The sequence below is a fragment of the Lactuca saligna genome, chromosome 3 (assembly GCF_052625555.1).
Source record: "Lactuca saligna cultivar CGN05327 chromosome 3, ASM5262555v1, whole genome shotgun sequence".
In the NCBI taxonomy this organism is placed as follows: Eukaryota; Viridiplantae; Streptophyta; class Magnoliopsida; order Asterales; family Asteraceae; genus Lactuca; species Lactuca saligna.
The window spans coordinates 174238835-174310923 of record NC_136419.1 but is presented as its reverse complement, the minus strand read 5'-3'; the positions used below and the strand labels follow the sequence as shown (position 1 = coordinate 174310923).

General features: G+C 37.9%; 2 protein-coding genes across 2 annotated transcripts; both read left to right on the top strand.

Moving 5' to 3' along the window:
* Positions 1–37660: 37660 nt before the first annotated feature.
* Positions 37661–39771, top strand: LOC145037493 (uncharacterized). The gene is made up of 2 exons (XM_078986169.1): positions 37661–37849; positions 37943–39771. Exons 1-2 carry the CDS (start codon positions 37774–37776, stop codon positions 39655–39657), a joined length of 1791 nt encoding a protein of 596 aa, XP_078842295.1. The 5' UTR covers positions 37661–37773; the 3' UTR covers positions 39658–39771.
* Positions 39772–46975: 7204 nt separating this feature from the next.
* On the top strand, positions 46976–49043 carry LOC145037494 (uncharacterized). The gene is made up of 2 exons (XM_078986170.1): positions 46976–47096; positions 47189–49043. The coding sequence occupies exons 1-2, from the start codon at positions 47021–47023 to the stop codon at positions 48922–48924; spliced, it is 1812 nt and encodes a 603-aa protein (XP_078842296.1). The 5' UTR covers positions 46976–47020; the 3' UTR covers positions 48925–49043.
* Positions 49044–72089: the final 23046 nt, after the last annotated feature.

Genomic DNA, 72089 nt, shown 5'->3' with positions numbered 1-72089 from the left:
AGCATGCAATAATCATATAACATCACAGGTAGTCCTACAGATCTACCTAACTAGCATAACCACTAGCATGCAACACTAACTCATACTCAACATTTAACACTACTAGGTTAACATATCCAATGGGCCGACCTTGGTGCCTTAGACCCCTTAGTATAGTGAGGATAACTCACCTCGCAACTGACATTAGAAACTAGAAAGCTTCAACTCCCAGATCACCAACACGAACTTCACTACCTATAAATACCATAAAACCCTTTTTCATAAGTTTCCAAATTATTAGAATACCTTCAGAAGTTAACTGGTCAACTATTGGTTAAAGTCAACGCCCACAGTCAAAGTCAACAGTCCATGTTGACTCGACTCGTCGAGTACAGTTCACCGACTCGTCGAGTCCTTCCTGAACTCGAGAAGTCGTGAAATCCTTGATTGGCTCGTCGAGTTCTCCTTTAACTCGCAGACCTCATACATGCCCAAGAATCGGGAGAACCCTAGTCGACTCGCCGAGTTCAAGGCAAACTGCAACGGATTCGTCGGGTTGTTCATCCAACTCGTCGAGTTCACGGCCAAATTCAACGAACTTGCCGAGTTGTTCATCCAACTCGCCGATTCCTCGCAGACCTCCATCCATGCAGATGCTTTTTAAGCCATGACAAGGCTCCATATTACAGATCCAAGCTTCTAAGGCATGTTTATCACGTAAAGTTGCAAACTTTACGCACATGCAAGGTTCTAAAGGCCCTAAATGACCAATCTATGCTTCCAATGGGGCTTTACACCTTGGGAGAGTCTCATTCTTGCACAAGCTGGAAACTTTATGTACTAAGAAGCCCAAAGGAGCTCAGTTTTGAAGTTACAACTTTAGATCTGAGATTGCAAAGAAGAGTAGCTTCCAATCATACTATGAAAACCCTAGAATTTGCTCAAGGAGGGGATCTAGAATTAATGAGGTTAGGGTAACGATTTATACCTTCCAGAAGATGCTAACTACAATAGATCTCAGGTCCTTCAAGCTCCTTGCTTCTGAATGCTTGATCTCCAAGCTCTTTTCTCCAAGAAAATCCTCTTCCAAGCTTAAGAATGCATAAAATGAGCTCACACATGATTAGGGCTTTAGAGGGACAAGAGGCAGTGAAGGGGAGGCTGGGGATAGCCAATGATCCTTTAGATAGGGTGAAATACCCCGAAATTTAGGGTTTCATCTGCCAGTTCCTACTCGTCTAGTCCCTTTATGGACTCGGAGAGTAGGTCACTGAATATGCGATCCCACCTCGTTGCTACTCGACGAGTAGGGTAACATTAACTCATCGAGTAGGACTTAAAACCAAATAAATTCTTATTTAAATCAATACCTGAGAATCGGGGCATTACAAAGGTACTTTTAGCACTTTTTTTATTTAAAAAGGTAAACATAAAAGCCCCCACAACCCAAAATAATTAATGTCGGAATTAGGAAACCACCGTTAACCCACACTTTTCATTTGCCTCGTCGGAAAATCAGATGCTCTAGGTTTTTTTTTATCAATTCCAAAATATATATAAGAGATTCCACATACTCACATAAAATAATATATGTACATAGCAGACATTGCACACGAAGGAGGGATTTGTCCTTTGGTGGTACGACGGGGGTGGGGTAGGAGGAAGTTCTCAAGCTACTTAGAGAGGAGAAAATGACTCAACGATAATCTGTTTTGAAGTCGACCATGATGGTTCAAAACGACTTTCATCGTTGTGTCCAGGAAAGGCAATGACCCACTGCAACAGATGATCTCCTGAGTGGGGCTCTTCGGCTTCAACTAATAGATACAGGTTAAGATCCAGGATGGAGAAAATGGATGGAGTAAATTTTGAAATTAGTGCAAAATTGACATTTCGATATGAAAAGAAACCATCCCTCTATTGTAACAACATCAACATTCGTTGAGTATATCTTCAAAATTACAATGCATAGTCAATTTATTTATAGATATATGATATTCGATCAATATTAAACAACATACAAATCCAGAAACTTCAACAAAAGAGAATACATGAAAATGGAATATTGCAAGCACCGGAGAGAAAACGGCCGACCGACATGGGAGGTACAATAACGGTATGTGGTGCAATCTACAAGAACCATTAAGTGTAGCAACTGGTTCCTGGTACGTATTCTTTGTAATTAACTAATTAAATATTTGCATTTTTGGCCTTGGACTCGGCGAGTTGAAGGACCAACTCGCAAAGTAGAAGCGGGATAAGACGTGGGGTCTAAGCTATGGACTCGGCGAGTCGGTCTCCGGACTTGGCGAGTAGACCCTGTCTGGACAAAAAACCCTAATCTGAGGGTTTGCACCCTATTTAAACACTTTAACCCGTCCTTTTTCGTCCCATTTACTCCCAGAGGACCCCCATAGCAAATCCTAGCCGTTGTTGAAGCAAACTAGAGCATTTGAATTGAGTTGGTGTTCTTATGATCCAAGGAAGGAAGAGAAGCTTGAAGGAGCAAGAAAGGACTGAAGGGGATCCGAATTTGTGCATCATTTGCAGCTCATTCAAGGTAAAAAGTCTGTACCTTGATCTTCCAAATGCTAGATCCCATTTTGTGTAATTTTAGGGCTTTATGAGCCATTTTAGCTAACCAACCATGAATGCAAGCATGTTTGGGGATGAGGGTGCGGATCTAGGACCCTTGAGGGGTCACAAAGCAGAAAGGAGGTGCTTTTCCACCCAAGAAAGGCTCCATGCAACTCAAGGGCTTGTTTTAGGACCTTTTGAGCTTAAAGTCCCATGCAAGTACATAAAGGTTGTAACTTTACGTGCTAGAGCGATCCTATGAGCATAGATCTATCCTTTGATCAAGAGTTGTACATCAGAAATCGAAGATCTAGTGAGAATATGCGATAGACTCGGCGAGTCCATCCTTGGACTCGGCGAGTCCAAGCTTGAGTCCCAAATCAGTTGATGGTCAAAAGGACCCAGTTGAGTGTGGAAAGGTTTTAGGGAGTCCCAGGGAGTGACCAATGTTCTGGACTAAGCCATTGTTCGGGATATTCATGGGACTTGGCGAGTGCATGAGCAAAATTGTCGAGTCCAAGGCAATCTTCTTATGGATGAAGATGAACTCGACGAGTTGTTCATACAACTCGGCGAGTCAAGGATAGGACCTGTTTATCAGTTGAAGATGAACTCGACGATTTGTTCATACAACTCGGCGAGTCAGATGAAGATTCAGTCGATGTTCATTTAAAAGGAAAAATCGTCGAGTCATCGCCTAACTCGACGAGTAAAGACGGGTATAAGGACAAATGGAAGGATAGGAACTCGGCGAGTTGGCAAGCCAACTCAGCGAGTCAGGTCAACTGGTAGTTGACTTTGACTTTGACTTGATCGAGTGTAAGATGGTCATTTTACCCTAAGGACAGTTAGTAGTGTTTGATTGAGTGTTTTGTGGGAATTACAGGCCGGAGGATTTCCAGAGCAGCAGCAACAGATAGACAGTTCCCGCACAGATCAACAGCTACTTCGAGGTGAGTTGCCTTCCAGTAGCGTTGGGTCTATGGCCACAATGTCGGCCCATCAGTAGGAGTTGTATGATTAGATGATTGTCTATGTGATATTCATCTAGGGTTGCTACTACCTGATATGTTTATGTGCTAGTAGGGTATGATGTTATGTGCTAGTGACAATAGGGGAGATAGTCCCCAGATTACCGGTCGATAGGGCCGAAGGGGTAGTCATGCCCAACCATGCTAGATAGATTATGTGATATGTGTTATGTGGTAGTAGTAGTAGGGGTGAAATAATCCCCAGTATCCATTCGAGAGGACCGAAGGGGAGACCAGCACCCATATATGCTAGTTAGTATCCGGTCGAGAGGACCGAAGGGGAGGCCAGCAACCAGATATGTTAGCCAGTATCCGGTTGAGAGGACCGAATTGAAGGGATAGGTCGGGCACCCAGATATGCCTGAAAATATCTGTATGTTATGTGATCGTATGGTATGTGGTACGATGGGGGAACTCACTAAGCTTCGTGCTTACAGTTTTTCAGTTTTGGTTTCAGGTACCTCTTCATTGAAGGGGAAGGAGCTGGCGCGGTAGCGACACATCATACACACACATACACTGTTTTCCGCCTTACGAACTTGTTCTGGGATTTGTACTCTGATATTTGGTTGTTTTCATATTTTGGTTTTCAGACACGATGTATGTTATGAAATGGTTTGATCATACAATGTTTTATTTACAAATGTTTTCCAAAGTATTGATTTAAAAACGAAATTTTTGGACGTGAAATTTGGGTCGTTACAGAAAGGTTTTCAAAATGATTTTAAATGGTTTTCAAAATAACTAAAGGATGGATGCGGAGTGTACGATCAGCCGGAGCCAGTAAGTAGATCCCAAAATACCATACAGTATGTGTGATATGTTAGAACAACATGCTAGTACTAGGCTAGGGATCTTCAGGAATTGCATGGTAGAATTGCCTGATTACATGATGCCTGGTAGCCTAGGGTTTCCCTTATATAAAATTGACATTATTACTGTATTTACCTAGGGTATTCATCATGGTTATACATAATTTAGATCTTATATCCTGAGAATGTTTGATTTAGCCTTATGTTCTGTTCTTGCTTGATTGGGAGCTTAGGGTAGGATTGAATATTCGAAAGTCTATAGGGTCCAACATTATGTATGGCTCGTATACACTAGTGTTGCAGGGTTGGTGGAAGTTTTGTGGGTGAATAGGTTGTTCAGAATGAGTCCGTCGACTCGAGGCATCGAGCTTTCCTTTAGGAGTGGGGCATGAGTGCTCGATATGATTATGTGTATTGTTAGGGCATTGTGATGATACTTGGGACAAATATGGGTAGGTGTGGAAGGTAGTATGGGCTCGTACTACTAAAAGCACAAGTCCCATACGCGTCACAAGGAAGTCACAACCCCTAGTGTGTTGTCGCGGGTTGGTCCCCGGTATTTGTATGAGTTATCTGACGCCTTGTGTTATGTTTCAGAATGGTGATGACCAAGCGCTTTGTTACTGGATCCAGTTCAGGATCAGGATCAGGATTAAGAGAGGGCGGATATGGGGAGCTAACAGTGCCCGAGACTATCAGCCAAATGAGGCCAGACGAGATGGATGATAGGATCCGAGAGATCCTGCACGATGAGGTTGCTGCATTGTTCTTGACCGAGTTTCCGGAAATGTTCGAGTCGATTAAGACCGCCATAGTGGAGTATTTTGATGAGCGCTACGTAGCCCTTGCAGAGACAGCCGCTGCAGCAGCTGCATTAGCTATATCTGCGGCATGGGGAGGAGTTGGTAGGGGTTTTTAGTACAGGGACTTCGATAACACGAAGCCCCCTACTTTTGATGGGACGTAGAATAACATCAAGGCTATGAGATGGATTTCAGATGTGGAGGGGTGTTTCTTTACCTGCTCATGTCCTACTGACCAGAAGGTCAGGTGTGCTCTGAACCTGCTTAGGTCCGGGGCCAAGGACTGGTAGAGACTGGCGACTGGGGCTTACACTGATGATCAGAGAGTTGCTGTTACTTGGGAGAAGTTCAGGGATATGTTCCGCGCCCGTTACATTCCTAGGGTTGAGCGGGAACATTTGGCGCATGAGTTTTTGAGTTTGAGATAGGATGGGGAGTCTGCGATGGAGATCACCTGTATGTTCACCGAGCGGGCGATGTTCTGCCCAGAGTTTGCTTCTGAGCAGTCTCAGATGACTCGTTATATGAGTATGCTCAAGACTGATATCCGACAGTTTGTATCTACCCAATGATGTGATACTCTTCTGGAGTTGCAGGAGGCCGCCAGCCGGCGGGAGTTAGAGATTGAGCTGCAGCTGAGGGAGCAGCGGCCGGCCCCGATACAGTCATAGCCGGCACCGAAGCGGTCTAAGACCGCTGATACTAGGACCGGGGGTCAGCAGGTCCGCACTTGTGGGAAGTGTGGCAAGGGTCATTATGGTGTATGCCGGGCTGGTAGTGGGTGCAACAAGTATGGCAAGGAGGGGCACTACACGAAGGATTATCGCCAGGCCACCCCAGTTCAGGGTATGAGGTTATGTTATCACTGCGATCAGGTTGGCCACATGAGGGCCAACAGTCCACTACTTGCCACCAAACCGGTGCAGGATGCAGCGCCAACTACTTTGAGGATCACAGATGGGAGACCAGTCAGGGCAGAGCCTCCGAAGGCTCAGGGCCGTGCTTTCCAGCTTACGACGAAGGAGGCCGAAGCAGCACCAGATGTGGTTGTTGGTATGTTTCTATCCTCATCTTGTTTTCTTTATCTGTTGTATGCTTATCTGTTGTGCCTGTAATTAGGTACGTTTTTGGTGAACTCTTTTCCTGCTTTGGTCTTATTTGACTCGGGGGCGAGTCGGTCCTTTGTATCTCAGTCTTTTAGTAGGGAGTTCAGTGCGCCAGTGGGCGAGTTAGAGTGTCCGTTGCGAGTGTCTATCGCCAACAAACATGGGGTTTCTGCTTCTTCAGTTTATTGAGGGTGTGACTTGGAGATTTTCGGGGTGTCCTTTCCGATAGATTTGATTCCGATCCCCATGGGGGAGGTGTGCGTGATTGTGGGAATGGATTAGCTCAGTCGGTTCGGTGCTATGATTGATTGCGAAGGCCAGCAAGTGGTGGTTCGAACCCCAAGTGAGGGATAAATGGTTATATATGGTGAGGGCACCAGAGTAGGATCAGGGTTTTGTTCAGCTGCCAGGGCTCGGTAGTACATTCAACATGGGTGTATGGGTTATCTAGTGTACGTGATAGACACGATGGTCAGGGACCAGATCTCATTTTCCAATGTACCAGTGGTCAGGGAGTTTGCAGATGTGTTTCCGGAGGAGTTTCTAGGGATACCTCCGGAGAGGTAGGTTGAGTTCAGGATCGACCTGGTGCCATGTGCGGCTCCTATCGTTAAGGCGTCGTACCAATTGGCGCCACCAGAGATGCAGGAGCTGTCGTCGCAGCTACAGGAACTGTTGGGCATGCAGTTCATTCGACCTAGCAGAGTTCCATGTGGAGCGTCGATTCTTTTTGTCTGGAAGAAGGACAGTTCGCACCAAATGTGCATTGATTACCGGGAATTGAACAAGCTAACAGTGAAGAACCGTTACCCACTCCTGAGGATAGATGATCTCTTCGATCAGTTGCAGGGCGCATCTTGGTTTTCCAAGATAGATTTGAGGTTTGGGTATCATCAGGTCAGGGTTAGAGAGGAGGACGTGGAGAAGACCACGTTCCGAACTCGTTATAGACATTAAGAGTTCATGGTGATGCCGTTTGGGCTCACCAACGCGCCAACAGTATTTATGGACCTGATGAATCGGGTCTACAGACCGATGCTTGACCGCTCGGTCATAGTATTTATAAATGATATCTTGGTGTATTCCAAGACCCGAGAGCAGCATGAGGATCATCTGCGAGAGCTGTTGGGAGTCCTGAGGCGAGAACGGTTATACACAAAGTTCTTGAAGTGTGAGTTTTGGTTGCGAGAGGTCCAGTTCCTCGGACATCTCGTCAATCAGGAGGGGATTTTGGTCGATCCGGCCAAAATCGAGGCGGTCATGTAGTGGGAGGTCCCGAAATCTCCCTCAGATATTAGGAGCTTTTTGGGATTGGTAGGATACTACCAGAGATTCATACAAGATTTTTCCAAGATTGCAGTACCCCTCACTCGTTTGACGAGGAAAGGGGTGGTTTTCCAGTGGGGCCCCAAGCAGCAGAGGGCGTTTAAGACCCTCCGTCAGCGTTTGTGTGAGGCACCAGTCTTGACACTCCCGGAGGGAGTTGAGGATTTTGTGGTGTTCTGTGATACATCCATCACAGGGCTAGGAGCGGTCCTCATGCAGAGAGGACGAGTGATAGCCTACGAGTCACGGCAGCTGAAGCCGTATGAGGCGCGATACCCTACGCATGACTTGGAGCTAGGGGCGATGGTGTTCACCCTCAAGATATGGAGACATTACCTTTATGGGGTCCGATGTACCATCTACACAGATCACAAGAGCTTGAGAGATATCATGGATCAACCGAACCTGAACATTAGGCAGCGCAGGTGGCTGGATGTAGTCAAGGACTATGATTGTGAGATCCTTTACCACCCTGGTAAAGTGAATCTGGTTGCGGATGCTTTGAGCCGCAAGTCAGCTGGGCCTTCTACCCCCACGATATGTATGAGGATAGTGGTGGATTCTCCGCTTGTGAGTTTGATCAGAGATGCCTAGATAGAGGGAATACGACCGGAGAATTAGAAGCCGGAGAGGATCAAGGGTTAGAATACAAGGTTCATACAGGATAGTCGGGGATTACTGACCCGATGCGGTCGGGTTTGGGTTCCGATGTCTGGTGGGGTTAGGCAGATGGTTATGGAGGAGGCTCATAAGTCTCACTTATCTATTCACCCGGGGGCCACTGGTGGCCGTGTATGAAGCACGAGATTGCTTGGTACGTCGAGAGGTGCTTGACCTGTAGGATGGTCAAGGCCGAGCATCACAGGCCGCATGGAAAGCTGCAGACCCTGGAGATTCCCATGTGGAAATGGGAACAGATCACGATGGACTTTATCACAAAGCTACCAAGGACGGCGAAGGGGTTTGATGCCATTTGGGTCATCGTGGATCGATTGACCAAGGGTGCCCATTTTTTGGCCATACGGGAGAGTTCGTCGACCGAGAAGTTGGCCGAAGTGTACGTTTGCGAGATTGTGTCTCGCCATGGGATTCCCGTTTCCATTGCCTCTGATTAGGATGTTAGGTTTACCTCCCGCTTCTGACAAAAGTTTTACGAGGAGATGGGCACGCAATTGCACTTCAACACATCATTCCACCCACAGACAGACAACCAGAGCGAGTGGACTATTCAGACCCTCGAGGACATGTTGAGGGCGTGTGTCGTTGACTTCAGTGGGAGTTGGGATTCTCACCTACCGCTTGCGGAGTTCGCCTACAACAACAACTATCATTCTAGTCTTGGCGCCCCGCCGTTCGATCTGTTGTACGGGCGAAGGTGTCGCACCCCGGTTTGTTGGGGTGAGGTGGGTCACAGGGTGATGGGTCGGATGGAGGTGGTCTTGCAGACTACCGAGAAGATTCAGCAGATCAGGAAGAGACTGCAGATAACTCAGAGTCAGCAGAAAAGTTACGCCGATAGACGCTGATCTGAGTTAGAATTCCAGGTAGGTGACATGGTACTTTTGAAGGTCTCGCCCTAGAAGGGTGTGATCCGCTTCAGGAAGAGGGGAAAATTGGGCCCTCGATATATTGGGCCATTCAGGGTCATTGCCAGGGTTGGCAAAGTGGCTTATAGGCTTGAGCTTCCGGAGGAGCTTAGCCGGATTCACAGCACGTTCCATGTCTCGCAGTTACGGAAGTGCATCTTGGACCAGGAGGCGATTGTATCGTTGGATGATATTCAGGTCGATGAGTGCCTGAACTACGTGGAGAAGCCTATGGCCATCTTGGAGAGGAAGAAGAAGATTTTGCGGAACAAGGAAATACCTTTGGTGAAGGTAAAGTGGGACCATCGAAGGGGATCTGAGTGGACATAGGAGCCGGAGGCAGAGATGCGCGAGCACTACCCAACGTTGTTTGTTCCAGAGGACTTCGAGGGCGAAGTCTTGTTCAAATGGGGGAGAACTGTAACGCCCCGATTCTCAGGTATTGATTTAAATAAGAATTTCTTTGGTTTTAAGTCATACTCGACGAGTTAAGGCTGCCCTACTCGTCGAGTAGTAACGAGGTGGGATCGCGTATTTAGTGACCTACTCGCCGAGTCCATAAAGGGACTCGATGAGTAGGAGCTGGCAGATGAAACCCTAAATTTTGGGGTATTTCACCCTATTTAAAGGATCATTGGCCATCCCCAGCCTCCCCTTCGTTGCCTCTTGTCCCTCTAAAGCCCTAATCATGTGTGAGCTGATTTTGTGCATTCTTAAGCTTGTAGGATGACTTTCTTGGAGAAAAGAGCTTGGAGATCAAGCATTCAGAAGCAAGGAGCTTGAAGGACCTAAGATCTATTGTAGTTAGCATCTTCTGGAAGGTATAAATCGTTACCCAAACCTCATTCATTCTAGATCCCCTCCTGTGACATCCCCATTTTCATGGCCAGAAAAGACCGATTTTTGTTTATGCTTTGTTTGAAAATCAGAGTAACATTTTAAATAAAAGTGTTACGGAATTTGTCCCAAAACAAAATATGATAAAGATTTATCAAAAACATTTCCATAGAAATGTATTTAATTAAAAAGACTCGGGATGTCATGTTCGATACAGATCATAAGCATAAACAATACAACACAAGCCTTACTACATTATTTCATATCTACAGGCCTATATCTGTAATCCCCCATCCAAAACATCACATCTATGCTCATGCGCCACTACCTGTAATGAAGAGAATTGTTATCGAGATTATGAAAGCAATCATGTTTGAATGAATGAAAAGTATGAACAGTGAGAGTAAATAATAACTAGATCTTATATTGATAAAGAATTGATTACAAAGTAAGCAGAATGAATACTCGTGACAAGCTCCTTCTACTTCTAACCTCAGTCCTTATTTATAGGGAACCTGAGTGAACATAAAATATACTAAGTCTATTACAATACGCTTCACACAAAATGTGACTTAGTAAAATAACTAATATGCGAAACTAAAGAAACTAACACTTCGACTTTTACAACACATAGACTCTACAATCTCCCCCTTTGTAAACAGTCGAAACTATTTAGTTTGTGAGATGTTGAATAGCTGAGTGCATAGTTCTTCGAATTTCAGAATACCAAGTAATCATCTTCTTAAGCTCCTTCTTGTCTCCTTCATTGTTCTTCTTGCAGTTATTCATACGAACAATAAAATTCGTATATTGTGAAGAAGTATATCTATCAACCTCTATGACTTTGAACAAAAATTTCTTGGGCTTTCCTTTTGTATCCTTTCCTGCGAAAACCATACCAAATGGTTTCAGACAAATTTCTCCATCAGCATACTTCCTTAACTCAGATTGAGGTAAGGTTGGTTCCCAAGCAACTGTAACTTTTCTTCCAAGACCCACTGCAAGTTCTTCATCAGTCAACACCAAGCAATCATAGTAGTTATCTATGAATATCTTGATATGTGCGAAACCAAATCTGAATACATCAGTATCATATCCTTTCAGCTTGTTATCTTGCATGTCTTTTAGAATGGATGCCACTTGAATGAGATCATTTAGATTCATTAAGGGAAAATCAGCAATGGTGAAGTCGAATGCCTTGTTGTTTGCTCTAACCACAAAATATCGAAAGTTTTGAAGCATGTCTTCAAACATCACATCCTTCTTAATTGTTAAAACCTTCTTGATCTTCATTAAAGACCACACTTCATCTTGATCCTTCGCAAGTACATCATGAAATCTTATCTTCAAATAAGTGTATTCATCAACATTTTCAAAATTTTCACTTATCTTGTACTGCGCCGTGATAAACATCATCTCGTTTATCGGAAAATCAAGTTGGCTTCTATCAGAGTTCGCAACATCATAACTCTTCCTTAGCTTTTTCTCGAACTCATATAAGTGATTCCCCAACACTTTGGATTCAATTGTTTCATACGAATATAACTTCGCAGGATCACTTTGTTCATTGTTGGTGGATCACTTGTCCTTTGTCTCATGATACTTTGCACATGTCTTAATTTTCCCATTTCAGCTTCTGCTTCTGATTTCTTTTCCTCTTTCGATTTTTCTTACGCTATCCCTTTTCCCTTACCTGTATCCTCAGTTGATGGTTTCGCACTCGAACTACCTCCATCTGTTGAACCAATTGTGATTCCTTTTGAAATGGAAATTGGTTTTGTTGTTGTTACAGTTGAGGAAATTGGTTTCGTGAATTCTGGCAAAGTAGTTTTGAGTTGAGTGGATATCACCTTCCCCACTGTCTTCACATCATCTTCTTTACTTGCTTTCTTTTCTCCCCCTTGCACCCCTGTGAAAGTAGGTGGGGCATTCTTTGGCAATAAAGAAGTAAAGTTCACAATTGGGGCTAATTCCTTCTGAATAGCTTGTTCCAAAGTATTGACTTTGAGAGACAAGAATTCAGGAGTGAGAATTGTCTGAGAAGTAGGTTGCGAAACCAAAGTTTTTAATTCAGTCACCAACTGAATTAACTTATCAAATTTCTCCTTGTTTTCTTTTTGGTTGGCTTCAAGAATCAGAGTAGGAGATTGGGAATCAGTGATAACTTTATTCAGGGCCGTAGCAAGCACATCAACTCTCTTTTGTACTTCCAAATGTTGAGAAGTAATATCACGAAGGTCATTCGCAAGTTCATGCTTTAATTCTTCAACTTTAAAGTGACATCCTCCCTAACCTTCTTGACATCTTGTACAAAAAGAACATGACGTTCTTTTGCAATATTTTTCAATTCATTGACAACTCCATTGAACAAACTCCCTTGAGCTTTAATGTGAAGCTCATTGTTTTTGTCTGATTGATCTACTTTGTCAAGTATTCTCTTCTCAGCTTCTTTAAGAAAATATTCCACTTCCAATCGTCATTGTTGATTTTGAACCAGAATCAGCTTGTGACTGAATAATGGTATTTAATTTTATGTTCAGGATTTTGAATTGCTTACCTAACATAAGCATATGATCAGGTATCTCCTCCTCCTCTTAATCAAAATATAGTGCCTTAAAAGTCCCTCCAAAATCTCCTCCTTCGATTTCATCATCAGACATAGGTTGTGAAGGTTAAGGAGTTTCGGGTGATTGTGATGGAAATAAGGTTGTAAATGGATGCTGTAAAGGATGGTCAAAAATTGATGGAATAGTGATTATAATGGTTGGAAGAGAAAATGGTGGTAATGAAGTAGATATATTCTCAGAAGAGATGGGTAAAGAAGTAGATAAGCTGATAGGTAGTGTGGTTTCAACACTTATGATAGGTGCCCCCGTATCAGATACATTGACAACCATATCAGAAGTAGGTACCTCCTCAGAAACTGATTTGGTAGTGACTACTTCAATTGGAATAGAGGTTGTTGTGGAATTTTGCGAAGTAATAGGAATGGAAACAGGTGGAAGAGAAACAGTTACCACAACAGAAACAGGTGGATATTCTGGAACAACTTCTTCATCAGAGGATTCATTTCGAATGATCAACTTGCGTTTCTTGGAAAGTATTTGTTGCATATGCTTCGCAACTTCCTGAGCGCGTTTTTGCTTTGAACCTAGAGAAACAGGAGCTGGAACATTGCAAAATGCTGCCCCCTTACTACTGATCTCCATCTTGCGAATATTAGGAGAAGATTTACTAAGCTTCTTTAATACCCCAGATTTTGAGGGTATTATCTCCTTCTTCGCTTTTGTAGAAGTCTCTTCTTTCTCAACCTCTTCAGTTTGGGAGCCTTTAGAAGATTGAACTTTGTCTGCCTTCTGAGTTTTCTTCTTCTTCTTGGAGGATTCTCCGGTAACTTCCAATAACATTTCAGTTTGCACAGCTGGATCAAAAGTTTTCATATATCTGACCAAAACTTTGTGTGTTGGGGATACCTTGCGAAGCAACACATCCGGAATGTGAGCTACATTTGTAAAGATATTTTCATCGTCTTCAACTACTTTTGGAAATTGATATAATGAGAATTCTGCAACCTCTCCACCTTCAGGAACTGGGATTCTTTTTTTTTCATACACCTTTTGAAGAATTAAACTCCAGTAACGGGCACATGAAATACCCTTCTCAACATTGGTGTTTTCCAGACTTTTGACAAACTCTTTCCACAATTGAGTCCCATAATCAACACTAATGTCGTAATACAAACCCATCACCATTGCATACACTTCCATCTGACCCCTGTCTAGACCGACAGTCCTTCCTGTTAAACATCGTAGAAAGATACCAAAAAGAAAGTTCCACATGCAGGGTAAACTTGATTTTCTGAAATCACTTATCTTTTCAAGAGTAGGTTGATGACCCATCTCATTGAACATAAAGATAATCTGTGAATTGATGGGTTTAAAGAACGGAGGGTTATTGGGAATGTTCAAGAACTCAATGAACATCTTCTTGTTCAAACGAACCATCTTGTTGTTCATCAATTGGAAGGTGATGACATCAGTGGCATAGTTGTAGGATGTTGTTGATGCCGCCATTGACAACCATGTTATCGGAACCGGAAAAGAACTGAACATAGCAGTTGCTAAAGGAGATCTTTTCAAGGCAAAAATCAACATCTTTAGTTCTTCTGGGTAAGATGATACTCTAGGATCAACAAGGTAGTTGGTGCTTTGAATCTTCATTAGAGTCTGTGAGATAACTTCATCGGTGTTGGATTGAGTAGCAACCATTGTTAGGGTTTGAAGAAGATGAAGATTCAGAGGATTTGTGAGTATATGAGTTTGATCGCGTAACTCTTTAAGATCATCTTGAATCCCTCTTTATATGTAACTCTTAATGATTTGAATTTGAAGCGGGATGCATTTAATGTAATCCGATGTGGCACCTTGAAAATCGGACCACTACTGCAAAAAGTTAGCCATTTTTCAAAAAGCAGCTGTAACATCACCTAGAAAACTGGACAGAATACCAAACATCTCGTGTACATAGCCTGTCAATTTTCCCGTTATAGAATTGGAACCGTTAGAACCCTTCGCATGGAGGCAAGGCTCTTTCACTTTTGGGATATAAAGTGAAGTCATAAGCCAGACTTGCGAAATCATCAGCCTGAGTTGGTATTACTCAGAACCTCAAGGATTTTGTGAGTGCAGTGTTCCAAAGAAATAAGATAAGAAACACACAAAACAAATTGGAATTCTGTGATGTCAAAAATTCAATTTGACACGAAGGCAATTAAACCCCAGGCAAAGGTTGCTTCGTTAATCATCAAGAGAGATGATCAACAGCTTGTGTATATTCCCATGAATTACAATCGAATACTTTTTGATAAGTATCAAAGGGATTCTTTTGAAAGATATTTTTGGGTTGGTTTCAAATTTCATTACATATCAATCTTTACATAAGGTGAGAAATTGTAACTGAAATTACTTGTATGACTAGTGTAGTCAGTGACAAGTTGGCTTTTGAAAATATTTATCATGACTAGAATTTGCGAATAAAACTCACACAGAAATCATATTCATAAAAATTGTTGTACTGGATCTTTTTGGGTAACAAACATCGTGAGTTGCGAATGTTTGATCAAGACCACGCATGCGAATTGAATATGATTTGGAGTTTCGAAATTTTGGTACTGAAACAAAAGTTTCGTTAATATCTGGAACAATGTTCCCCGTCAATTCTTTAAGTGGAAAGATGTTTGGGTTTCACCTTCATCACAGACTCATGATGTCAGATCATTAACACAAAATGTTTGTATATCTAGGTCTCGATGGGTTTGATCAGAGACCTCTCGGACATACGTCTTTGTGTGTGATTTGTGTTAAGAATTTTGTGATGAAAAAGATTGGTTATTCGATTGAATGTACCTTTGTTATGTGTGGACCAAACAGAAAACTCTTAACTCATATGAGAAGAGAAAGGTAGCTCTTTTGACTAATGCGAATACAAGCCTAATTGGGAAGAAATTTTCATGAGATGATTTCATTAAGGCTTTCATTTCTCACACATAGAGTCATACGAGACTTGAGTCAACATGCTGCAACATGCTTCTAGGGACATCCTAACTAGTACAAGTTAAAAAAAAATATCTTCCCATAGAAACATACAAGCATGACCTCTTCGCATTAAGCACTGGACTAAACTAAAAACACACGATACTTAAAGAACAAGGTTAACAAAAATATATTTTTGTGATTTTTGAATTTTTCGAAAATAAGAACAAAACAAAAGAAAATATTTTTGATTTTTCAAATTTTTCGCAAATAAAAAAATAACAAAATAAAATCTTTTTGGATTTTTGAAAATGAAAACAAAACAAAAAAAATTCTTAGTTACCAGTTGTATGGATGCGAAGCCATGCGAAGCCTCTGAATGAACAATAACTTCTGAACGATTCTGACTCATAACTGCTGAATGGACCTTTCATTCTTGATATTTTGAAAATGAATTCACATCAATCATCCCCAAACCTGCTAAAATTCTTACAAATGATTTTTCATCAAGAGGTTTAGTAAAAATATCAGCAAGTTATTCAGTGGTTTTAACAAAATGAATTTCAATATTCCCATATTCAACATGATCTTTGATAAAATGATATCGAAGAGCAATGTGTTTTGTCTTTGAATGTTGTACTATATTATGACAAATGCGAATTGCACTTTGCGAATCACAATACAAGGGAATCTTTTTCATGTTTATCGCATAGTCACGTAGTTGACTCTGAATCCAAATAATTTGCGAAGTGCAAGCAGCAACTGAAATATATTTAGCCTCATCAGTTGATATATCAACACAAGTTTGCTTCTTCAATTGCCAGCTCACCAACTTCCCATCCAATAGTTGACATCCACCACTTGTACTTTTCCTATCCAAAGTACATCCTCCTAGATCAGAGTCTGAAAAAGCTTGAATGAAGAATCCTGATTTTGAAGGATGCCAAAGTCCTAACAAAACAGTCCCCTTAAGATAGCGAAAAATATTTTTCACTGCAGTTAAATGAGGCTCCCTGGGATTAGCTTGATATCTAGCACAATTACATACCGAAAACATAATATCAGGTCTGCTTGCAGTTAAGTACAATAAGGACCCTATCATGCTTCGATAAAGAGTTCAATTAACAGCAGGAGTATCTAATGAAGGAGTTAGTCTTGTTCTCACTGCCATAGGTACTCTCAGCTTTGTGTTGTTGGTCATTCCAAACTTTTCAAGCATGTTCTTTGTGTATTTTTCTCGATTGATTAAAATTCCATCCATGTTCTGTCTTATATTCAAACCAAGAAAATTATTGATTTTTCCTATCATACTCATTTCAAATTGACTTTTCATTAGATTTTCAAATTCAATTGACAATGCTGGGTCAGTTGAGCCAAAAATAATATGATCAACATAAATTTGAACAAGCATTAGATGATTCCCAACTTTCTTGCGAAATAATGTGGGGTCAACTGATCTGTAACAACGTAAATTTCAAAATAATTTTTTTGCATAATATAAAAACATTTTCATTAAATTTTCATAAAACATCAATGTCTGAAACTCCAATCAGTGTCATACAAAACATCCCAAGATCACATATCATAAAAATCCGATGTGTGTGTACTGATCAAGTCGGCGCCTTCCCACGGTCATCACTAGTACCTGAAACAAATAACACCAACACTGTAAGCACAGAGCTTAGTGAGTTCCCCAAAATACCACATATAACAAATATTAGCCACTCGAGGCTATAACTTTGTGGGTCCGTGCACCCAAACTCTATGAACCCTCATGTTCTAACTCTGTAAACATGCACATCATAAATCACATAGAATAATGCAATGCAACACATAACACATATATAGTATACAAACACTATATCATAACTCTGGTTACCTACTCAAGGTAAAGTATAGTGAGAAGACTCACCTCATGTATCTCGATACTTGTAAGTCAGGAATCACTTGCGCTCGATCCTCCGAGCTATAATCCTCCTATAATACAATATATCTCTAATTAACACTTTCTCAACTAAGGTTGACTATCCCTATCAAGTCAACACTGGTCAACTCTGGTCAACGGTCAACGGTCAACTTGACCGGACTCGGCGAGTGCACTAGAGCCACTCGGCGAGTCTATACGTGTTCACTGACTCCCTCGGATCCTCTCCTGGCACGTCGAGTACTCCCCTGACTCGACGAGTCCTACCTGGCATGAATCGCAGGACCACCACGACTCAACTCGCCGAGTCTCAAGAACAACTCGGTGAGTCCCATCTGACTCAGTCCACTCAACAACCCTCTCTGACTCACTGAGTCAACAACGTAACTCGGCAAGACCACTCGCTGAGTGGTCAAGGACAATCTTCATGCTACTCGCCGAGTCTGTTCTTCAGACTCGGCGAGTCCATGCCATGCATCAACTCAAATTCGCTCCTAAGGTCATATCCGCTCAATTAACTCATAGATCCAGTCCTTCAAAGCACATTCATCACGTAAAGTCACAATCTTGGCTACCATGCAACGCTTACAAGGCTCCTTTTAGTGAAATGACCTCTAAAATGGTAACCTAAATCCCCAACTCAAAAGAAAAGGCATAAAGCAGAGCATTTGGGACTCTCTGGACCTAATGAGGTCCAGATCTAGGTACCATTTCCCAAAGGGACCTCTCACACTCCAAATACAAGGCAAACAAGGCATAAAGAAACCCTAGATTTGGCCATATCAACAAAAACACGAGAATAAGCTCTGAATGTTACCTCAAAAAGCTTCCTCTTCTGAAATAGAAGTAGATCCAAGCTCCCCAATTCTCCTAGTTTGGCCTTCCTCTTCCTTTCTTGCAACCACACACACAAATAAGGTGAATAATGGCCTCTTTTCTCACTCACAAGGACTCTCAAATACTCTGGTGCTCTCAAGGTCGAAGGTAGCCGCAATGAAGGGTTATAAGGCCCTTTAAATAGGGCTTAGGGCCGGGAAATTAGGGTTTCATTTAACAGCGTGGACTCGCCGAGTCCGGCAGCAAACCCGCGTCCAAATCCGCGATCATACTCGGCGAGTTCTAGGCTCCAACTCGTCGAGTCCACTTACAAATTACAAGAAAATAATGATTAATTAATACCTGGGAATCCGGCTGTTACAATTCTCCCCCACTAGAACTAGACTTCGCCCTCGAAGTCTTTCTTCGTAAATAACTCTGGATGCTGCTCACGCATCTCGCGCTCCGGTTCCCAAGTCATCTCGGACCCCTTCCGATGTTGCCACTGAACCAAAACCAGGGGTACCTCCTTGTTCCTCAGAACCTTGATTTTCCGATCTCTGATGGCCACTGGTCTCTCAGCATAATTCAGGCTCGCATCCACCTGAATATCCTCTAATGGAACCACTGCCGACTCATCGGCTATACACTTCCGCAGCTGCGACACATGGAAAGTGTCGTGAATCTGCCCCAACTCTGTTGGCAAATCCAACGATAGGCTACCTGTCCTACCCTCGCGATCACTCGGAATGGACCAATATATCGGGGCCCCAACTTGCCCCTCTTCCTGAATCGGATCACTCCTTTCCAAGGAGAGACCTTCACGAGCACAAAGTCGCCGGCCTGAAACTCAAGCTCGGACCGGCGTCTGTCCGCATAACTATTTTGACGACTCTGAGCGGTCAACAACCTCTGTCTGACCTGCTGAATTTGCTCTATCGTCTGAAGCACTATCTCTGTACTGCCCATCACGCGCTGACCCACCTCTCCCCAGCAAATGGGGGTCCTGCACCTCCTCCCATAGAACAGCTCAAAGGGCGGCATACCAATGCTCGAATGATGGCTGTTGTTGTAGGAAAACTCTGCCAAGGGCAAGTACGTATCCCAACTCCCCCCGAAATCCAACACACATGCTCGAAGCATATCCTCGAGCGTCTGAATCGTCCGCTCACTCTGTCCGTCTGTCTGGGGATGATATGCGGTACTAAAATGCAGCCTAGTACCCAACTCCTCATGAAACTTCTTCCAGAATCTGGAAGTGAAACGCACATCACGGTTTGAAACAATCGAGGTCGGCACCCCATGCCGAGATACCACTTCCCTCACATATATCTCTACTAACTTCTCTCCGGAAGAACTTTCACTGATGGTAAGGAAGTGAGCGCTCTTCGTCAATCTATCCACAATCACCCAAATTCCATCGACTCCCCTAGCAGTCCTTGGCAATTTGGTGATAAAATCCATGGTGATCTGCTCCCACTTCCATTCGGGAACCTCCAATGGCTGCAATTTACCATGCGGCCTCTGGTGCTCGACCTTGACTCTACGGCATGTCAAGCACCTCTCAACAAACCACGCAACATCCCTCTTCATACAGGGCCACCAATACTCCTATCTCAAATCCAAATACATCTTAGTGGCCCCCAGATGGATCGAAAATTTCGACTGATGAGCCTCCTCCATCAAAATGATACGCGTTCCTCCCACAATCGGCACCCAGATACGCCCCTGAAATGTCATAAGCCCCCGACCATCGGTAACGAACTCTGAAACCAAACCAACAACCCATTCCCTCTTCCGCATCTCAGGTTGCACAGCCTCGGCCTGTGCCCCACGAATGGCGTCCAACACTAGAGCTATCACGGTCAATCTCAAACATACATCCCGCAGCGGGGTGCTCTCCACCCTGCGGCTCAGTGCATCGGCTACCGCATTAGCCTTGCCTAGGTGGTACAGGATCTCATAATCATAATCCTTGACCACATCCAACCACCTTCTCTGACGCATATTTAGGTTGGGCTGATCCATCAAATACTTCAAACTCTTATGGTCCGTGTATATCGTACACCGAACCCCATACAAGTAGTGACGCCAAATCTTGAGGGCGAACACTGTCACACCCCCAAACCAAGGATGGCGGAAACATCCGGGGGTGGAGGACTTCATGTAGAGTATCACAACAATGAATATAATAGTGCTCAAAGTAAATACAACCAACACAAATATAACTGAAAACGTTACATCAAAGCACATGTTTACATGATTCACATCAATTACATTATGATACAAAATGAACCGTTTGACGATTTATCGTCCCATCCTCAAAACGTTGTTGATTTCCTGTTTTCACTGAATTCCTGAGAATACAAGTAGTTTTGAAAAGTGTCAACACAAAGGTTGGTGAGTTCATAAGAGATTTCGTTAGAAAAGTAAATCGTTTTCCTTGTAAAAGCATTAGAATATGTATCCAGAAAATCCGATATTTTCTTTAAAATGTGTGTAATGTAGTCTTATGACTGAAGACCAAAATGTATAAGTAACCTTTCTTATTAATAGAAAATGTTATGTAATTAAATGGACATGGACGCGTTTGAATTAAATGAAATTTCTGTATGTTCTCATGTTTGTTAATACTTTATATATATGTAGTCCTAAATTAGAGGACCAAATAATAACAAGTATTGACCATACTTAAAGGTATAAATGTGGTTTCAAATGATGTGTAGTCGTAACTACCAAAACCAAAAGTGTACAGTAATATCTGTACTCATAGAGATAAAAAGTGATTTTAAATCGACATAAAACTCATTTAGGTTTGAAAAATAAAATCCCGTAAACTTATGGATTGTTATATCCCTATGTGAGTCGCTATAATCATACTATGACTATGTGAACCTGCCACGACGTTCTCAGGCGTCGCGAAAACTGAAATGACATTTGTCACCCGTAGACCTGCAAGTCCCACTGTAGCTAGCAGCAAGGTGTGGGGTGTCAAACCCAATATAGATCTATATACAAGTATCACATTCTCCCTCAAGGAGATTCTGATTATAACTACCAGGAATTATATCCCGCACTCGAACGTATGGGGAGAGAGAGAGTCTCACAATATAGGTTAACAAGTTTACGTGAAATGTGTGTGAATATAAATCTTTCTTGTATGAATGTACCCTTTTTGTATGAGTGTGTTGAGTGATGTATCATAAACTATACCTATCATAGTTTATCTAAAATGTATGTAATATGTATGAACTCTTTTATGGAAATGTATTAGTGTTATGAATTTATCAAACTATACCTTTATAGTTTAATATACGTGTTCTAAAATGAATGATTAATATTTATTATGAATTACTTAGTTTCAGTTCATGATGACAAACTAACAAGGAAACACATTCAATAATTAGAACTTATGATTATACACTTTGCTCAACATAATACAAAGTGTTATGATATTTACATGCTGTTGGCTAACTTTAGCCATTCTGCCCTGTTTTGGAAAAATCATAGAAAAATCATACGAGGTCGAAAACTAGATCCGTAAATTCTGAGAGTTCACAAAATGTGTCTAGTTTACTCATAATTTTTATCACGATTTTTAACGACCTCCAACTTGGGTGAATAAGTCCAAAATCACAGACTGGTCCGGTTTGTTGTTTGGAATGATAGTCAGTTTTGTAAAAATCACCATAAATTGTAGAAAAATCGTATGGAGATGTGCAAGTAGTCATTTTAAAGATACGAACTTGAACTATTTTCACCTTGTACAGTTTTGAAAACAAAAATGTTTAAGATGCCCAAAACAGTCCGTGAATGGAGTTGAACTTTTCTGATGAAGGCTGTTAGAAAAATTTAGTTATGTTCTTGGTGTTTTAACTTGTATTCCCCCCCTTAAAAACTTGAGAAAACATGAAAATGTAGGGGTATGAACTCACCTTGAGTGATTTCAGTGGATGGATGATGGAGAGAAGGGGTGTTCAACTCAAGAACACTTGGGAAGATTGCTTGAAGATTTGAAGATCTAACACAAATATGATGGAGTTTGTGTAAGATATCTTTGATTTGTGTGGAAATAAGTGAGATAATCACAAGGAGAATGGATTATGCTTACCAAATGTGGAAGAACACTTGATAATCAGCCTTGAATCTCGAGTTTGGTGGAGAAAAAGTTTGAGAGAAAAGTGGTGTTTGATACTTAGTGAAATGAGGCAAATGAGAGAAATGAGGAGAGAGGATGTTTGTTCCAGCTCTAAAAACGTGGGAATGGGTGGAAAATGAGTGCAAGGGGCATTGATGTGATTTAGGTAAGGTGGGGAGGTGTGGTTAGTCAAAGAGTGGGTGTGGGGTGGTTGCTTGTGACATTGGATAAGGCAAAGTCAACACTCCACCTTTAATAATTCACCCATTTGATTTTTATTATTTAAATAATGATTTTTATCAAAATATGTTTAAATTATGAATATTTAGAGTTTATTATGTTAAAATATAATTTCTGGAGAAAATCCCGCTTTAAAATCACGAAAAACGGACTTAAAATGTTAAAAATATCAAAAAGGGGCTAAAAGTGACAAATTTCCGAAATCTGGCCGAGGTTCGGCCTTCTGATGTTGAAACCGAGAGGAGAGAGGGCAGAAACCGAGAGGGGAGAAGAAGGAGAGCAGGAACCGAGAGGGGAGAAAGGAGAGAGAGGGAACCGAGAGGGGAGAAGAGAGACCGAGAGAAGAGAAGAGACAGAGAGGAGAGAAGAGAGAACAGAGACCGAGAGGGGAAGAGAGGCGGAAGGAACAGAGAGTGAAGAAGCGACAGAGAGGAGAGAAGCGAAGCAGAGAGCGAGAAGCAACATAGAGCAAGAAGCGAAGCAGAGAGCCGAGAGGAGGGAAGGAGAACAGAGAGGCGAGTAGAGAGACAGAGACCGAGAGGCGAGGAGCAGAGACCGGGAGGCTTCTCTCCTTACTTTCGGTCCGAGAGGCTTCTCTTCCTAAGAAGGATTTCGGTTCCTAAGAAGGGTTTCGGTTCCTAAAGTCCATTTTTCTCGTTTTTACCCCGTTTTAAGCCGTTTTTGACCCGGTTAAGGGCCGGAATGACCCGAATGATTCTAAAAAGTTACGGGAAACTTTTGAGAGAGATTTGGGAGAGATTTCTCACACTTGGAGAGATTTGGGAGAGATTTGACATTCTTGGAGAGATTTCTCATACAAAGAGATATTTGCGAGAGTTTTCACATACTTGGAGAGATTTGAGAGAGATTTGACATTCTTGGAGAGATTTCTCATACAGAGAGATATTTGAGAGAGATTTCACATACTTGGAGAGATTTGGGAGAGATTTGACATTCTTGGAGAGATTTCTCATACAGAGAGATATTTGAGAGAGATTTCACATACATGGAGAGATTTGGGAGAGATTTGACATTCTTGGAGAGATTTCTAATATAGAGAGATATTTGAGAGAGATTTCACATACTTGGAGAGATTTGGGAGAGATTTGACATTCTTGGAGAGATTTCTCATACAGAGAGATATTTGAGAGAGATTTCACATACATGGAGAGATTTAGGAGAGATTTGACATTCTTGGAGAGATTTCTAATATAGAGAGATATTTGAGAGAGATTTCACATACTTGGAGAGATTTGACATAGAGAGAGATAGAGTGAAAACGATTGAGAGAGGTTCCATGTGTGACAATTGTGAGTGTCCGACATCGCAATGCATGGTTCGTAAACCCTGTTAAGCCTTGTTTAAGGATCTTACACACTCCCGATGAGTATGCAACATTGTTTTATCGGTTTGGCTAGCCACGTACCACAGTTTTAGGTTAAGGAGATCTAGATGTTTGCACTTTTTGATTTATGATCTCTCATTAGAATAGAGAGTTATGTAGAAATTTCATAATGTAAATTCTAGTACCCAAAGGGCAAATTGAGTCAAACGGTTTGACTTGTTGACTTTAGTTGACTTTGGCTTGACCGAAATTTGATAGTTGTCAAATCATCCCCCTGTTAGAGGGAATTTCGTCCCGAAATTTGAATTTAGGCAAGGAGTAGGCATGAATAATCAAGCCGAGAAGTGAGGATACTTCCTAATCGACTGACTCACGCGCTCCCATGTGACTCTAGGTCCTTGGTTAGTATTCCAGCGAACTTTCACTAATGGGAAGTGGCGTTGTTTCATCCGCTTGACCTCGATCCATGGTCACTATGGTTCTTCCAATAAAGTGAGGCTCTTGTGGAACTCGATCTCGTCGAGGGGAATTGCAAGAGTCTCGTCGGATAGATACTTCTTGTAAATTTGGGACATGTTGGGTAGGGTGTACTTTACCAAGCTCGCGGGAGTAGATTGAAGTAGCGAGTTACAGGGCTGATTCTGACAAGAATCTCGAAAGACACAATTATTTGGGGTATTGGCTTTCCATGCTTTCCGAAACGTACTAAGCCTTCCCAGAGTGAATGTGATGAACACACCAATAGGAGCAGCAAGGGAACCATGTTAGGACTTTCCGAAGCGTACTAAGCCTTCCCAACGACAAATAACACCAATGCAGGTACAGAATTCACAAGAAAAGTACCTACGCATAACATAATATAAGCATAATATTTCAACATCAAAATAAATACATGAAAGAATACATACCAGCCACGACATCGGGCGCTGTGCGGACCTCCTCCGCGGTCAACTGAAAAGCTCTCCCTCGTGCCCTCGGCGCCGCGGCCTTCACTGGCTGAACCTCGGTAGCCCTGATGGCGACAGGGGCAGATCCCTGAGGTGTACCCTGAGCTAATCCCCGCAACTGTGGACACTCCGCCTTCCGGTGTCCGATCTGATTGCAGTGAAAACACACTGCAAACCCCTTGGGGCAGTCCTTGGCCATGTGCCCCTCCTTGCCACACTTGTAGCAAGACCCAGCTCTACAAACCCCATCATGACCCTTGCCGTACTTTCCACAAGTGCGGCCCTGCGGCCCTTCTGGCTCCCTGGTTTGGGATCAGCGGGCTTGGCCCGCTTGGCTGCCGGCTGAGACTGTGCCGGTCACCGATCCCTCCCCTGAGACTCCGCCTCCTCTCTGGCCTGAGTCTCTAGCTCAATCTCCCTCTTCCTGGCATTTGCCTGAAGCTCGGAAAATGTCCGGTACGAGGAGTTCGCCACGAACTCCCTAATGTCTCGCCTCAAGATGCTTAGATATATGCTCATACGTGCCTGCTCCGTAGACACGTGCTCAGGGCAGAACATCGCCCTTTCATGGAACATCCTGGTAATCACCGTAACAGACTCAGTACCCTGCTTGAGGGTCAGAAACTCCTAGGACAAACGCTCCCTCTCCACCTGGGGAACGTAATCATCTCAGAACATGGCAGTGAACCTCTCCCAGGTCACTACCGCAAGCTCAGCAGGCGTAAAGTGCGCCGTCACAAACTTCCACCAGTCCTTCGCTCCCAAGCGAAGCTGGTTCAGCACGAACCGAACTCTCAAATGCTCAGGAGATGAGCAAGTGAAGAAACACCCCTCTATATCAGAAATCCATCTCATAGATGCCACCGGGTCCTGGGTCCCATCGAACTCTGGTGGTTTTGTGTTGCTGAACTCTCGGAACAGCAACGGATCACCACCATGCGGCCTCGCAGCCGCAACTGTAGCCTCAGAAAGAGCAGCATAACGCTCGTCGAAAGTCTCAATCAGAGTGGTCTTAATAGACCCGAACATCTCTGGTATCTCTGCCCTAATGGCCGCAACCACCTCCTCGTAGATGATCTGACGGATCTCCTCATCACTAGCCCCACTGCTCTCTGGCATATGACGTGTCCTCACCATGATCAACCTCTGAAATACAACATACGATATATTAGAATCCATTCGAGCATATTCACACTCGACAATTCTTCCCTCCTTGATCCTTGGCATTCCGAAGGTTCTTATCTGAACTGTACACTGCTCCGGTGGTTTCAGTAGTACGGGCCCAATACTACTGTCCGCACCGTCTCAGTATACACCCCAAATCTTCCTCTTCGGACTCCAAGTCCCAAGTACTCCATCATTCTCTAACAGATATCTCATAAGCTCCTCGCCGCTACCTATTCACTCTCAAGCATCTCATAGCAGCTCACCTTCCTAGGCTAAGGCATCACAAATCAGGGCACTCTAGTCCTAATAGGAACACCTAGCCTGCTCTAGCAAGAAAATACATCATATCAATCTCACAAACATATAATATAAGGGTATTTTGGGAAATCACCGTTCGGGCGTTGACTGATCGTACACACGTTTCTGCTCTGAGTTTCTCTAAAAATCTTTTACTTCTTTTATAAAATTTGATTCCCTTTTGAAAATGTTTTCCAAATCCTCAGTTTGAGTTCAAATACCCCCGAAGGTGTACCCGAATCCCTCAAACCAAGGCTCTAATACCAACTTGTAACAACGTAAATTTCAAAACAATTTTTTTGCATAATATAAAAACATTTTCATTAAATTTTCATAAAACATCAATGTCTGAAACTCCAATCAGTGTCATACAAAACATCCCAAGATCACATATCATAAAAATCCCATGTGTGTGTACTGATCAAGCCGGCGCCTTTCCACGGTCATCACTAGTACCTGAAACAAATAACACCAACACTGTAAGCACAAAGCTTAGTGAGTTCTCCAAAATACCACATATAACAAATATTAGCCACTCGAGGCTATAACTCTGTGGGTCCGTGCACCCAAACTCTATGAACCCTCATGTTCTAACTCTATAAACATGCACATCATAAATCACATAGAATAATGCAATGCAACACATAACACATATATAGTATACAAACACTATATCATAACTCTGGTTACCTACTCAAGGTAAAGTATAGTGAGAAGACTCACCTCATGTATCTCGATACTTGTAAGTCCCGGAATCACTCGCGCTCGATCCTCCGAGCTATAATCCTCCTATAATACAATATATCTCTAATTAACACTTTCTCAACTAAGGTTGACTACCCCTATCAAGTCAACACTGGTCAACCTGGTCAACGGTCAACGGTCAACTTGACCGGACTCGGCGAGTGCACTAGAGCGACTCGGCGAGTCTATACGTGTTCACTGACTCCCTCGGATCCTCTCCTGGCACGTCGAGTACTCCCCTGACTCGACGAGTCCTACCTGGCATGAATCGCAGGACCACCACGACTCAACTCGCCGAGTCTCAAGAACAACTCGGCGAGTCCCATCTGACTCAGTCCACTCAACAACCCTCTCTGACTCACTGAGTCAACACCGTAACTCGGCAAGACCACTCGCTGAGTGGTCAAGGACAATCTTCATGCTACTCGCCGAGTCTGTTCTTCAGACTCGGCGAGTCCATGCCATGCATCAACTCAAATTCGCTCCTAAGGTCAGATCCGCCCCATTAACTCATAGATCCAGTCCTTCAAAGCACATTCATCACGTAAAGTCACAATCTTGGCTACCATGCAACGCTTACAAGGCTCCTTTTAGTGAAATGACCTCTAAAATGGTAACCTAAATCCCCAACTCAAAAGAAAATGCATAAAGCAGGGCATTTGGGACTCTCTGGACCTAATGAGGTCCAGATCTAGGTACCATTTCCCAAAGGGACCTCTCACACTCCAAATACAAGGCAAACAAGGCATAAAGAAACCCTAGATTTGGCCATATCAACAAAAACACGAGAATAAGCTCTGAATGTTACCTCAAAAAGCTTCCTCTACTAAAATAGAAGTAGATCCAAGCTCCCCAACTCTCCTAGTTTGGCCTTCCTCTTCCTTTCTTGCAAACACACACAAGGATGGTGAATAATGGCCTCTTTTCTCACTCACAAGGACTCTCAAATGCTCTGGTGCTCTCAAGGTCGAAGGTAGCCGCAATGAAGGGTTATAAGGCCCTTTAAATAGGGCTCAGGGCCGGGAAATTAGGGTTTCATTAAAACAACGTGGACTCGCCGAGTCCACTCTTGGACTCGCCGAGTCCGGCCGCGAACCCGCGATCATACTCGGCGAGTTCTAGGCTCCAACTCGCCGAGTCCACTTATAAATTACAAGAAAATAATGATTAATTAATACTTGGGAATCCGGCTGTTACATGATCCTTGTTTAAATTTAGATTGTTTCAAGAAATTTGTAAGTGCTGCATACCAGGCTCTTAGTGCTTGTTTTAACCCATATACTGTTTTGTCTAGAATGTAGACATGATCAGGATGTTCCTTATCTATAAACCCTGGTGGTTGTTCAACATAAACTGTTTCTTCAAGTTCTCCATTTAAGAATGCGCATTTAACATCCATTTGAAAAACGTCAAAGTCTTTGTGAGCTGCATAAGCTAAGAATATGCGAACTGCTTCGAGTCTTGCAACAGGAGCAAATGTTTCTTCATAATCTATTCCTTCTTGTTGCGAATATCCTTTAACAACTAGTCTAGCTTTATTTCGAATAATATTGTCATCTTTATCGGTTTTATTTTTAAAAATCCATTTTAATCCGACAATTGAAACATCAGAAGGTTTAGAAATTAATCTCCAAACCTTGTTTCATTCAAATTCAGCCAGTTCAGATTGCATGCAACAACCCAATCTGAGTATTCCATAGCATCCTTTACTGTCTTTGGCTCTATTTTTGAAATAAAGACATTAAACATAGACAATTCTTGGTTCGCATTTAGTACCTCATTTTTCGCACGAATTTGAGCTCTTGTCAACACACCATCTTGTGGATTCCCAATTACCTGTTCTTTGGGATGATTTCTTGTCCATTTCTCAAGTGGTGGAAAATCAAGATTAAATTCCAATGGTGCATCTTCATACATATCTTCATTTTCAGATCCTGCAACAGAAAAATTATCATTTAATTCATGAAACTTATCATTTTCATCAAGATTAATTGTCTCTGTTTCATCATGCTCCCCCTCAACATGATGTTCATCTTGATGCTCCCCCTCAAAATGATATTCCTGTTGATTTTGCGAATGCTCCCCCTCAACTTGATGATTCATATTTTCATTCTCCCCCTCGAAAGTTTGCTCTTCCACCATACGAACTTCAGGCACACTTTCGCAAGATATCGACGTTGTAGTGATTGTTGAATTATCATTATGTTTTGAGGATTCCGATGTTTGATTATCAGGACAAAGAACATGGTGATTTGGGTGTTTAAGAGATGTATTGATTGTATATGGTGTTACAAAAAGGATCTAGATCTAGACTACATAAATAACACACACTTACACACTCAACTTTTACATCTCTCAAGCACACCTCTACAAGTGGACAAACCCACCTTATATAGAGGTGTTTACATGTCTCTCTCTCTCTCACTCTAACAAACAATTGAGTCTAAAGGCTAAAGCACCACATGCAAGTGGGTTTTACAAAAGTCAAACATTTACAAAGTCATGAATGAATAACTTTGCACCCCAACATGTAATACAAGAAACTGAGTGGGTCAGGCTTGGGATCCTGGTGAGCACATAGGGTTTTCAACCCACAATAAATAATTTTATTAATTTCATCAACCAACAATAACCCGATTACCCGTTCCCGTTATCCTCACATTACGTCCCTAAACACCTATCATAAGGAACCTATCCTAAGGATCATCATCGAGATGGGCACTACTGCTAAGGGGATTCCTCGGCAATAAATGTCCTAAAGGCAACCATATGGGGGATGGAGTACACCGGTGAACACATTGTTCATAAACACCTACAAGTTGTGAGGCTGTTAGTGTTCCACTGGACTATCTAGAAGAGTCCATGTAACGCCCTGTTTATTTAAATAAGTTAATAATTGTATGTCCCAGACTAAATTGAGAAGAATTTTAGAAGTTGGGGGTTAAAAGTGTAAGTTTCAGATTAGTTTTGTAAGTATTTATGAAGTAAGGGACTAAAGGGTAATTTATGGGATTTCTTTGGAGAAGATTTTGAGGTCATGGGGCTAATTGGTAAATTCCGGAGTTAATTTGTAAAGAATTTAGGGGATGGAGTTAAAAAGGTAACTTATGGACTTAGATTGAAAGGAATAAGAGAATGAGGGGCTGAAAATGTATTTATGGGGAAATTTCTAAATGGACGGGTATATATGCATTGCGATGACTCATTGTGACCTAAACCTAATTGAAAACCAGTCGTGACCCTCTCCATCTTCACTACCGGTAGCCGCCATCACCATGGAACCCTCATCAGCCGCCGGTTGCAACACCGAATCCGATAGCTCAGTTCATCCGCCACCACAACCGTGCTGCCTTACTGTGGTCGCTGTTATCATTCCGACGAGAAGAGAAGATGGGATCGGAGCCACCAAAGGGGGGGGGGGGTGGCTGGACCTTTGTGCAAATAGAAATCGTGTAGGTGTGTGTGTGTGTTTTGTTGTAGAAGGTGTTAATGGCCGGAAAATGGAATAGATGCCCACCATGGCCGCCAGCCATGGTGGTTGCCGCCACGAGCCGTCATCGGCCACCATGGTGTGGCTGTGTGTGTATGTTAGTTAGTTAGTGGTGTGTGTTTATTTTGATTAAAGCATTGTAACTGTAATTGCCAAAAGATTAATGAAAAGAATCAAAACCACCACCGTAAGGTGGTGGCCGCCGCCGTAAGCCGCCACAGACCACCACTACCCGAAGTGGTAGTGGGTGGTGCCCCTCAAGCAAAACCCTAATGGACCTAGCCAAAATCTTAATGGGCTTAAAGATTTATTTTGGGCCTATTGGGCCATGTTTGAGTGGAAAACCCTAATTGTGAGTAACTGGGCCTTAGACTTTTATTGGACCTACTTTTGGGCCATTGGGATTAGATTGTGAATTAAGCCCAAACTATTTCATGTCATTTATCAAGTAGAGTAAAGAACTTAATGGACTAAGTCCTTAATGAGTTAATTGAGAAAATATTAATATTTGGGAATTTATCAAGGCACACGAGAATTATCTAATAAGTGAAATATTAAATAATAATCATTGGCAGAAATTAATCTAAGCAATAATGGACTTAATGGATTAAGTCCTTAACGGATTAAGTCCCTAGTGGGTTAAGTAAGAAACACTTAACCATAGTTATCATTTGATGTGAAACCCTAATTTCACTTGGGCTTTGTATTGGGCCATCCGAGAATAATCAAATGGACTACCGTAATTAGTTGGGCTTTAGGGTAAGGCCCATATGAAGGATTGGGCCCAATTTGGAAAATTGGGCCATAGATGGGCCATAGTTGGGGCCTAGATGGTTGTATGATATTGGGCCCTAAATGATACATGTTGGACTGGACTGATCAATTGGGCCATATGTTGGACTTTGATCCCTAGTTGACTTTGGGCCTATGGATTGGGCCTTGGGCTTGGGTAAGCCAAGCTAGGGGTAATGTAGTAATTATCCAAAGCATGTATTTTTAGTTGTGTGTTAGAACCCAATTATTAATTGGGTGTTATTTGGTGTTGACAGTTCGGGAATCTGTTAGCCAACAGCTGGGGTGGAGTCTGCGGGACTTCAACAGTGTGGGATTGTGTCAACGGGACTTCAGCAGTGTGAGGTGAGTTTCCTTCCGGTAGGAATGGGTCTAAGGCCACAATGCCGGCCCGTTTAGTAGCAGTAGTTTCCGGACTTGGGTCCGATGCAGTTGTTAGTTTGTTTGATGCCTTCGTGGATCAGACAGGATTTATGTCTTAAGTGTTATGGGCTACGGCCTGACGTAGTATGCAGTATATGAGTTTATGATCATGTGTGTTATGCTATTTGATATGTGTTTTGCTATGCTATGCTATGCCCAGTCAGTTCCGGACTTCGGTCCGATGCAGTTAGTTCCGGACTTCGGTCCGATGCAGTTAGTCCCGGACTTTGGTCCGATGCAGGGGACAAGGTCCCAGTCAGTTCCGGACTTCGGTCCGATGCAGTTATTTCCGGACTTTGGTCCGATGCAGGGGACAAGGTCCCAGTCAGTTCCGGACTTCGGTCCGATTCAGTTTCCGGGCTTCGTCCCGATGCAGTGGGCAAGGCCCAATATGTGTTTATATGTTATTGTATGGTATGTGGTAGTTTGAGGGAGCTCACTAAGCTTCGTGCTTACAGTTTCATTTTTGGTTTCAGGTACTCAGTTTTCAAAAGAGGAGCTTGGGAAGATTGCAGTGCACACACCATTTGTTCAACCTGGGATGTTTATACTCTGATATATTTGACAGTTGTTATAATATTTTGAGATACATTGCTTATGATTTCTATATGAGGTTTATTGACTATGGTTTTATCATTAAATTAAACGAAATTTTCAGACTGTGTTTTTGGGATGTTACAGTCCATGGTCGTCATCCATACTCCAATAGATGACAGAATCAACAACAACAACATCAAGGCCTCTCATCATTTTATCACACATCACCTATTACATCTACCCATGTTTTACCCCAACATTTTTGTAGATATAAAATACATATACAGTTCAAATCATTGAAAACATGTATAAAAACGTTCATTCAGCATAGACAGCAAGTATTTAGATAATATGCACACATAGCACGTAATTTATATAAAATACTTCATATTTATGTGTAAGCTGAAAGTAACTATGCACTCACTTGAAAGGTGGTGACTCAGCACTCGGACAGCGCTTCGATACTCTTAAAACAATTTTCCTTCGATAAAACCTAGTATCAATACCACCAGGGTTTAGTCTAACGATAACCACTACAAATTAACAATCTAGGTATTATTTTTATTATATAAGCGTTAAATAACACTCAATATAATTCTTAATAATAGTCCAAATAATTATTTTAAAGACCTAATAACATTACTATAATTATTTGAAAGCTATATTAAAAATTGCATAAGCGTAGCTCACTTACAGCGGATTCTAAAGAAAACCGGGTTTTGCTTGGAGTAGCCTTTCAAAACCGAAAGGTCCTTTTTCTCGGGACTCTAGGAGCCTCGGGGGCTTCCTTAGGGTGCTAGGGGATTTTTCCTAGGGTTTAGGGGTGGTTTGGAACCTTAGAGAGAGAAAGATTTTAGAGAGAGAAAGGATTTTGGTGCATGAAACTCGGTAGCCTTTGCTGCCGTTTATAGGCCGAAGTTCAGACATTACACTGGGCGTTCAGCATGCTTACGCTGGGCGTTCTTCGGATAGGAAGGCCAAGTGGCGAAGGCTCGGTGGTGAGATGTGGCTTCTTCTGGACCGAGCAAGGCTATGCGAACGCGGCGCGTACGAGATCGGACGTTGGGTGTAGCGAGGGGGCTACGTGTCACGATCCAAGGCGGCTTCAGCGATCATCATCGGACGGTTGGGAAAACGCCACGTCAGCGACTTTGTATCAAATCTCGTAAAATCGAGTGCCAACTTCAAAAATTTGTATCTTTCTCATACGAGCTCCGTTTTTGACGTTCTTTATATCCACGCGAAGGCGGGAACGTACTCTACAACTTTTGTTTAGACTCCATCGGCTAATTTTGAATCTATTTTAAAATTTATATTATTAAAAGGCCGGGATAGGATTGGTCCGTTAAATTCTCATAACTTCTTCATCCGACATCCATTTTCGCCCATCTTTTTCTCGTTATGTTACTCTTAACGAGATATTCGATTCTCGTTTAGGTTGTGTCATCTAAAAACCACTTGATCTAATATTTAAATTTCGGGTTGTATACTGCTAAGCCGAAACTTCAAAAAATCATAACTTCCTCATACGAAGTCAGATTTGGGCGTTATTTTTATGGACGATCTTCGTTTAACGTATTCTACGACTTTCGTTTAGACCGCTAAGGCTAAAACTCGCGCTATCGTAAATTCACTATTTACGCTTCCCGGTATCGTGCCGGTTCTATCGCGAAACTTCGACGGGTCATAACTTCGTTGTTATAACTCGGATTTCGGTGCTCTCTATATCCCCGGAATCCTTGTTTCAACTACTACAACTTTATATAAAGATATCGGGCTTATCTCACACTTTAATTTTGACGCTCATTTTTATTCTTTATTAATTATACATTTATAATTAAATAATAAGCACATAAATACACATAATTCACATAATACTCAAATATTTCATCTTTATTACTTCAAAAAGAGTTACAATAGTTGACCTAGAGTATTACATTGTCAAAAATGCTTAGCCCCGAAACCCAAGCATTACACATCCTTGGGCAAATTCTAGGGTTTTCATAGTATGATTGGAAGCTACTCTTCTTTGCAATCTCAGATCTAAAGTTGTAACTTCAAAACTGAGCTCCTTTGGGCTTCTTAGTACATTAAGTTTCCAGCTTGTGCAAGAATGAGACTCTCTCAAGGTGTAAAGCCCCATTGGAAGCATAGATTGGTCATTTAGGGCCTTTAGAACCTTGCATGTGCGTAAAGTTTGCAACTTTATGTGATAAACATGCCTTAGAAGCTTGGATCTGTAATATGGAGCCTTTCCATGGCTTAAAAAGCGTCTGCATGGATGGAGGTCTGCGAGGACTAGGCGAGTTGGATGAACAACTCGGCGAGTCCGTTGAATTTGGCCATGAACTCGACGAATTGGATGAACAACCCGACGAATCCGTTGAAGTTTGCCTTGAACTCGGCGAGTCGACTAAGGTTCTCCCGGTTCTTGGGCATGTATGAGGTCTGCGAGTTAAAGGAGAACTCGACGAGCCAATCAAGGATTTCACGACTTCTCTAGTTCAGGAAGGACTCGACGAGTCGGTGAACTGTACTCGACGAGTCGAGTCAACATGGACTGTTGACTTTGACTGTGGGCGTTGACTTTGACCAATAGTTGACCAGTTAACTTCTGAGGGTATTTTGATAATTTGGAAACTTATGAAAAAGGGTTTTATGGTATTTATAGGTAGTGAAGTTCGTGTTGGTGATCCGGGAGTTGAAGCTTTCTAGTTTCTGACGTCAGTTGCGAGGTGAGTTATCCTCACTATACTAGGGGGTCTAAGGCACCAAGGCCGGCCCATTGGATATGTTAACCTAGTAGTGTGAAATGTTGAGTATGAGTTAGTGTTGCATGCTAGTGGTTATGCTAGTTAGGTAGATCTGTAGGACTACCTGTGATGTTATATGATTATTGCATGCTCAGTAGTTATGTTATATGTTATGTGGGTTGGTTAAGGTTATACTGCTCCATACGGTAGCCAACAAACCCTAGAGTATTCCAGATATGAGCTGAGGGCCAAGTAGGCATTCCAGACTCATACTGAGGACTCGGGAGTATTCCAGATATGAGCTGAGGGCCCGGTAAGCATTCCAGACTCATACTGAGGACTCGGGAGCATTCCAGATACGACCTGAGGGCCCGGTAGGCATTCCAGACTCGTACTGAGGGCTCGATGGCATTCCAGATACGGGCTGAGGGCCCGGTAGGCATTCCAGAATCTTATTGAGGGCCTAGGGGGTAGTCCAGCTTGTAAAGCTGTGGACCTAGTGCATGCTGTTCTGTTTTGATTGTTATGATATGTTAATGTTGATATTGCTATGTGGACTGTATGTGTATCGGTATTTTGGGGGTAACTCACTAAGCTTTCAGGCTTACAATCTCAGTTTAATGTTTCAGGTACATCAGGGGATCGAGGCAAGGCCAAGGCGTGATCGTATAGCTCCTCCCATTATGTTTATGTTTCTAGGAAAAAACTCTAATAATCAATATTTTGAAAACAAAGTTGTAATGTTTTGATGAACTTGACATGTTTTAAAAAGTTTAAATTGGTTTGAAATTTTGGATGTTACAACCTTTCCTATGTTTTGATAAATAAAATTGGGAAAACTTCAATAAAGTCCCTATATATTGTCATCATAATCGATTTAGTCATTATATATATATATATATATATATATATATATATATATATATATATATATATATATATATATATATATATATATATATTTCAGTTAAGTCCTAAATACCGGTAATCGTATTCAATTTAACCCTTTGACCCGGTCAACAGGTCATCCAACTTTCAAAAATTACATTTTTGTCCCATATTTCAAAATTTATTGCAAATTTCGTCTAAAATTTACACTTTTGCCCCAAATTTTACATTTTGTTACAAATTTTATCCAAACTTTACACTTTTTGACCAAATTTTAGAATTTTATTATGAATTCATCCTAACTTTAGTTTTTTTTTTTACAACTTTTTTTCTCAAAAAAATATTTCTAATATGTTTTTTCTTTATAAAATCATATTTATATAAAAAACGTATTTTCACATAAAAATCTTATATTTTCTATTTAAAAACTTTTTTAATTTTTTTTTTGTATATGAAATATCTAGTTATAAAAATATGTATTTATTAAGTATATAAATATATACAAATCAATTTTTATAAAAAAATGTATACAAAAACATATTTTACAAAAAAATATATACAAACACCTATCACCTTTATATATATATATATATATATATATATATATATATATATATATATATATATATATATATATATATATATATATATGCACATAAATAAGCATGTATCTATATTTTTTTTATAAAATCATGTTTGTTTATATTTTTTTTATAAAAACGTGATTGAATAATTTTTTATATAACACGTGTTTGTATATATTTTATAAAATCGTGTTTGTATACATTTTATAAAATGTATACAAACAAGTAATATATAAAAAATTATTCAAACACGTTTTTATAAAAAAGAATGTAAACAAACACGATTTTATAAAAAAATATAAATAAAATAGATGTTTGTATACAATTTTTTTTTGTAAAATACGTTTTTGTATACATTTTTTTTTATAAAAACGGATTTGTATGTATATTTATATACTTAATAAATACCTATTTTATAACTAGATATTTCATATACAAAAAAAAATTTTAAAAAAGTTTTTATATAAAGATATAAGATTTTTATGTGAAAATACGTTTTTTTATATAAATATGATTTTACAAAGAAAAAACATATTAGAAACAATTCTTTGAGAAAAAAAGTTGTAAAAAACTAAAGTTAGGATGAATTCATAATAAAATTCTAAAATTTGAGCGAAAAAGGTAAAGTCTTGACCAAATTTGTAACAAAATTTAAAATCTGAGCTAAAAAATGTAAATTTTAAACCAAATTTATAATAAATTTTGAAATCTGGGCCAAAAATGTAATTTTTAAAAGTTGGATGAACTTTTGACTGGATCAAAGAATTAAATTGAATACGATTACCAGTATGTGAGACTTTTTTATATATATATATATATATATATATATAAAAACTAAATCAATAATAAGATCGATATGTATTTATTATAAGACCAATATGTATTTATTACGGTTTTCCTAATAAAATTTAAAGTACAGCTGATGTACAAAACTCTACAGATGACAAACTTAAACATTTTTATAGTATTATGAATTATCCCTCTAAACTTAAACATGACTCTCACCTTGCATACGCCCAGCCATGCCGCTCCTCATTCCCTAAGCCTAAAGTCTCTCTTTGATCGTAAGGCCAAGTTTTAAAGCTCCGTTCCAGTTGCAGATGTTTGCTGCGCTGATGGCGATTCAAAAAAATGGTGCTTCTTTTATCGTCTCCCATCCCTTAAACAAATCCAAAGGTATCTTCGCTACTCATTATTCCCTTCTTTCTTTACACCGTTCATCATTTTCAGAACCAGGTAACCAAATCTTACCCCCCAAAACGATTTTAGGTCGTTTTCATTCGACTTCTTCCTCCAATCGAGCTAAACATCCTCGATCTATATTTGAGCAAATTACTAACCTTGATGATGCCCTCAAACTGTTCGATGAAATGACACATAAACAACCTCTGCCTTCAGTTGTTAAATTCAGCAGGTTGCTGCAAGCTGTTACCAAAATGAAACAATATTCTTGTTCGATTGAACTTTTTAAACAAATGAATCTCCTTTGTGTTCCTGTGAATGCCTACACTATTAGCATTGTGATCAGGTGCTGTTGCCAAATGCACCGCACAGGTGAAGGATTTGCAGTCTTAGGCTATGGCTTCAAACGCGATATATTACCAAATGTCTGCACCTTTGGCACACTCTTAAATGGACTCGTTCTAGAAGATAGAATCCTTAAAGCTGAAAAATTATTCAAGAAGCTGATCAAAGAAGGACTTTGTGAGCCTAATGCAATTATGTACAACACTATGATTAAAGGGCTTTGCAGATTTGGTAATAATGATACGGCCATTGCTTTGATTAAACTGATGGATGGAAGGGGTTGTAAACCTGATGTTGTCACATATAACACCATCATTGATAGTCTTTGCAAGGACAAAATGGTCGATGACGCTTTAAATCTCTTCAATGAAATGGTCTTCCACAAACACATCCTTCCTAATGTTGTGACTTACAATTCTTTGATTCATGGCTTTTGTAACTTACGTCGTTGGGATGATGTCTCTAATTTGCTCAAAGAGATGGAGGACGAAAGGATCTCCCTAGATGTTCATACCTATAGCATATTAGTTGATGCACTTTGCAAGGAAGGTAAGGTGGAGGATGCAAATTGTATTATCAACTTAATGATTGAAAGAGGGATCAATCCTAATGTAGTGACTTACAGTTCGCTTATTGATGGGTATTGTTTGCGAGGTGAAATGAGCAAAACAAGGGAAGTTTTAAATTTGATGAGGTCTCAAGGTCTGGTCCCTGATGTTGTTACTTATAGTAGTTTATTGAATGGTTATTGTAAGAAATTGATGGTAGAAGAGGCCATGGATTTGTTTCATGAAATAACTAAAAAAGGTATGAAACCCAATGTGATCACTTACAGTACCATGATACAGGGATTGTTTCGAGTTGGACGTGGTAAAGTTGCACATGAACTATTTCATGAGATGCAAGCACACAACCTGATTCCAAATGAATGCACTTACAAAATAATTTTGGAGGGTCTATGCAACAACAATCAAGTGGACGAAGCACTCTCTTTGTTCCATTTGATGGGTGGCAACAAACTAAATTCCAATATAAAGGTGTACACTATACTCATTGATGGTGCAAGTAGAACTGGAAAACTTGATGTTGCAAGGGTTCTTTTTAATGACCTAAATGTTAAATGTTTGCAACCTGATGTTAGGACATATAATGTGATGATTAATGGTTTTTGCCGTGAAGGTCTTGTGGGGGATGCAAAAGAGTTGTTTCTTAAGATGGAAGAAAAAGGTTGCCTGCCAAATAGCGTGACTCACAACGTTCTTCTCCAAGGGTTTCTTAAAAACCAACAACTTGATACCATAGAGATGCTTTTACTGGAAATGGAAGGAAAAGGTTTCTCAGTTGATGCTTCAACTGTATCACTATTACTTGATCATATAAAAGCTAGATCTTTAGATGCTTCTTTGCTTAAGCTCATTGGTAAGCTTGTGCCAAAAGAAGGAGTGGATGCTCTTTGATTTACAGTATAAATGGCATCTTGGTTTGTATTGCAAGTTTGTCATATTTTGACTCGCTCTCTGCTGTAATCTGCTTACTTTTTCAATTTTATATCACATTTATGTTGAACTTTACATTTACATATGTGGTATATTTTAATATCTACTCAATATTTGTCTATTATTATCAGCCTTTCAATACGACCATATATATATATATATATATATATATATATATATATATATATATATATATATATATATATATATATATATATATATATATATATATATATATCAACTTGATGAACTTAGCATGTAATTTCATGCTTTTCCCTGAGTATTGCTAACATGAAGGGTGATATGCTTTATTATGGAATTTGGATGAACATAAGAATAATAAAACGTTTTTAATTTGATGTCATGGACTGCTTGAATGTTTCATAAAAAGGAGAGGCCACAAAATATCTTTTAATTATTCTTGACTGATAAACTTCATTGGTGATATGGTTCATGTGTTGACATTGGAGAAAGGGGATGATGTAAGTTTTCTGTATGAGTATAAAGTGGTGTTGTTTATTAATCAAGTGATTACAACATGCTATAACACATTGTGCACATGTGGAGGATTTGTTATGGAGAATGGGATAATTGGTTTAGTGTTTGCATGCATGAATGTAGCAAAAAGTTGCTTATTTTATTGTGGATTAAATGCAGGAAACAGTATTCATATGTTTATTATAGCAACTTCCTTTCATTGCTTCTTATTACAACGTTTTACTATAAAAAATCTACCTAATTATAGCAATGTTATCCACATACAAAACAATTTTTACTGGAAATGGAAGAAAAGTGGTTTCTCACTTGATACTTCAACTGCATCACTGTTACTTGATCATATTAAAGCTAGACCATTAGATGCTTATTTGCTTAAGTTGATTGGTAAGCTTTTGTCCATGTTTAGAATTCATTATGTGAACTGATCTATGGGGTTTATTTTGAAAATTCTTTCTCTAAAGTACTGATTTTAATGTTAATTCCATGTTTAATTGTGTAAATGTGTGTGCTAAGCTAGACCATTAGATGTATTGCAGTTAAAAGTTGAAACTTGAATTTCTATAGGTGATTGTTATAATTTTATATGTATTGCACATACTCATATCGAAAAATTATGGCAAGAAGGGCAAACATGTCATCTTTTCAGTGGGGACAAGGAATTAAATTTTAAAAAAGTTGCTGATTTAAACGAGAGAATTCACTTTTATTTTGCTCATTTCTGAACATAGTAGTTGAAAGTTGGGTAAAGGAAAAACTCTTCACGTGCTGATTGACATTGTGTTTGTGAGATTTTTGCACTATGTCAAATGTGATATTTTTTGTTTTTTTATTTATTTACATTTTAGCAAATTGTGTAGTATCTCACTATTGAACGTGAGGTCATGCGAACTAATTTTCATTTTCAGATAGGATATAAATATTTGGGCCTTATGCAGATGTCAAAATAAACATTCAATCTCTATTTTTTAAAATTAACTCAAACCGTCACCGACTTGTCATTTTATTGCATGGTTAGTCCCTACCGTCGTTAGCCGTTAATTGTTGTTAAAATGCCCCATATGCCTTGCACACAGGGCCATATTCATCTTTTTTTTTTTTTTTTTTTTTTTTTTTGGAAAAGAGGGTAAAGCCTCCGGAAAATGCATTAAGGAAAAAACTTATACAGTACAAGATACAAAGGGAACCACCCTAATAGGAAGACATGCTATTAGTTGGTCCTCGAAACTGTAACATAAGTAAGAAAATTACACAGAAAAATACTGATACTCATAAATCTCATAAGCCAAAGGAGCAGAAAGTCGCACATGCACCTCCTCCCATAAGCGTTATTAAGCAACATGATCACTATCATTGATTGGAGGCCAGTTGCTAGGCCTAGGGATTTTCCAATTTTTATACACTTCTTCCACCGGGATAGACCATTTGAGGGGAACTCCACATAAACGAGCTTTCAAGTTGTTGAAGATTTCATTAGCAAGTTTAGAGTGTGGAATTATATTGCCATTATGATAGCATGAGTTCCTCTCTTTCTATACAAAGTATATCGTGGCAGCCAGAGTAAGTCTCTCAATATCTACTTGGATGTGATTTTTTTGAAGGTGAGGAATTTGATACTCAATTATTTGTTTCAATCTGAAGTCCGGGATTTGGATGTTACACATATTACACACTTTGTTCCAAACCTCTCTTGAATACTGACACTCAAAGAATAAATGGGATGTCGAGTCAAGCACCATCTTGCAAAACAGACACTGCAGATTTGCCGAATTTTGCCATATATTCATTCGCTCCCAAGTCATCAATCTGTTGTGTATGGCTAGCCAGAAAATAAAAGCATGGCTTGGAATGTTGAGCTTAAACCAAACCACCTTATACCAAGGAACAATCGGGCTAATTATTCTAATATCCCGCCAAACTTAAGTAGGAGAGAACTTAACATTCATTCCTTCAAGGTCCCGCCAATAAACCCCATCGTCTTTGTTATGTTGAAGATTAGGGATACCCTGAAGTTGGAGACTAGGAAACCGCAAGTCCCATCCCCAAGGCCACCACGAACTATGATTACTGCAAAACTGTTGCAAGGTGAGCTGACTTGAGAGTCCATGAAGGTTCCTCTCATCTGTCGGAATAATGTTAATCAAAGGGCCATCTGCATGCCAATTGTCATACCATAGGTTGATGCTAGTTCCATCCCCGGGTATTCGCCATATGTGTTTCCAAATCTTGTCGCGCAAGGAAAGCATGTTAGACCACGAGAAGCCTTCGAGATCCTTGCTTTTAACCTCCCAAAATGTTTGGTTTCTGAGATGGTGGATTTTTACCCAATCAACCCAAAGAGAGTTTTTTTTGCAGTAAATAGTCTCCAAATTTGATGAGATAAAAGAGTTTCATTCCAAGTCTGCAAATTGCAGATTCCCAATCCTTCATCTTTAGGTCTACACACCATTTTCCAAGCAATCTTAGCACTTCCTTTCTTCAAGTCACCACCACTCCATAAGAAACCCTTAAAGACTTTTTCGATATCTTTAATGGTTGTTTTGGGAAGCAGGAGGACCGAACACTAATAAACTTGGAGGTGTTGGAGCACCGAGTTAATGAGTTGTAATCTTCCCGCAAAAGACAAAGCTCTATGCTTCCAATTTTGAATTTGCGCTTTCACTTGCTCCACAAGTATATTACAGTCCTTGTTAAGTATTCTCATACCAATCAAAGGAATACCAAGATACCGAACATAGAGTTTTTCTTCTTCAAAGCCCATAATATTCGAAATTTGGGTTTTTAAAGCATCATTGATCTTGCCATAAAAAATCGAACTTTTTTGAGGATTAGGGATCAAACCCGACACTGCCTGAAACTCTTGTAAAGCGTATTTGATCACCTGGACAACTTGAATACTCCCATGACTAAAAATTAAAAGATCATCTGTAAAAAAAAGATGTGTTAGCTTTTGTTTCCCGCACCTCCAATGATATTTGTGTTTTGGATTCTGTTGTATGCGTCTTTTGATCATAAGGTTAAAAATCTCCATGATTAAAGTGAAGAGATAAGGCGACACTGGATCACCCTGTCTAAGCCCCCTTTGCCCCATGAAATACCCTTTATTTTCTCCATTAATGCTGATGGAGAAAGAGGAGGTCGAGACACACTTCATTATCCATTGGATCATTCTATGGTGGAAACCGAAACCCCATAGAATTTGTTCCAAAAAAACTCCAGTTTACAGTATCATACGCTTTTTGGATGTCGACTTTAAGAGCACATCTGGGGCTGCCATGTTTACGAGTGTATCCTCGCATTAATTCCTGTGAAAGAATGATGTTATCAGTTATAGCTTTACCCGGAATGAAGGCTGATTGGTTCACATCAACCAAATTATGAAGAAAAGGGGCAATTATGGTCACGATGATCTTTGTGATGCATTTGTATATGACATTGCAACAAGATATGGGGCGAAAATCCTTCATGGTATTGGGGACTTCCACCTTTGGGAGGAGGGCTAAGATTGTATTATTAACAGCTTGTAAAAGCTGACCATTGAGAAAGAATTCTTTGACTGCTTTGCACACTTCTTTCCCCACTATATGCCATGTCTTTTTAAAAAACGTAGAAGTGTACCTATCTGGGCCTAGGGCTTTGTCATTCCCAATTTCAAATATGGCTTGTTTGATTTCCTCATCATCAATTGGTCTAACCATCCAGCTAGCATCCTCATTCGTTAGAGTATTGCTGAAAAGGTCGTTAGGGGAGATTATAGGATCAAGATCTCTAGCTTTCCCAAGGAAATCAGAGAAATGAGCAATAGCAATATAAGCGACCTTATCATTCCCATGCATCACACCATTACCATCAGTAATAGAATTGATTTTATCTCGACTTTGTTTCTCTTTAATGACTTTATGGTAATATTTAGTATTCTAGTATCCTTCTTTAAGCCAATTAAGTTTCGCTTTTTGTCTTAGGAGGCATTCTTCTTCACATAAGGCTTTAGTGAATTCTTCCAAATACTTTGCATGCTCAACACTGACCTCTTCATTATCGGGGTCTCTATCTAATTGTTCTTGGGCTCTTTCAAGTTCGACTCTCAGTGCTTCCAGCGTGTGAGAATGGTTTCCTATTTGTTGACCAAGCTTATGTATGGGGGGTTTGAGTTTCATTAGTTTTCGAAAAAACGAATACATGTAGTGACCTTTAACCCTATTTCCCCATATCGATTGCACCGTATCGTGAAATTGAGGATGATTGGTAATATTATTAATAAACTTGGAATTATAAGACTTTTTCGGTTTGCCAATTGGGAAGCTTATAAGGGCAGGAGAGTGGTCCGAAATTCCATATGGATTGTACATAACATGAAGTTTGGGAAACATAGATAAGATGTTGGTGTTACCCATAGTCATATCTAGTTTCCTAAGAAGCCCACCAATCCCACAAGGTTTCTGGTTCCAAGTATAATAAAGCTCTATGGCGTTTATATTGACAAGATTAGTATCATCAATGCATCTCTGAACATCAGTCATAAAGCATCAAAGGAGCTTGATCTAGTAGATTCACTCGGCTTAAGAACTTGGTTAAAATCACCTGCAATTAACCAAGGTTCATCTTTGACTATGGAGTGATGAATCCGCAGGTAGTCTCAAAGTTTTCTTCTATCATGATACTCATTATCAGCATAAACAAAGGACATGAAAAAAGTGTGGTTAGAGTTTTTAGAGTGAACTCTACAGTGTATGACTTGGTTAAAACTATTAATTAGAAAAACATCCCAAGCCCCTGGATCCCAACCAATAGCAATTCTAGTACATCTACTACACAAGCTAGCATTAGAGTACCAATGCCAATTACCTTTTATACTCAAGAAATATGCATTCTTGTTTTCAAGAGAGCACAAAGCGAAACCCTATTTCTATCCAACATCGACACAACTTCTTTTTTAGTAGAGGAGTTACACAATCCTCTAACATTCCAAACCATTGATCTCGTCACTGGGAGACTTGGATAGTTTTGACAACATTCTCCATGGTTGCCTCATGATTTACCCTTTGTATGTGTTCCAATATATTTTCTCCCAGATGGTGTTCAGTCGCAGCTGGCCCTTGATTCTCATCATCATCAGCAGCAACAAGGGAATTGAATAGGTTGTGAGTATGGATTATATCCATCATGCTACTATCCTTTTTAACGCCTTCAGGTTCCACTTCATATTTATTGAATTCGGTATTCATTTCTTCCTCATGTATTGGTGGATCATCTTCATGGACATATAAATGAGAAATGTATTACCAAATATCCAGTTGGATAGGATTCTAGAAATCATTTTACCACAAGTCTTATGATAAATGCAAATCTTGTTTATCAAGATAGACGACGAATGCATCACTTGATGGTGTAAATATCCATTGGAATTAGTTCACACTAATGGATCATTCAGATTAACCACAATACATGGTAAGACCAACTTCATTACCTTTAAAATATATAAACAAGTTTATCTGAATAAACATAAATCTTGAATCTTTAAGGTGTTCAGAACTCCTATAAAACGAAGTTAACAATCAACTGGGCAATATCAAGACATACTTAGATCCAATAGGTATAATGAACATCTTATTCAAAAGTCTAACGCCCGTCTAAGGAATTGTGAAATGGTTTCTATCTCCAACTAGAACATTGCCACAAATAGTGTAGTTCGATAAAGAAACCAATCATTGTTTGATTTGGTAAATGATGAGTCCTACTATGATTACAAACATTTCATGGATTGTACCATGAAAAGTGTTATAAGAATTCTTGGTCTTGCACCAACTGAGAAAGTTTGTGAGACACTCTTTGAGATGTGGAGTGATGTTCTTTCCTTACTAACACATATAGAATTCTAGTATTGTGAGGCTTACACTCGTCGTGAAGCTCTCAACAAACTAGAACATAAAATGGAGAGTGTCACTTTCTTAGATATCCTAACAAGTCTTTTGGATAGTAAATATGAAGCTATGTGGTGGTATTTTTAGTTTGGTAAAAAATTAATTTTTTAAATATATATACACACACACACAAAAAAGGAGGGAGGAGGAAAGGCATCGTCCACTTGGACATGCTCGGGCTCGAGCACCGTCATATTGCTGGTAGGGGTATTAAATCGCGATATCATGTCATGTTTTTGGCCGACACAACACGACGTGGGATTTTATGTAACATGAATACGAAACGACATGCTATCATGTTTATTTAATTAACACGAAAGCGAGTCGATTAAAATACGACACAACACGACAAAGGTAGTATAATAAAAGTTTTTAAGTTTATTTAATTCATACTTAATCATATATAACATGACAAACACATGCTAAACCGTATTAATTTTGTATCAAACTTTTAACATGAACATGACACACATGATGTTGTGTTTTTTACACTTGACACAAACGCAAATTTAGATTTCAATTTCGTCCCCAATTTCATTTAATGGCGTGTCATCGATCGACACCCCTAATTGCATGTGTGGTGTAGTTGAGCTGACCCCTTGTGCCACCGAAACCCTTTGAGGTATTTATAATGTATACCCTAACTGAGTTAGAGACTAAATGTGAAATCTAAACCAAACTTTTTAAAAATCAAGAAACTAAACCATAAAATCATGCCAATGATAGAGACCATTTCTGTAATTCACTCTAAAACAAAAGGTTAAAGCTGAAACTACCTCACACCACAAGGACCATTCTTGTAATTACTCTACTAAAAATGTGATACTGTAATGTCTCTACAATGTCTGATGTCTCTCCTTGATCGAGAATCCAAGTTTTAAAACTCCCTTTCACTCTTCCAGTTGCAGATGGTTGCGGCGGTGATGGCAATTCCAAAAAATGCTGCATCTTTTATCGTCTTCCATCCTTCAAAGACATTCAAAGGTACCTTCACTACTCATTATTCCCTTCTTCTTTACGCTGTTCATCACTTTCAGGAACACGTAACGAAATCTTACCCCCCTAAACGATTTTAGGTCGGTTTTATTCCATTTCTTCCACCAATCGTCAAGCACTAGTTAAACATTCTCGATCTATGAGTGAGAAGATTACTAACCTTGATGATGCCCTCAAACTGTTCGATGAAATGACACAGAAACAACATCTCCCTTCAGTCATTAAATTCAACCAGTTGTTGCAAGCTGTTGCGAAAATGAAACACTATTCTTGTTCGGTTGAGCTTTTTAAACACTTGAATATCCTTCGTGCTCCTATTGATGTGTACACAGTTAACACTGTGCTCAAGTGTTGTTGCCAACTGTTTGGCACCAGTGAAGGATTTGCAGTCTTAGGCTATGGCTTCAAATGTGCTGTTGTACCTGATGCGTGCACATTTAATACACTCTTGAATGGACTCGTGTTGGAAGATAGGATTCTCGAGGCAGAAAGCTTATTCAAGAAGCTCATCAAAGAGGAACTCTGTGAACCTGATGCAATTATGTACACCATTATGATTAAAGGGCTTTGCAAATTTGGCAATAATGATACTGCTATTGCATTGCTTAAGCTAATGGAGGGAAGAGGTTGTAAACCAGATGTGGTCACATATAGCATCATCATTGATAGTCTTTTTAAGGATAAAATGGTAGATGATGCTTTAAACCTCTTCAAAGAAATGGTCTTCAACAAAGGCATCCTACCTGATGTGGTCACTTACAATTCTTTGATTCATGGCCTTTGTAACTTATCTCGTTGGGATGAGGCCTCTAAGTTGCTCAAAGAGATGGAGGATGAAAGGATCTCCCTAGATGTTCATACCTATAGCATATTAGTTGATGCACTTTGTAAAGAAGGTAAGGTGGAGGATGCAAATTGTATTGTCAACTTAATGATACAGAGAGGGAAGGATCCGGATGTAGTGACTTACAGTTCGCTTATTGATGGGTATTGTTTGCGAGGTGAAATGAGCAAAGCAAAAGAAGTTTTTGATTCGATGGGGTCTCGAGGTCTGGTGCCTAATGTTGTTACTTATAGTAGTTTATTGAATGGTTATTGTAAGAAGTTGATGATAGAAGAGGCCATGCATTTGTTTCATGAAATAACTAAAAAAGGTATGAGACCTAATGTCATCACTTACAACACCATGCTACAAGGATTGTTTCTAGTTGGACGATGTAAAGATGGACATGAAGTTTTTAATGATATGCGAGAGCACAAAGTGATTCCAAGTGAAATCACTTACACAATAGTTTTGGAGGGTCTGTGCAACAACAATCAAGTGGAGGAAGCACTCTCATTGTTTCATCTGATGGGTGACAACAAGTTAAATTCAAATATCTTTGTGTACACAATACTCATTGATGGTGCAAGTAAAAATGGGAAGTTTGATATTGCAAGGAAGCTTTTCAATGACTTAAGTGTTAGAGGTTTGCAACCTAATGTTTGGACATACAGTGTGATTATTAGTGGGTTTTGTCGGGAAGGATTAGTGAGTGAAGCAAAAGAGTTGTTTTTTAAGATGGAGGAAATGGGCTGCCAGCCAAATAGTGTGACTTACAATGTTCTTCTCCAAGGAATTTTAAAGTATGTTCATCATGATATGGTAGAGATGCTTTTACATGAAATGGAAGGAAAAGGTTTCTCACTCGATGCTTCAACTGTATCGCTATTACTTGATCATATAAAAGCTAGATCATTAGATGCTTCATTGCTTAAGTTGATTGGTAAGCTTGTGCCAAAGGAAGAAGTGGACACTCCTTGTTTTGTAGTGTAAATGACAAGTTTTCAGCTTTGATTTTGGTATAAGTTTAATCAGGAAACAAATTGGCATTTGTTCTTTGTAATAATTCTTCCATTGTATTTGTAATGATAATTTAACATGTTCGTTTGTTAGGTCCTATCCAAATGGTGCAACAAACAATCAATACATGATTGTCACATACATTTTAAAACATGTTTTATTCTTTGCATAAAAGTTGCATCTTTTTGTTGTGAGTTGCCCTTTTATCATTTATATTTTTAAACTTGAGTTTGCCAGTTTTTACTAGGCAATTTGGTCCAATGATTTGGAGTTTTTACAATTTGAAAGGCAATCAAAAGATAAGAAAAACACTTTAGTGAGGGTCATGTGAGTGAAGAAGTAACCGTGTCTTCTTGCGTGTTCCTGACTAATCTTGATTGTAAATGTTAGTATTACTTTTTTGAATTATTTACTTCTGGTTTCTGAATCTTGCATTTGATGTTGCACTTATGTGTTTGATAAAATGTCCGTGACAATTTTTTTTTATCAGTTAATGTTACATGGTCCAAACTGGGCAAAAATTCTGTTGCCTAACTGAACCAAAATGTTCGTAGAAGCCAATCCATGAGAAATCCCAATGCCAACATTTCCCCTGTTGATGCAGAATATGAGATATTTGTGGTGTGCTATTATAAAAAACTCACTAATCTGTCTTTTTCTTTGACATGTGTTTGGTGATGTGTTTGTATCTAAGTGTGTCTCTGTGTTTAGGCTTTAAAAGGTCCAAAGTCCAATAACTTGAAGTTTTTGTACTGGTATGAGCTCAATAACTTGATAGAAACCATATAAACCTCCAAAGTTATTTCTCTATGCCATAAATGATTTTTTGGTTTCATTCCTCTCATTATATTGATTTAATTTGATGTTCGTTTTCATTCAAATGATTGATTGTTTTTGTTGGATTATTTTTTTAGGTCATAATATGCTTCTTATTACGTAGACCTCCTTAAGTTTCATCCCATGTTGGATTAATTTTTTAAAGTCATAAATTTAAATGTATGTGTTGAAAGCTCTTAAATGTTATTTTTGCCCTTTTGCACTTAATTGGTTAAACTAAGTTGAATTGTATCCATGTGTGAGGAATTATTTAACCAATAAGAGGATAATTAACTTGCATTTCAGAGAGCATTTTAGCAATTTCTTAACATCACCGGCTTTTAAAACATTTTGACCCCAAAAGCATTTTATAAACGTCAATCTTATTTAACTAAAGCCATGGAAATTATTCAAGCCATGAAGTGATTATTTATGCTATTTTAAGTTGCGTGGGTTCAAAGTAAAATCTAAAAGGGAGTTAAAAGTCAAAAATAAGAAGAGCGTATATTTGATGTTTGAGAATTAAAATGAGTGAAAATAAATAATTATTGGTAACAAAAAGTTTGAAGTTCAAAAGAGTTAATTTTATATGCATTTGGATCATAAGAGTTAGGTAATTTTATATCTAAAGTTAAAAGTAGATAATAACTTAAATTATTAAATTTAGATAAAGATTATATCAAATTTAGATAAAGATTATATCAAATAACTTAAACTAGTAGGACATCAAATCAAATATTATATACAAATAAATCTTTACAAAGTTATGAATTTTAACTCTTTATTTTTCATTTTCAATATTATTGTTGTAACTTCGTTAATGTACTTAATTTTTTTTTTTTTTTTTTTTTCATTTCCATCATTTGTTATCTGAAAATATTATTTTCTATTTTGTTAATATTCATCAACAATATTTCGATTTTCCTTTATTCAACTCATATAAATACGTCTCTTTCAAAAAAGAAAAAAAACGGATATAAATACTTGTTGCAAATCTAGTATGTAATAAAAAAAAATACTAATCACATGATCTTAGGTGTAGAATATCATATATAACGATCATGAGAACTAAATTTCTTTTGATAAACGAGATCATTATATAAACCATTTTATATGTCTTTTGTTGAAAACAAACCCTGGTGTTTTAAAAAAGATGCAAAACAACGCATCATACTTTCCGGGGCCGATCAATTTTGAACAAAATTCGGCAAGCATATTGTTTCTTTTTTGTATTTAGAATCAACATCTCAATTTCCTAGACAATTGGACTTTCGAGTAACTTTGTAATTATTAACCTCCCCCCACCATCATTTATGGCTTTTTGTTTTTGTCAAAACATTGTTTTTGTGAAAAATAGGACACTACCTTTTGCTAGAATAATTTTTCGACTAAACTAGAAACACATTAGAACATAAACAATGCCAAACTTCCACAAGAAAATGGGACAAGGGGAGACTAAATGTAAACAAACTTACCTTTGGGCTGAGTGTAGACATTCATGCTTCCATTTAAGACCACTAGCAAGAGGAAGTTTGTGCCAAACAAGAGAATATAAACATGGGGAAAGATAAAGAGTTGATACAAGTGCTAAGGCACAAAATAGAAACTGGAATACATTAAAAGCTAAGTAATATGCTCATAAACTCAAAAAGGTATAATTGGCAACTAGTTGCGTACCACATGCAACACTTGATTCTGAAAGAAGTTATGTTCGCCTTGGAATCAGGAATTTAACAAACAAATAGTTTGTGGTCGAATAAAGGAAAAAGCAACCAACCACTGTAGAATTATCGCAGCGTCGGGCAGCATACAGGACACACAACTTCATTCCACCGTAGATGCATAATAAGGACAAACATCAACATCATAGATGTATGTAAAAGACAGGGAAACTGACTTACGAACTTAACGAAGTTTCCAAACCGTTCAAAAAACCTTAATTATGTTTTGTTTGTTCAAGAAAAAACAACGAACTGAACATTTTGTCTAAAAAAGTTCAACTAAGTTATACTTTTGTTCAATTCTATGGAAGTCAAATAAGAGAAACAAATGACATGACTTATTACCATATCGGAAAAATGATTTGTCTGACCAACGAAATTTCCAAACCGTTCAAAAAACCACAATTATGTTTTGTCTGTTGAAAAGAACTCAACGAACTTAATCTTTTGAACAAACAAAACATGATTGTGGTTTTTTGAATGATTTGGAAACCTCGTTGGGTTTTTAGACAAAATGTTAAGTTCGTTGGATTTTTTTAAATAGACAAAACATTATTGGGTTTTTTTGAACATTTTGGAAACTTTCATTGGGATTGTAAGTCATTTTCCCTTTATTGCAAAGATAAAAATGGACTATGGAATGAAAGTGAAATATGGTTGTGCTTTAACGCCTCATAATGCAAAAAGGTTATGGTTATGACCTAGACTAACATGATTCAACTTTTCACCTTATTCCCTTTACATATATATAATTATGTCTTTTGAACATATCTTAATGGATTTATTTTCTTTTTGTGCTCTAGTAGGGACATATTGCTCGAGTACGGATATATATGATAAACCCTGAACGAAAAAACAACACATCATACTCAAAGTACTAAAAAATAGAGAGGTTCAAAACCAATCATATTCAAAAACATAATATGCAAATATCGGAATAACTAGTTCAAAACTAAAAAGATAGTAAACCTCATGATCCAATCGGTAGCTTCATTATCCCCAATATTCCCCATTTTTTTAGTTATTCTCTCCTTATGAACAATTCATTAGATCTTAGTAGTCTATACTTAGAAAAATAAAAGCAAAAAAAAAAAAAAAAAAAAAACTATCATATAGTTATACATAGGGGTGTCAAATTATGACACGACACGACAAAATACATGAAACGAAACGAAATTTAGACGAAATCAAATTTTGAATTCTTGTTCGTGTCGTGTTCGTGTCAACATTAAAAAACACGATGTCGTGTCGTGTTCGTGTTCATAAATCGGCACGAAATTGACACGATTAAGCATGTGGTTGTTGGGTTTTTCGTGTTTGTCGTTTTTATCGTGTTATATATCTTTAAGTATGAATCAAATACACTAATAGTTATGTAATATTATCTTTGTTGTATCGTGTCGTGTTTTAATTGGTTTGTTTTTGTGTTAATGAAAAAAAACACGACATCGTGTCGTGTTCGTGTATACAAAACCTTGTCGTGTCGTATCGTGTCAGACAAAAACACGACACAATTGCCCGATTTGACAGCCCTAGTAATACATGACTCGTTAGTCTTGCTAGAAATGCAATTTTTTTTTTCAATTCTGCTAGATAAGACACACAAATTCGCTTCTAGTGTTGTGCAAATCCGTAGTGGGAATAGTCGTCTTTCTGAGTAGTCTTCCATTCAGTCTTAGTTGAGTATGTTTTCTTCTTCACAACTTCCTTGTTATTACTTCTCAACTTATCATGATGATTCCCTTTACTCATTGTAACACCCAGTTCCTGGTACGTATTTAAATTCAAGTAATGTTGCAATTTACTTTGGGACTCGGCGAGTTGGAGGTCCAACTCGTCAAGTAGACTCGACTTTTGAGCGGGGGTTTAAGTGACCTACTCGACGAGTAGGAGCTGTCTGGACAAAACCCTAATGTTTAGGGTTTGTATCCTATTTAAACACTTTATTTCATCCCAAACCAGCCTCCATCACCCTCCCAACTCAAAGAATCCGTAGATTGAAACCTCAAACCCTTATTGAGTGTTCTTAAGCCTTTTGGTGCCTTTTGTGTGTGTTTGAAGTTGGAGAAGAAGAAGGAAGCTTGGAAGTTCAAGTAGAAGCAAGGATATCCAGAAGTTTTACTCCATTCTCAACTCATTCAAGGTAAAAAGCTGGAACCTTGACAATCTATCTCTTAGATTTTGATTTGGGGCTATTTCTACCCTTTTTATGAGTATGGAGAAGCTAAAATCGGATTTTGTGGGTATGCTTGAAGTTGCACTTCAGATCTGGATCTATTGGGGGTCTTTATGGCATAAAGGTGCCAACTTTGTTGTCATAAACACCCTATGCATCTTGTAGACCTCCTTTTATGGATTTTGAGCCAAAGGCCCCATGCATGTACATCAAGTTTGAAGCTTTACATATAAAATGGACCCTGGGAGGCCAGATATATGGTTTTGATACGTTAAGACCCATTATAATCGACTGTATAGTTTTAGACAAAAAGAGACTTGGTGAGTCGTTCATGGGACTCGGCGAGTCGGGGTGTATTTTCCACAAAATCCTTTCTGTTTATGGACCAGATGTTAAGATTGAAGGTTCCCCCGTTGTTTAGGTTCACTAGGGACCTGAAAATCATAGGACTCGGCGAGTTCAAGGCAATGTCTCGGCCACATGAAGACGGACTCGACGAGTTCAAGGGGAACTCAGCGAGTCATAGACTGAACACCTTCTTATGGATGAAGATGAACTCAGCGAGTTCAAGGACGAACTCGGCGATTCGGCTAAAGATAGTATGATGTGTTATTGAAGGCGAACTCATCGAGCTCTAGCTAGACTCAATGACTAGGGATAGGATTATGGAATTTGTGGATATGACGGACTCGACGAGTTGGCGGGCAAACTCGGCGAGTCGAGTCAACTAGTTGTTGACTTTGACCAAAAGTTGACTTTGACCAAGGATTTGACTTTGACTTCGACTTGGATTTGAGTGACTCTTGTAAGGGTTACAAGTATGAATTGATAACTTAGAAAAGTTTTCATGTAGGGATTGAGGAGTCGGGGAGAGTCGATTTTCACACCGAGGACAATGCAGGCACTACACGACATTGACTTGAGTTACCTTTCAGTAGAAGTGGGTCTAAGGCACCAAGGCCGACCCACTAGTAGTTGATTACAGTTGAGATGATTATCTTTGTGATAATTGTCTAGTTTGCTATTACTTCATGAGTTCTATGTGCCAGCATGATATGTTCTATGTGATAGAGGTAGGAGGAGGGGAATAGTCCCCCGATTCGGTCGTTAGGACCGAAGGGTAGGTTGGAAAACCTATATATGTATGACAACATGTTTATGATATGTTATTATGTGATAGTGGTAGGGGTAAAATAGTCCTCGTGACCAGGTGAGATCGACCGGAGGGTAGGCAGGCACCCCAAAATGGTCTGACATGGGTGGGTCTGCACCTCAAAATGGCTTGACATGGGTAGGTCGGGCACCCCAGAATTGCCCGACAGTATGTATGAGTGCTTGGTATGTGGTATGATGGAGGGAACTCACTAAACTTCGTGCTTACAGTTTTTAGTTTTGGTTTCAAGTACCTCTTCAGCGAAGGGGAAGGAGTCGGAAGGGTAGCAGCGCATCGCACACACATGATTTCCGCTTTGAGAACCCTGGGATTGTACATATTTTACCATTTGATGATATGGGTTTTGAGACTTGTGATTTGTGACTTGATGTTTGAAATGATAATCATGATGTTTTCCATAAACTATTTTCGTAGTAATGTAATTAAGCAAAAAAATTTGGGTCTCGATTTTGGGATGTTACACTCATTGCTTCTATGTTATTGATATATGAAATAAAAAAACATTTTCTTTATATCCAAAATCTATTTGGATTTAGAGCAAGTTTGCTATCTCTAAAGAGGTGTGCAATTAATTCTGTTACAATCATTAAACTGCTATTTCATACTCATAATGGAGTCATAGACCATCCTCATTTCATATGGATTACCAATTGTTAGCCGAAGAAGTTCAACTAAATCTAGTGAAACTATATCTTGAAACGTTTCTTTGAGCTTGTTTATCATCTCATATTCATCGAGATTCTCATAGACCCTTTAAAGATCAATGATCATACTTGATAACATGAGGGATGTCATATCAAACTGCTCATCAAATATCTTTAAACCTTTGACCTACATATGATGCAAATGAGTCATCAAGGTTTTTTTTTGGAAGTGGAGCATAACTAACATTAAACTTCTTTTTAATATTGAGAAAAAATTTCAAGTTACCATACCAATTGTTGAAATTTGCATCACTGATTTTATCCTTCACGAGAAGATTAGATGGACAAGTTATAAAAGGATGTAACAACCATCTACAAGATATATAAAAGTTTGGATTTTAGTATTTTCAATATTAATTACCCTTAGTAAATTGATCGTCCACATGTTTGTTGTCTAACTCGGTTTTAAAAGGCTAAGATCTACATTGGACATGTAACATCCGATTTTAAGGGCTGGAGGTTTTGAGCTTTTGATAAAAATAAATTTAATAAAAAAATACAAATAAATAAACAAAACATTATAAAAACGATAAGTATAATGTGACAACCCAAAAATTTTCATTCGGTAAAACCATCCACTACAATCGAAGTCAAATCTGTTAAGCTAACTTTCAAACTTTTGGGATAAGTTTGAGTGTTTTTAAAGTTAGTGCTTCAGAAGATATCAGGAGAGAGGATACCCTAGGGTTTATTATGTAGCAATAAGTGCCCAAAACTTCAAGAGTTTGGAATTTACAGTCCAAAAATGTTATTGGGACCGAAAACCCTAAAGACTATATAAGTGAGACTTAGCCATTTTGATTCATTTCTTTTAATTCCAACTAGAGAAAACCCGATTTCTCTCTCAAGGATCTTCATCCGTTCACCACTAATTGTAAGTACTTTAACCCTAGAGTGTATTAAAGGGTACTACATGACTAGATAACATGGAAATCATCCATAAAACCCAAGGAAAGGGTGTTCACGGCCCAAGATTCTCTTGGACCATGAACACTAAATATGAGGCCAAAAGTGTGCCCGATGTCCCTATAGACCTTGGAACCAAACATAGAACTACCCTTGACATGTATAGACCTTAAAATCATTAAGAAACAAGGGCTAGAAGAGAGTTCACGGCCAAGGATGTTCTTGGGCCGTGAACTCCCTTTCATGGTGCCAAAATGCCCCAAATGCCTTCCTTAAGCCAAGAGACTAGCCTAGCACTTTACCTTGATGTGTTTAGGACTCAAAAAAATCAAAATACCATCACCCACAGGTGATTACGGCCACAAACACAAGCCAAAATGGTCCAAGGGCCGAAAACTCAAGTTAAGGGTGTTTTGAAGCCACAAACACTTCCTAAGGCTTAGACTTGAATTCAGAATGCTTCATTATGACCTTTAGGACCCTAAACAACCCTCATAGACATAAATGGCCATGATTTTATGGTTGTAAACTCATTTGGGCCGTGAACACCTCAAAAACTCCAAAGAATGTGGTCTTCCTCATCCTAGGGTAGAGCTAAGGTCCCTAAACCATCCCCTAGCCTTCAAACTTGAACCTACATATGAGTAACCATGAGTTTACGGCCGTAAACTCCATTGGGCCATAAACCCATGGTAGTAAACTCATGTGAGTGCCATTTTACCTTCCTTTGTTGAATCACATGTGATTCTAACACTTGGTCAAGGTCTTTCCTAGTCCCGGAAGGTGTTTCCTTTCATGTAGTTGTTTATAAACACTATATTCATGTCAATATGTGTCCTTATATATCATTTAGGACTTATTGTGTATCGAGACTTCATTCATGGAACTTCTCATCCGTACGCGCATACCCGTTTGAATCACCCACATCAGGTGAGTTCATACCCCGTAATGAATCTGTTAACTATTTTAACTGTTTTAAGGGGGGGGGGGGGGAATAAGGTTGAGCACAATGATAATTGTATAAATGTTTGTTGTTAAACATCTTTCAAAATGTTAATTATGGAGCACAAATATGTTTTTAGGTTATTAGTACATCCGCATGTCATTATAAACGACATTTGTGTACTTACTTTTCCCATTACTTTCATAAAGTGTCAGTACCACTTGAAAGTTGATCTATTTTCTAGTCAAGATAGATATAAACTAGGGAGAATATACTTTTACATTTGACAAAGGAGCAGTCGGGTTTAACACAGATCATAAGATGCCTTGGTAGAAGACTACGATTAAAGGTTAGGATCATAATGCTAGCTTTATGATTCCTTAATGTATACACTATAGGATACATATATACTAGTAGATTCCGACAGCTAATAGGATGTGTGCTCTTCGCTTCACTTCCTGTTCCCGTTGGATGTGGGCTTGGAATGAGGTCACTCAATCTATTATCTACCCAAATCTCTCTCTCTCTCTCTATATATATATATATATATATATATATATATATATATATATATATTTATGCTTAGTATCCATTAAGTCATCATAAGGGTACCAGGTATGGATTAGGTTATAGGACACAGAGTCAATACACAGCTTTTCTAGTACAAAACTTACTTTTCAAAGTCAGTACTTTTGGTATACAAAACCAGAGATTTCCCAGATAAGGGCTTAATCTATTTTATTAAGCCAGTACAGTTTTAGAGACTTTAGGTGAGTAACTCTATAACACCTTAGTTTATACACCATGTTTATATATAAAACTAATACCCAATAGATAGTTAACGATGTGTTTTCCGCCTTACTTCCTGTTCCCATTGGATTGTGGGCGTAGGGCGGATTCACTCAATTACCTTTCTACCCGGTATCAAATTATATATAGCAGTATAAACAAAGCTATTATAAAAGTAGTCACCGTAGTCATTATTTTACTATAAGAAATATAGGTTTTCTTAAAGAACTTTTCATTAGATATGAAGGAACCATTACAAATAACTCCATGAGTAACAAGTGAATACAACAGGGCTATATATGACAATGATCTAACAACCAATGGAATGTGTGCTATCCGCCTTACTTTCTGTTCCCCGTTGGGTTGTGAGCTTGGGGCAGATGCGCACAATTGATTGTTTGTTTACTCTGAGTATATATAATTTGTACCCACTTAGTACCCATAGAAAGACTTGTAGTGTCATTTTACTTCACTTTCATTCAAGTAGGAAATATATGATTTTCTAGAGGAACAGGTGAACCTTTCAAAACAGAACTTACAGCTTACATCACTTTTACATATACATTTTCCACAACGCTTTACAGCTTACTCACATCACTAAAATCTTATGAACTCACCAGCTTAATTGTTGATCAACTCTTTCAAATAACTTGTATTCTTAGGAGACTATTAGACAGGTGCTCGTGTTGGGGATTCAGAAGATGGAGCATTACAGCTTCAAGTCTTGTTTTGTTATTTGTTTATGACTTCTATGTTTTGTGAACACACACATTGTAAACACTTTCTTTCTAAATGAAATGGTTGTTCATTACTTGCTTACCATATACATATCTCGAGATACTTGACATTATGTCCTCTACCCCTGAACGTTTCCGCCGTTCCGGTTTTGGGGTGTGACATATACTAGTAATAAATCTTGTTACTAGTTTATATTTAAATATATGTTAGGAATTTGGGGTCAAATGGATAATTGTAGAGATGAGTGGTTAAATATGCCAAGTCGAAACATGTGTTTGACTAACGTGTTGATCAAGTGAGTGAGTGAGCAGGACAAATTTTGCATAATCTTTGGCGTGGAAGAACCTTATGTGACTTATTCTTAAGTTGTCAGTTAGTTAAGAGCCTTTTGAAAGATTTTATGAGGGAACTATGTTGCTAAATCGTTCAAAGTTATGCATAGATGTTAAAATGATATAACTCACTAAGCTTTGTGATTACGTTTAAAAATTAAATGTCTCTCAGGTAGTTCTGACGACAAATAGAAGGGCCCATTGTGATTGTACTACATTTGCATCGATGACGATTTTATGATTTAGACTTCGATGACGATTTTATGATTTAGACTTCGGTTGATTTTGTGATGATTCTTGATACATCTTTTTGATATGGTTTGGTGATGTCAAAAAAAATTGTTTATCTTGGTTTCTTTATGGAAAAATGGTCTTAGATGCTACTTATGTTTTAAAATGAAAATTTTGGTTTAATTTGGGACGTTATACATTCGCAAGGCTTTCTCATTCCTAGGTTCAGCTGAGATAGTCGTTTTCAAGGCGACCCCACAAAAGGCTCCAATGATGCAACCTTAGTAGAGTAAGTGTCGGTAGTAGCATAGAGGTTGAATCAAGAATCTCTAAGACATGATATCACAAAAGAGTAATAAATCGTATTTCTAAGAGGATGTCCCAAAAATACATTCTAATGATCAAGTTAATGTTGAACAAAGGTAGGTGAATCCAATGAAAAAGTGAGTGTGGTGTTTCCATAATTATGTTATTATATTTATAGTATGTGCGTGAGAGTGAGTATTTTGTCTTTTCTATGCATCTATGATGTCAATGTTTGTCTTTTATTTGCATCTATGGTGGAATGGAATTATCGGTTTTTAAAATTCCCGGTTTTGACCGGTTTTACAGGTTCAACCGGACCGGTTTTTACTGGTTCACATGAATATCAGTTTTTTGGTCTTTAAGAACTGGTTCTGGTTGAACCGGTCGAACTAGTCGATTCGGTCTGATTTTCAAAACATGGGTTTTTGTTCAAGTTTTATTATATATATCCGTACTCGAGCATATTTCCCTACTTAGCACAAAAAGAAAATAAATCCATTAAGATATGTTCAAAAGACATAATTATATATGTAAAAGGAATAAGGTGAAAAGTTGAATCATGTTAGTCTAGGTCATAACCAAATAACTTTTTTTTTGCATTATGAGGCCTTAAATCACAACCATATTTCACTTTCATTCCCTACTACATTTTTATCTTTGTAATGAATGACACAATAGAATGTCGATATAAAGTAGTTTTTTTATTTAACTGATATGAAACAATACCAAAGACCAAATAATAGAGTTCCATGATTTTGCATAATAATTTTAATGCATAAGTTTTAAATAAACATATAATCTTGGAATGAAAGATATATGGGCCCTATGCGATTCGCAAGTAATTTTCTTACCTTTTGTTTTAGGGTGAAATTGTTATTTTGGAGTCTTTCGTGTCAATTTTACTTTTTTTTTTTTACTTGTTTTAAAGTAAAATTATTATTTTTTAGGCTCTCATGTTAGTTTTATTTTTTGGCATGTGGTGTTTTTTTTTAATTATTATTTCTAGAACTTTATTTATTTAAAAAAATAAAAAAATAATAAAAAAATTATTATTATTTTTTTTAAATACGTGAAATATTTTAATAGAATATTATACTGTACATTTCTAATATGATTTTTAGAATGTTTAGAATATTTTACTAGATTTGTCAGATATGTAGAATATTTTAAATATTCTACTAAAATTTGTAAAAATGTAATTTTTTTGTATTTTTTTTTGGTATTTTTTTAATTTTTTTTTAAAAATATATATTTCGAAAATAATATTGGAAAAAAAAAATTCAAAAATTTTCAATTATTTTGCATTTTAAAAATGTTTTTGTTTTATCTATTAAATGAGTGTCTATGATTACGACTCACAGTCTCACAAAATTAAGCCGTCTCACATGAACCTAACCCTATATATATATATATATATATATATATATATATATATATATATATATATATATATTAGATTCTCTTTTATATAGTTTTATTTTTGTAGTACATAAGAAAAAAAAACTATAATACTTACAAATTAAGGGAAAATGACGTATAGACCCTATAATGTTTCTAGGGTTGACCCATTTAACCACTTAACTTATTTTGTAGCTTAATAAGGGAACGAATTACTCTTTGTCGGGTCGATTAAGTCATTATTTCAATTTTGAAGGGGTTAGCCGGTCATTTTAAGTCCAACTCCTTCTACTAACACTAAATAGGATGCTGACTGTGACTTTCATCTTATGTCATGTCATTAATTAGTCGCCTCCTTCTTAATATCAATATATGCTTTTTAAAAGAACCCTTTTACATCCACTATTCAACACTTCATCGGTAAACCCTTTTTTGTGAGCTGCTTCTGAATCCGTAAGCATGGAACCCGTATTCGTACAAGTAGATGTCCACTTCCAAGGAATGTTCGCCAGAAACCCCATACACTACACTGGTGGAATTACTCAGAGGTTTCCGGACATCGATTTCGCAGGAATGGACAAGGATGGGTGTGTTGCGTTCATCGAAAGGTTCACTGTGGAAAAGTGTGAGAAGCTCTATTATTGCCAACCTAATATTGATTTTCCAAAAGGTTTGACTCTAATTTGCAATGACCTCGATTATTACGACTTCATACCAATTGCATATGAATGTGGTGTTATACTCCTTATGTATGTAGACTATTTTGGGAAAAGCAACATACAGGAATGGTTGGATGAACACAAAGACGAGTTTGTTGGTAACGTTGAGGAAGAAGTACTTGATGGTGCAGGACTGGTTAAGGAAGTTGCAATAGGGCATCGGGATGTGGGTGACACAAATGATGAGGAAGAGAATGGCGACGATGATGACGACGAGGATGAGGATGTTGATGATGCTGAGGATGACCATCAGAAGCCTCATTTTTTGTAAAGGGTAATGAGATTCAGGTAGAGATGGGTGAGAAAGCAGGTGCAGGTGAGTTTTTCGAAGAAGACATATGTGACAATGAAGATGTTTATCCTGAATTGCCAAACATTTTCAATGATAAGCTCAATTGGAAGGAGCAGGAACCTGTTTTAGGTATGAGGTTTGAGAGTCCTGTCGCGAATGGTTATCAATTATGTTTTGTTAAGAATGATACTAGATGATTACTTGTCAAATGTTGTGATGACAAATGTACTTTTAGGCTTTGGGGTTCTTGGATGAGTGAAGATAAGTCTTTCCATATAAAATATCTTATCAGTGAGCATAATTGTGCAATGAATTTCAAATTCGGATCAATTGTGACTTACAAATGGATAGGGACCCACTTTAAGCACCAATTTTATAACAATCAACAGATGAGCGTCTGAATGCTTAGAGAGGAGGTAAAAACTGATTTTAGGATTAATGTGAGTATGAGTCAGTGTAGGATAGGCAAGAAGTATGAATTGACTCTAGTTGAAGGCACAATAGCTGAGAATTATGCAAGATTATGGTCATATGGTGAGGAGATTAGAAGATCAAATCCTGGATCCATAGTTAAAATTTTTGTTGATTCAATGACTGATGGTAAGAATTATTTCAGCAAAATATACGTATGTTTTGCTTCAGTAAAAGAGGGATGGAGGGGAGGATGTAGGAGGATCATTAACCTGGATGGTTGTTTTCTAAAATTTTTTTGTCAAGGGGAGTTGCTTTGTGCTGTGGGTAGAGATGCTAACAATGGAATATTCTCGATTGCTTGGGTAGTTGTTTCTATGGAAAACAAAGAGAATTGGAAATGGTTCTTAGAAACTCTTTCAGAAGATTTGCAATGTTGGAATGATGGTAATGGTTTGGTTCTAATTTCGGATCAACACAAGGTATGGTTCAAAACTACTGCATGTTCTAAATTTAGTTATTGTTATTCTAATTTCAAACATTAATGTGACTTATTTAGGGTTTGATTGAGACAGTAAAGGAAGTATTTTCAGCAGCTGAACATAGGCAGTGTGCTAGACATATCTATGTGAATTTTAAAAAGAGATTTAGTGGATCCAACTTTGAAAATCTGTTTTGGAAAGCGAGCAAGGCAACAACTGAAGCACAATTTAATGTAGTTATGAAAGAGATTGGAAAATTAAATCCGGAAGCAGTTGTGCATCTTATAGATAGAGATCCAAAGACTTGGTCTTTGGCTTTTTTCAAAGTTCATAATTCTTGTGAGTCAGTAGAGAAGGGTTTTTCAGAGAGTTTTAATAGTGTGCTTTTGGATGCCCGAAAGAAACCAATAATAAGCATGTTAAAGGACATTTGTATATATGTGATGCAAAGGATGGTGACTATGAAACTAACCGAACAAGGATGGAATCGTTATTCTGTTTGTCCAAATATCAGAATACAGTTGAATATGCTCCAGACTGAGTAAAGGTTTGTACATTTATCCCATTACATTAGTACTTTACTCTTCACATCTCATGATATTTGGCATTTTCATCTATATATGTAGGAATTGGCATGTCATTTCTTGTGGGGGGATGAAGTTTGAGGCAAGTAAAATGGACAAGGCGTTTATTGTGAATGTTGAAAAAAAGTAATGTTGCTGCATGCTATAGCAACTTAATGGATATGGCTACGTACACTCAGTTTCCACCTTAGCCTACTTAAATATGACACTTGATGATCCATATGTAGATCCAATGTACTGATGGGTTTTGAGCAATACATCATTCCTATGGTGTACATGCAAACCCTAATAGCTTTTGGATCTAGTTTGTCTAGTGAACATGCAATTGAATATCTAAAGTTATAAACCCTAGATCTAACATATTATGAACTGAAATAAGGTTTAAAGATTACATTCGATTGTTATACAACAATAACAATCTAATCCTTGGCTTCAGAAAGCTTAGTGCCTCAAGTGTTGCACCTCTAATGGAGTCACAAACACCACTAAGCAACTATATGAAGAAGAGAAGGAGAGAGGCACCCAAAAAAGTCTAGAAACCCTAAGGAATTAATTAGACACGTTTTTGGGGCCATAGGGGTCCTTTATATAATTGTGTAGGCTGCTAGGGTTTCAGTTAAAACCCTAAAGGATAGCTTAAACTCTAAGCAGCCCATGGAACCTTCTAGAATAATACCATAAACGAAAATATGATGGGCTCCCATCATAATTTTGTTCACCCCTTGTTCCTTTAACCTTCCCTAGCCCAATAACTCAACTATCCAATAATTGCAGTATAGTCCCCTATATTCAATTAATCTCTTTTAGCCACAAAATTAATTATTGACTAATATTAATTAAACAATATGATTTCTCCTTTAATATATTATTCTCATAGTATATTAATAAATCATAATTAAACATTTCTCTCCTTAATTCATCCTACATATTGCTATGGTGAAGGCAACCCAAAAGGACCATGCTCATAATCGGGTCAAGTACATACCAAAATAGTTGTGGACTTAGACACTAACCCAACATGTACTTGACTGCATTATACCATAATACTTACAAACAGCCAATCCATGGGATGAATGGAAAAAATATGTAGCCTTGTACTAACTTGATACCCCCTTTGCCTCCATTGAAAAGACGTATACCATGCAGGCCAACCATAAAGAGAAGAAGAGATGCTTCTGAACGGATGGGAAAACATACCGCCTCCAAGGCAGGGAAGAAAGTTTCTTGTATCATATGCAAGGAGAAAGGACACAACAAGGCTACATGTAGTAAAGGTGTAGGGACATCCAAACAAAATGGAACAAAGAAACAAAAAACTATACCTACGCAGGAGTCTATAAACGTTGCTACAAGAGTTGGGGATGATGAGGTAATGGTAGATGCTACTGATGCTTTGGATAAGCCTGGAGATGAAGAGCGGATGGTGGGAGTCAATGGACGGGATGAAGGGGTGAATGTCAATGCTCGAGTTAAGCATGTTAAACCGCCTAAAATGCGAAAGGAGTCAGAAAGAATCATTAAAATGAAGTTTGCAAAAAATGTGGGAGGTGAAGGTAGCAATGTTGCAACGGCCATGGATTTGGATTAAATAATTGTTTGTTATTTGTAGTGAATGTGTGTTTCAATAAACAAATGATCTTTGTATGTTCTTTTATGGTGTACTATGTTGTTTTGTTGTGTGGTAAGTTGTTATATGGTATGTTATTGTTATCCCGTGTCACAAATATTTAGGGGTATTATGGGCATTTTAGCCCATAATAAGTTTATATGGTATGTTATTGTTATCCTGTGCCACAAATATTTAGGGGTATTATGGGCATTTTAGCCCTTACGAAGTAAATTTACCATTTCTGATTTGGGGGCATTTGAGTCATTACAAATTAAATTTACCATTTTGGATGTGGGGGCATTTTAGTCATTAAAAATTAAATTTACCACTTTTGGATGTAGGGGCATTTTATTCATTAGAAATTAAATTTACCATTTTTTATGTCGGGGCATTTTAGTCATTACAAATTATATTGACCATTTTTGGATGTGGGGGCATTTGAGTCATTACAAATTAAATTTACCATTTTGGATGTGGGGGCATTTTAGTCATTAGAAATTAAATTGACCATTTTGGATGTAGGGGTAATTAAGTCATTACAAAGTAAATTGATAAATTTCAATGTAGGGGTAATTAAGTCATTGTAAAAACAGGGTACTTGTGACTTAATCCATTCAAAATGAAAAAGTCCATCTTTAGAAAACTTGATCCCCCCCCCCCCCCCCCCCTTTTTTTTTTCAAAAAAGGTTTGTAGACAAGCAGACAAATTCAATCGTGTGCAAAGGTATTTTTTTGTCCCTTTTCCCAAACTGCACAATTTGTGGTCCCTGTCTATGTGCATAAAGAAGGTATATTCATTTTGCTTTGGCTTGTGGTCACGTCCCAGTCGATGAAACATATATAATACCCAAATGTTTCTTTCTCTCATGCACACATACAGATACAAGTGTAAGACAATTTTTTTTTAATAATAATACCATATTAAAACACATTACAACCATGGGTTTGTTTACATCGCTTTCTGTTATTCAATGACCTATTACAAAGATCATCGACAAAAAACTTCATAAAAAAACGATGACCATCAGCATCCCAGGCAACACCACCACCAAATCTACACACTAACATCACAAACTAATACCAGCAATCCACACAAAATCTACTACTAATATTGACACTAAACAACATAAATAACACACCAAAACACAAACCCAAGATTGAAATTCTTCAACCTACATAATTTTTTTTTATTGAAACACCAAATACGTCACCACAGACGCAGTAACAACACCAACAATCCCAACACAATACATTAACTTCTTACGTTTGTTGTGCTTGAAGACCATCTTCACATATGCTCATTGCAGAGAAACGAAATGATTTTTAAGATCAGCAACGACATTTGAGATATCCAACTGACTAGCACGAACGTCATCAACCTCACGGTTCATGGCATCCAAGTCTCGATTAACTATCCGACGGAGCTCAGGCAACTCGTCTTGGAAGTCCTCCCGTATAAGAGACAGTTCCAGTTGGGTTTGTAGTAGATTGATAGCCATGTCTTCGTTGGTTACACCATTCGAATGATTCTCATCCATGTGACGGTGGTAGTTTGGAGACCAGCTGTGTTAAGCATGTCCGATCGAAGCCATTTTGGAGTAAACTTAGAGACGAGATTGGGGTAATGAAGTTTTCAGATGTGCAGTTTTAGGTCAACGCAGTTTTGATTTTATATGGAGGCGCTTGAACAGTCGATCCTTGCTCCTTACGATCCGCCTTCAATACGACGTCGTTGCGGTTGTTCGACGCGTTAAATTATTGCCATGTCATCGCTTACATGTTAGGCTAGGTTTATGTGGCAACGTTAACCGGCTACAATAGTTAAAAGGGACTATATTGTTAGGTAACAAATACTTCGTTCCCTTATCAAACCACGAAATAAGTTAAGTGGCTAAATGGATCAACCCTAAAAACACTATAGGGCTTATACATCATTTTCCCTACAAATAAATGCCTTAAATAAGATTATATCAAGTTTTTTGTGGGATGACTTCTTTAGATAACTAAGAGCCAGTGAATTATCATAGATATATAAGCCTATAACTATTATTATCATAAAGGGATAATCACAAAGAGTCATTTTCTTACCTTTAGTTTTAGGGTAAAATTGTTATTTCGAAGGTTTTCATGTCAATTTTACTTTTTTTTTTTTTTTAATTATTTTTTTTAATCTTTTGTTTTAAGGTATAATTATTATTTTTTAGGCTCTGATGTTAATTTTATTTTTTGACATATCGTGTTTTGAGGTAGATTATTATCCTATTTGGGACAATAGAAATTTTTCTAAAATCATACTGTATTAGATTCTCTTTTATATAGTTTTATTTTTCTAGTCATAAGAAAAAAATTATATTACTTACAAATAAATGCTTTAAATAATATAATACCAAATCTATTGTGGATGACTTATGTAGGTAACTAAGTGTCGGTGAATTATCATAAATATATAAACCTATAATTATTACTATCCAATGAAGCTCAATTCAGCTGGGAAAGAGGTGTTAGGTTTATAACTATTGAGGGGCAAGGTGGGGAGTTTGATTCCCATTGGTGGTCATGAGGAATTTTCTTTTGGAATCCCATTAAAAAAGGTAAGGGTTTGACTTGTAAAGGAGCTCGAACCCGGGTTTCCGCTATAAAGGCGGAAGGGCTTCAGCTTGGTATTTACCGTTCCAAAAAAAAAAAGGTAGACCTGACAATCGTGTCGTGTTTGTGTTGACGTGTCGCGGGTTGGCGGATCAAAACATGCCGACCCAAACACAACTCATTTAAATATACAGGTCACGGGTTGGTGGGTTTGGAACGTAAACCCATATATGACCCGTCAACCCATTTATTTATACGAGTTCACAGGTTGGTGGGTTCGTGGGTCAGATTTGTGTTCGTGGGTCAAATTCAATAAATAAAATTGACAATTAAACATGAATAAATTCTTGATGGTTGATGAAAACTATCCAAATTTTAGATACTTAATTACTTAAGTCTTAAACATCTAAATGAAAATTAAAAACATTTATAGAAACATGTTTAAAATAAAAATTAATACAAACATAAATAATACTTATTAAATATTGATACTTGATACACAAATATATTTAAAAATAATATATATATATATATATATATATATATATATATATATATATATATATATATATATATATATATTATTAAAAATATAAACGGGTTGGCGGGTCAACCCGTTTATTTTTTGAGAAACTCATATATAACCCGTTTAGTAAACGGATTTGCGGGTTGAAAAACTCAACACAAACTCATTTATTTCGTGTCGTGTTGCGGGTCGTATCGCGGGTCGTATCGAGAATTATCAACCTTAATAAAAACATAATCTCTAAAAGTCTAAGATGACCAAAATAAAGATCTAAAAAACATAAACATTTTGAAAAAAAATATTAGAAAATAATCATATCAGGGAAAAAAAATGATTATGCAAACTCATTTTTATTATGTTTTATATCATAAAATATATAAAAGTTTTTTATATTTTGATATTATAATCAATTTAGATTTTATATTTTTCATATTCAACTAAGTCATAAAAACCGATAGTTGCATTTATTTTGACCATTTTATCCAATCAAAAGATCATACATTTTAAAAATTAGACACTTTGGACAAGATTTTAAATTTTATTATAAAATTATTCTAAAATTTATATATAGGCCTAGATTTCAAAATTTTGTTACGAAGTCATAATAATTTTTTTTACATCTTATTTTTTGCAAAAGTTCATTTCAAATATGTTTTTGTTGTGCTTATAAAATCATTTATATACAAAAAAAATTTCCACATAAAAAACAATTTTTTTCTATATAAACATTTTTTAAAATATTTTTTTATTCAAAATACCTATTTATAAAAACATTTTTTAAATTTTAAATATCTATTTATAAAAATATAGTTATATAAAAATGTATACAAACACGTATTGTATATAATTTTTTTTTTTTGTATACAAACACGTTTTTATAAATTAATGTATACAAACATCTATTTCATAGTAAACACATACACACACACACACACATATATATATATATATATATATATATATATATATATATATATATATATATATATATATATATATATATATATATATATATATATATGCACTTAAATAGATGTTTGTATACATTTTTCTTATAAACAATTATTTCATAATAGATGTGTTTGTAAACAAACATGTTTTCATAAAAAATATATATACAAATATGTTTTTACAAAAAAAATTATACAAAGATGTTTATATATATATATATATATATATATATATATATATATATATATATATATATATATATATATATATATATATATATATACACAAACATGTTTTTATAAAAAAATATATATATACAAACATTTATTTTTGTGCATATAAATATATAAATATATACAAATATGTTTAATATGAAATAGATGCTTGCATTTATTTTTTTTTATAAAAATGTGTTTATATATATATATATATATATATATATATATATATATATATATATATATATATATATATATATATATATAAATGTATACAAACACATATTTCATAATAAACATCTTCATATATATATATATATATATATATATATATATATATATATATATATATATATATATATATATATATATATATATGTGTATGTGTGTATTTCATGTATTTTTATGTAACTGTGTTTTGATAAATATGTATTAATGATAATAATTATTTTTATAAATATGTATTTTACATATAAAAGTATTTTTTTTATAAGTTGACCATAATTTTTTTATTTTACATTTTGGTCACAAATCTATTTTGTTGCTTCATATTTTGACTGCAAAAGTTTTTTATATTAATAGATTTGGTCCTTAGATTTTTGTATATTGGTAATTTTATTCCTTTTATTTTGTAGAAATGAACTTTTCACCCCTTTACTTTTTTTAATGATATTTTTCACCTCTTTATTTTGTAAAATATCACTTTATTATATATAATAATAAACAGCAACCATTAAGTTTTGTTTTTTAATAAATTGACCATAAAAGTTTTTTATTTCACATTTTAGCCACAAATCTATTTTCTTATTTCATACTTTAGTCACAAGAGTTTTTATTTTGGAAAATTTGGTCATTAGATTTTTGTATATTGGAAATTTCCGTACCCCTTATTTTGTATAATGACACTTTCCACTCGTTACTTTGTAGAATGATACTTTTCACCCATTTACTTTGTAACACCAAGATCCTTGAGGTAATCAATTTAGTTAATATTATAGTTTTTGGAAGATGGTCACGACGTGAGACTTAGTGATCACGTCGTGAGTGGTCTTTAACCTGCATCTTTTGAAGTCTCACGACGTGAAGAATAAGTTCTCACGACGTAAGAACAAATTGGTGACCAAAACTCTAATATTTCGAGTATTTAATGGAATGAGAGGGCTAGGGTTGCCTATAGCCTCCTGAAAACTCTAATCGCGACTTGCGTGAGATCCTTAGCCATTTGGGTGACCTTGAAGAACTTATGATAGGTTTTGGCTCGTTGAAGTGGAAGAATACTTTTATGGAGCATTCCCTTGGTAATCCAGCATCTACCTTACCTTCTTGTAGAGCTTTTCGACCTTTGTAAGTCATAAAGCTTTGACCTTTTTTCCTCTTGCATTATAGATCTAGGTTTTAAGCTCCTTTTTGCATGGTTGCGTTGGAGAGCATACATGAGATCCATAAAGTTAGCAACTTTATGGATCATAAAGATAGATTTTGTATTATAAGCTTTGGATTTGAGTTTTTTAGTTGGTTTTGGACTCTAAGCATGAGTATTCATCTCATTTCCCCCCTTTTGACCTAGTGAGGGTTTAAGTCATGCATAACCAAAAAGCTATGATTTTTATTGTCCTTTGGGTGAGGGAAGACCTTATGAAAAGACCCAAGTAGTGTATTAAAGGAATAAGAGCTTAATGCTCAAAGCTGGCTAAGACAACGCTCACGATGTGAGGATAAGTCTGTCATGTCGTGAGATTGTATGCCATTTGTTGTTATTTTGTTAGTTTAGGTCACGACGTGATAGTAGTTGTAGTCGAGACTGGGCAACTTGATTAGCTGAGTTGACATGCTGAGTTAGGTCTGGGTCGAGTTCATACTCACGATGTGACCATGAGTCGGTCTCGACGTGAGGGTTAACTTTTGAAGTTTGGATCAATGACTTTAGGCTATTTTGGAACTTTTGTACCTTAGGGTTCTCTAGTTGCGCTTAGGACGTTAGTGGGCCTTATGGTTCATGGGCTTAACCTTTTATAATAACTAGGATTGGTATTGATTGTGTTCAGTATGAGGATCCGTTGTACATCAGACTTGGGTGTGAGATTTGCTATCTTCTAATCGAGGTGAGTCTTCTTACAGTATTTGCAAGTCGAAGGCACCTGTAACGCCCGTGTTTCTAGGCTTGCCATTTTTAGCAATGTAATAGTCTAGGTTAACCTTGTAACTCAACTTGAAATAATAAGAATGTATTATTTGTGAATTATGAGAATTATGTGATTTATGTGTTTATTTTCTTGATTTTTATAATTTAATGAATTAAGAATAAAATAAGCATTAAAATTAAAGTGTGAGATAATCCCGATATCTTTGCATAAAGTTGTAGTGGTCGAAACAAGGATTCCGGAGATATAAGGAATGCCAAAATCCGAGTTATAACGAAGAAGTTATGACCTGTCGAAGTTTCGCGACAGAACCAACATGACGCCGAGTGACGTAAAATATGAATTTAAGATAGAGCGATATTTAGCCTTAGCGATCTAAACGAAA

Bases quoted from the DNA above. Each gene is read 5' to 3' on its own strand.
- LOC145037493 (XM_078986169.1), top strand. From the start codon at position 37,774: ATGTTTGCTGCGCTGATGGCGATTCAAAAAAATGGTGCTTCTTTTATC. The intron at 37,850-37,942 runs GTATCTTCGCTA...AAACGATTTTAG, and splicing joins TCCCTTAAACAAATCCAAAG to GTCGTTTTCATTCGACTTCT.
- LOC145037494 (XM_078986170.1), top strand. From the start codon at position 47,021: ATGGTTGCGGCGGTGATGGCAATTCCAAAAAATGCTGCATCTTTTATC. The intron at 47,097-47,188 runs GTACCTTCACTA...AAACGATTTTAG, and splicing joins TCCTTCAAAGACATTCAAAG to GTCGGTTTTATTCCATTTCT.